The sequence below is a fragment of the Brachycentrus maculatus genome, unplaced genomic scaffold (assembly GCF_059751285.1).
Source record: "Brachycentrus maculatus isolate JH-2025_06_01 unplaced genomic scaffold, ASM5975128v1 h1tg000451l, whole genome shotgun sequence".
NCBI lineage: Eukaryota > Metazoa > Arthropoda > Insecta > Trichoptera > Brachycentridae > Brachycentrus > Brachycentrus maculatus.
Genome location: NW_028281198.1, coordinates 30,732 through 102,820, shown reverse-complemented (window position 1 = coordinate 102,820; position 72,089 = coordinate 30,732). Strand labels below are relative to the sequence as shown.

The following is a 72,089-nucleotide window of genomic DNA, read 5'->3' as shown; positions in this document are numbered from 1 at the left end:
TCGTTACAGATCATTGTATAAAAGTCATCAATCGAATTAAAATGCAGCATATAAAACAAAAAAAAACAAGTCATGTTGGAACAATGCAAAAATTTCCATCGCTGACGCCAAAAATTATATTTGCATATCATTTGAATTTGGCTTTATGGACCAGATTTGATTGTGTTCCATCCGTTATTTGAATAATTTAGCAGCGCCAATCGGTGTTCCGTAAACTGCAAATCAAGTAAAGTAACCAACAAGCCAGCAGAGTGATGCGCAAAAGTGGTATTTAATGAACAAACGCTCCGGATTTTGTGGTTTGCGTATTGTCATATAACTGAGTTATACCTTCTGCGCTTCCGGATAATTCTGCGTATTTATTATCCGACACGAGCTTTTTGCCAGAAAGGAAAGGTATTTATACCCATTTGAATAACCAAATTAATAAAAACAACATTTTCCGTTAGAGTACTGAGACTCGATATATCGACTCTGGTATACTTTGCCACATGTGCGGCCGTCGATATATCGACGATGATGCCAGTTTATTTTTGCGGTAAAGCTAGGAGGTTATATCGCAGCGTTTTAGTGAAAAATTTTAATATTTTTTTGTTTGTAAAAACGTATTATTTCCGCCTATACCATGTTCAAATGAAATAGATCATTTACGCTAAAAAGTCTTCAGCAATTTTAGCATAGATACAAATAAGAAAAATCTTCGCACTGAAGTTGTTTTAACGGTAAATACCTACCACTATTTCTTAAAATCTTTGGGACGCGCGTTTCGATGCATTCAGAATCATTTTTGAGCAATATATTTTTTTAAATTTGTCAGGAAATAATCCTGATTCAAAAACAATACATGTTTACACTTGGTAAATATCATAACTTCTTTAAATATTTTCTTAATATCGTTTTCGATGCATTCCGTATCATTTCAAACACCGTTTTGAGTGATGCAAAACGCAACGAAACGCGTATCACAATAGATTTAAAGAAATGGTAGCGTTTGCCAAGTGGAATTTAAATTTAAAATGTACATATCTATATTACCACGATATATCGACGGCACCTACGTAATGTACTCTATCTGAAAATCTGTTACTTTACAGAAGAGAGCTTAGAAGACTTTTTCAACGTATTTAAAAAAAAAAAATTTTCGGTTTTATCTAAAATTCTAAACTAGTATTATACATTCAAAAACACAATAAAATAATGTATCAAATCATTAGTTACAAAATTCAGTAGTTACCGTCTTAGGGGTTCAGTTCACTTCGAAAATTCGATGTAGATGGCGTCTTATACGCCTGAAAACTAGGCGTAATTTATTTATTTTTTTGTTTGTTTATATTTGTAGATAACGGTCAGTTGGTAACGTCTATGCGTTAACATATCAAAATTGACAAAAATGTTGTTAGAGCACTTTACGTAAAGCACGTCGATATATTGTAAATTCAATCGTCAGTGTATTCCTAATTGTTATTTAATTTTTGTTCAAATTTAATGGCGTTAGCCGTAAATAAAATAAAATATAAAAACAATGTTATGTAGAATGTATAGAACAGTATGTTACCCTGCCATAACTTACCGGTCTCTCGCAACTAATTTGCAATTATCTATATTAAATCTACCTATGTATATTATAATGCCCGATTATTCAAATCAATAAATCTCATTTTAGAGACGTGTACATGTTGATGTTCCGTACAAACAATTTCGCTTAATGCACGTGAAATGAAATTGAAGCACTTATGCAAATGAAACAATTACTGCGCAAATGTCCACCAGGGCCGTGTTAACGAAATCAGTTTACACACCTTGTATTCCGAATTCGGAACATGGAATTATTTCCGAATCCGTATGCATTGTTTGTTTCTAAATCGCATTAGAAATTATATCCGACGAACAGCAGTGTGTGATTATCTGTTCCGTTTAACCGTCTACAAATTTGAACTAGAAATTTTGAATTTCGCCTAATATGGACATGCTTTTATTAGAGGAAAATCATCCGGTTAAAATTATCAGAAACATACTGTGATCATTAGATTTAAGTTTTGTACTGACATTTCTGCACTGCACTAGAACTGCATTTTTAGAATAAAATAACAGCCATGTAGTTTTTTCGGCAGTCACTTTGTGGTAAAATCTATCCATTTTTAATTAATGTATTACTTAGTAAATACCACTTTTTCTTAAAATCTACTGTGACTTGTGTTTTTTTATAAATAAAAAAACGAGTATAGAATATTTACTATGCCGACTTTTTTATACACTTTTTCTTTTGTGTTTTTTTTTCTAAATATGAATTTTTAATTTATTGATATATATTCATATATCAACTTGATATATTAGCAATAAATTGTTCAGTTTATCAATAATTTAAAAATCCATATTAAGAAATAACAACAAAAAAACAAAAGAAAAAATAAATAAAAACAGTCGTCGCAAGCAATGACTATTCTATTACAGACATTAATAGCTTTTTTCTAAATGTCGGGCGTTAAAATATATGAATGAAGTCAAAAAATTATTTATGTCTCCGTCATAAATAATAAAGTTGTTTTGGATGGTTATAAAAATGTAATAAATATATCAAAATGGAGGAATAAATATGAGACAGCCTTGTAAATACGAATGCACGTAAACTTTTGACGGGTGATTAAGTTAGATATGTATGACGACTGGAGAAATTAATGACGTGAACGGATATCAGTTTACGTATCTTAATATGTTTTGTAATGAAATAAAATCGTGTCGTGGGTGGGGGCATTAAATTTATTGCTCTTCGATCATTTTAATCGAGTTGAATAATTAAGACATTTCAGAATTGAAATAATATCGTTTTATATGGTTTTATTCGAGGATGATATACAGTAATACAGTAGAACCTCGGAAATTCGAGCTAATTGAGGATGTGGCCTGTTCGGATTTAGAAATGTTAGGATTAAGGGAGAAAATTGTAATATAGTACAAACATAGTACTTTACACTATATGCAGTAGTTATTTTTTTACGTAATATAATGTTAATGAAGTACTTTGTGACGTTGTTTCTTTAAGGGTACATTATTACATCATACATTTCATTCTAATAGAGTATTACAGTATTTGAGTGGCAAATACAGGTTCAGTACTGAATCTATTTACTTTTCAATACTTTTTTTTTTAACAAAATTAGGTTCATATAATAATTTTATGTAATTATGAATGTGTTCTTCAGTCTTTCTGTATTTTTTAAATGTTTTTATTCAACATTGTCAATTTATATAGTGTAACATGCAACATTCTACCCATAATTGACTACCACACTACTAGAATTTTAAACTAACTAACTAACTAACCATCACGCCGCTTCCCCGCAGGGGTAGGCAGAGAGAATAGAGCGCCACACCACTCTGTCCTTGCAAACATTCTTCGCCTCTTCCACGTTCATGCATCTCCTCATACATACCCGCCGATTGTTACGACTACTAGAATTTTGGAACTTGTATATGTACATACTTGTATTGTACATCCTTCAATTGACACCTTCTTTCATATGCGAGTTTTCGGCAGCGTCTATGGTTGAGTTGAGTAAGTTTTCAATTAGCAGAGACCTCTAAGAAATGAATTTAAGATCTTTTTCGAATTATTCCACACACTAGGAGACGGTTAAAAATATGATTTTTTTTAAAAAACTTATTATTTGAACAGATAATTCACAATATTTTGAATATATCCAAATTTTTATTCTCAGTAGACAAACTCAGATCTGTGAATAAAAATTTGGACACACAAAATACCAAAATATTGTGGACGAAAAGTCGTATTATTTGAATGAAATTAATATTTTAGATAATTTTAGTGAATATTTGTCATATTAAGTAAAATTAAGGAGTTATTTATATTGATATCCCAACAAAGAGATAGAAACATATGGAAGTCTGGGTATTTACAGGGCTTACGAACTGTCATAGGCTGGTAAATAAAAGTATGTATCTACAAATGAATGATGATAAGTTTAGTGAAATAAGGTATTTTAGCATGCAAGTTTGCTTAATAAATTGCACGCGGAGCGCTTCACCGCGGATAATGCGGCTGTAACAAAAGAGTTAGCAAAAGTGCCATTAAAACTAGTTTGGTTTCTCAAATCGTTTGTATGCCAGAATCATTGTTCTCGGAGACTTTGCGTGTTTACCCATCGGGGTAGGTGGCGTGTACTTTAGGGTTGCCAAACGTCCCGGGACACCGGGACATGTTTAGAAACAAAGGTTTAGAAACTCTGTCCCGGTCGTCCCGGTTAGTCCGTCAAATGTCCCAGTCGGAATACATGAACCACGATATTTTAAAAAAATGGGATAAAAAAACATTCATCATAAATGGATGAAAAAATATATTTCTTGAAAAACTGAAGTATTACAGAAGAAAACAAATTGAATTGTGATGTGTCAATAGTTGGCCCATCAAATATCCCAGTCGGGACACATGATCGGTGGTATTTTTCAAAAATGGACCAAAGAGCATATATGATGAATGGTTAAATATGTTTTTGAAACCGAAATATCGGAGAGGAATCGCAATGTGTCAATATTTATTAATACGCCACACCTTGTCATAATGCGAATGATAATATATTTTTTAAAAGTAGTTAACCCTGTGGAACAAAGAACGTCCTTGCCTTCATATCAAAAGGGTAGAAAGCATCATTTAATGCAAGCTTAATTTCAACATGACTTGTTCGGTATCTCACAAATATGTTATGGGAAAAACTAAATCTCCTGAAGCTGAAAGAAGACAGAAAAACATGGGAAAATTTAAATCTTTTTTGATCAATTGAATGCAAAATTGCGGGAAGATCTAACATGATATGCACAGAAGAAAATAATTGAAATATATGGCAAAAATCCTTCATTATATTTATCTGTTTTTTTTTTAATTATTATGTAGGCATTCTCCAACTACTACGTACAGCATTTTCACTCAGCGTAGAGTTCTCATTCTTCTTTTACAATCATTGTATGACAGAATTTAAAACGAAGATACTAGAAAAGAATGTAAGGCTTAACGGGGAATAATTGAAAAGATTAGGAAGAGTTCTTTACGGTGGTATGGACATGTGGAGCGAATGGATAACTAGAGAATGACTAAGAAAATATATGTGGCGAATGTGAGAGGTAAAACAGAACGACGACGACCGAAAAATACTTGGCACAATCAGATCAATCAGAACCTAAAATCTGGCGGTGTCAAAAGTCTACGTAATCGGAGGGCATGTATGACTAGATGTATGGATGTGAAGGAGGCGAGGAGTGTATGTCAGGACAGAAGAGTGTGGCGTTCCATTCTCTCTGCCTACCCCTGCGGGGAAACGGCGTGATAGTAGTAGTAGTAGTGGTAGTAGAGTTCTCTATACATTACCTTTCTCGAGTTTTGGTTTGTGTCCCGGTCAGTAGCTAGACTATCGTGGCAACCCTAGTGTACGCTATACAGCGGAGGTGTAGAGCTGTGGGGCCGGTGGAGAGAAGGAACGTGAAGTAAGACAACTTACTGCCGAAACTTTACAAAGAGAGAGTTTAAAATGTTCCCACCCCTACGGCAGTGTTGCTGCAGTGAATCCAGAACCGAAAACTATGTGGATCTAAACTTATCTAAGTATACACATCAGTATCTATCCGCCTCCGTAGTGTAATGGTCAGTACGCTCGGCTACCGTTCTGGAGGTCCCGAGTTCGATTCCCAAGGGGGGTAAAATAAATATAAGTGATTTTTTCACTGTAATATTTATTCATTACTACCCTGGACTGGTACCTGAAGCGTAGGGCTGATCACCTTTCCTTCAAATGTAAACGATCAAGATAACACTGCGTTTATATGACCCAGTGCCCTATGCACCATTGGGGAGCGAATAAGGGTTTTATTATTTTATTAAGTATTCACAAGTACTAATACTACTACCATCACGTCGTATCCCTGCCCGGGCAGGTTGAGAGAATGGAACGCCACACTTTTCTGTCCTGACATACACTCCTAGCTCCCTTCAGGTCCATGCATCCAGTCAAACATACCTAAGGATTACTTAGACTTGAGTTTGTAACTGACATTTCATGGTGGAACTGCATTTTATAAAATAAAATAACAACTATTTATGGAGAGAACGACATAACTGACCTCCCAGTCTGATGATATCGGTTACGACGAAACCCGGTTGCTGGTCAAATAAAATTAATGTGGAACGAATTACAAAGTTGTTATTTTATTCCATAACGTAGACTTTTGACACGACCATATTTGAAAAAGATGCAAAATGCATCGAAACACGTATCACAATAGATTTAAAGAAATAGTGATATTTACTAAGGTAAACTTAGTTAATTAAAAACGGATAGATTTAACAACAATGTGACTACCGAATTAATTACTAAAATTTTAAATATATAACTATCTAATAAATGTTTATTTTTGCTTACCAAAAATAATGGTCGATTCTTCATTTGATATCAAGTGTCATAAAATTGTAACTCACCTAAAACAAAATAAAAAAGAAATTAGTTACACTTCATTTTAAAATATACTACGATATAAAATATTATAAATATTTGACATTAAATAGAGAACAGATAAATTTAATGTAGTAATTTCATTAGTTGATTCAGTCACTTTGTGGTAAAATCCATCCATTTTTAATTAATGTTTTACTAAGTAAATACCAATATAGTGGTATTTATTACGTAAAACATGAATTAAAAATAGTAATTTCAATTGAGAATAAAAAATGCTTACAAAGTTCCATAGAAAAAAAAGTATTTCTTATACTTGATAGTGGTCGGGTCAGGAGTCAGAATAATCGGCGGGTATGTATGAGGAGATGCATGAATGTGGAAGAGGCGAAGATCGTTTTCAAATTTCTTAAATGTTTTTGCAGATACTTTGTGGCATATTTTATAAACTTTATAAAATAAATCTACTCTTTATTCACTCATTTCATTCACATGCCCAAACCCTCTCCCCACATTTTTATTGATTATATCGATAATGCTTTTTACTAACTAACCATCCCGCCACTTCTCTTTCAGGGATAGGCAGAGAGAATATAACGCCACACCACTCTATCTTTGAAAACATTATTCGCCTTTTCCACGTTCATGCATCTCCTTATACATACCCACCGATTATTTCGAATATAATATAACCTAACCTGGCCGTTTCAAAAATGGAAATTCAATTTAAATAAAAAAATTAACATTTTGCAACTGAATTTGACATATTATATATCAATGCAGAAAATTCATATTATAGAGACTAAATTATGCGCCTTTTGAATACTCCTAGGCTTGAGTTTGGAAAAGAAAAGAACTTATAGCTTTAAGCTTCGGATATTAAGGGCGATAATTATGGTATAAGCGTCACGTGGGCGCAAGAGTGTGAAATTGTTGAAAATGGCTGAAAAACACCCCTGTAATTAAATTTCTAAATTAATTCGGGGCGAATTAAATCCTCGCTCCGCCCCCCTCTCTAGGAGTAATCCGGGCCCAGGGCCGGCCCAAGGAAGCAATTATGCCCTCTCGAGTTTGTGATTACAATAGAAGCAGGAGAGGGGTCAGAAGAGGAGGGTGAGTTGGACAAAGTACAGCCGACGAATAGCCGCGCTTCTATCCTTAGAAGCGCACACAAAGCTAAGTACTGGAGTCACTTTCCAAGAAAACTAAATTCGCTTTGACCCTATTGAAAAAAATAGCCTCAAAGTACACCAATTGGAGATAAGGAACATTGAGAAGGAATCAGAAGTAGAGGAAATACATTACATTTAACATACTCCGTTATCTTCAAGGAAATGAAAAATGAGATCTAGCATTCATAAATACGTTTTTTTTTTATATTTTACATGTAAAAATTCAAAATATTTCGTGTAGTACGTAAATTATCATACGATTATAAAAAAGTAAAAAAAATATTTCAAAAACCGTAGTAACGATTTTTTTTATCCGCACATACAAATATGAAGGGAAAAGAACAATTATAAAGCTTCATACCTAGATATTATATTATTCAACATTTATTTACTAATACATATTTTATACATTAATATGTACATATTGATTTATTCGGCAGTTCTTTTGTGATTTACATAAGTATTTATTTTTTCTTTGTGAGACATTTTATCAATATTGGCATTTATTTGGTATACGGTGTTTGACAACGATGCTATAAATATTGAATCACGTGTCGCAAAAAATATTAAATAAAAAGTTGTTTTTAATTTTTTATGAACTTGGCGAAAAACAAAAATTCCGGTAAAAGCATTGCTTAAAAGAAAGCAATGATAACAATGGCTGTTTATTTTTGTAATCGTCGATTTGACTACGGGTTTTTTTTAATACGAGATGTATTTATTAACGCCTGCAATTTATGAACTTTTCGAGGAGGTTTAAAATACATGAAGAAATAATATAAGTGCTGAAGACAATGCCACCTTGCATGCTTAATTTTCACTAACTCATGTAGACTAGAAATTGTATACAAGACACTTCAACACTTATTTGGCGAATCTTAGAATAGACCTTAATAATTAACCCACGCCCCGAAATAGGGAACAGCAACTCAAAGCTTTTGAGTGATTTAATAAACTTTTAATTGGATCATTCACATAAATCAACATTTTCTTTTTATTGTACTATCCGAATGTGATTTATTTTTGTTATTTAATTAATTTTTGTATGATTTTTGGGTGTTGTCAGACAAATTAAATAAAGTCATGATTTTGAACCACTGCTTTGTTATGTTTATGACATAAATTTTTGTCTTACCTCAAACCAGTCTGATAATATCCGAATCGACAAAACTGGTAAGAAAGTGGAAAAACTATAAAATAGTTAGTTTTATTATACATTTTTAATTATCAGAGGTACGGTAGAACGGGGCTACTTGAACTTTTATATGTTACTTGAGCCCAGTACAAAAAAAATATTTAAATCTGTATTTGGTCTACAATAATGAACGAATCGACATAATTCGTTGTTTCCCTGACAGGTGACACTTATTGTTACGATACTTCGATTGATACCGCGATCTAAATAAAAAAAAATTGTACTGAGCTCAAGTAACACATCAAAGTTCAAGTACCCCGTTCTACGGTATTTTTTTTTAAAGTATACTAAAAATAATCGCTCGAGTAAAAGACTACAAGAAGACCAGGGTTACCCCCCACCATCTGCAGATGGCTATTCACAGTAACAAGGAGCTCAACAAGCTACTCTTCGGTATGACCATCGCTCAGGGAGCCTCCTAGCTCCGAGACCGATTAATGACGTTTTATTTTAAATCTATGAAATCCATTATCTTATCACTGTCCACGTCTTAATAAGGGCTCTTGAAATAGTATTTTACGAAAATGGCGGTATTTAAATTATCAAAATTATCGTTATTTTTATTTTTGCCTTATTCAATGGTTGTGGACTCCTTGCTACAGAGCGCAGGAGTTAAATCCCACTCACCCTGTAGAACGAGAAGTCTGACGATAATTAAACGCCAGACGAGGGAAACTTTATCTGTATTCCTTTATTTATATTCCATTTTAATTGTTTGTTTTGTTCCGCTTTGTCGAACAGTCTTGGAACTAAACAGCCCGCTCTCGTTGCCTTTGTTGTAGACTGGAGGAAGACAATATCAGAGACAACAGGTGTGCTAGTTTATTGAATGGTAATTTTGATATTTCTTTCATGTCGTCTGCCACCCTTGACATAATAATGAGCGCCATTCCTACTAAGGGTAATGGAATTACTTTACATAAGCCCTGGAAGTCCCGTTTGTCTGTATTCTCAAATTCAAACCAAAATATCAGGCGCAATATGTATTGATGATATGTTTGTTCAAAAATGTATTTTAGTCGTCGTGATATCTCGCAATTCACCTGCGTCCTGAACGTGTATATTCTCATCATCATCGATTTATTTTTAAATAACTTCATTTCATCAATTCATATAAAACGTATTTAATCGTAACTAGTCGTGTTTAATAAAATAAAACTCATTGAGTGGTATAATACAAGTGCTAAATAAAAAAATATATATTAAACGTACTTAAATTTCATTGATTGATTCGGCAGTCACTTTGTGATAAAATCTATATACATATCGCTCACTCCTTTCAAGAACGTCATAAATCAAAAAACTTGATTTTTCAGGAGAACGTTTTTAAAGTTTATAAACATAATACAATGTATTAAAAATAAATATCAAGCCACTTACTGAACTTTTTACTGTGCAACAGATCTTTTTAAGTAAAACCTGAAGGTATTTTCTCCATTTGAAAAATATTTAGTTTATTTTAAAAAATACTTTAACAACACCTTTTCTTCAAAATGCAAAAAACAACACTTTCTGCCCTGTAGCGGGTAAATATTAAGTTAAAAATATGCCTCTTTTGCTGGGATATAGTACATTTTCTGGGCATTCTGAAAACATGCACAACTGAAAATTGACGATTTTTGATTTATGACGTTCTTGAAAGGAGTGAGCGATATGTTCAATGTAAGTTTTACTTGTCAAATACCACTATTTCTTTACATCTATTTTGACACTTGTTTCGATGCGTTCCGCGGAATGAAGGGAATGAACACACTTTTGTGGTAACGCACATAAAAATACAAGATCCAAAACACAGAAACACATCAAACAAAACGCATACCTCTTTTGGTCAAAATAACTTATTATCATTAAAAATAGACACTTAATATAAAAGAGCTATTCATAAATGGATATTGAAGTGAGTAGTTCCTTTTTTTTAAAAGGAATTATCCACGAAGCGTCTATTTGAGATGCTTGTCTGCAGGTAGGGTAAGGATAGGGAAGGTAAATGTGAAAAATACATTACAAACACCCAGGCCAATTAAAAATACATCTTTGCATGAAATAGATTGCACAATTCGGTCAATACTTGATTGCATGGAACACACAATTTTATAATTTTATAAATAAATACATAAATATTGTAAAATGTGCCCTCGGCACGGAAAGACATAGTGAGGAAACATTTTTGTAATTTGTTATGATGTGTATGATGAAATAATGATAAATTAATAAATAAATCTAGACTCGTACTATAACTTACGTCTTTTCTACATAAGGCGATATGTTTAAAACCAATTGCAACGTTACTCGGGGTATTGCTGAATACCTTCGTTAATAAATTGGTTAAGAAGGGAACAATGGAGTACCATGAGTAGTAGTGACAGGAAGTTCGCACCAGTGAATACAATTTTAAATGAACCAACTTGTGTGTAACTGAATCAAAACTGTATCATTAGAGGCCACATTGTTCTCCACAAAACATGGTAGACGAAAAATTCTACTTTTTCTTAAGTATGGTGTTGAATAATGACTTTGTATAATTTTTAAATCAACACTTGTTTAATACCACCTAATGTGTTTTATTTTATTACACACGACTAGTTTCGAAAACTACTGGTGTTTTCATCTACAGGTGAGAAGTAAAATTACTCACTACTTGAATGTCATTCCACAAAGGCAATGTCGAATCAAAAAATAATATCAATAATGAATCAGTGAGAACTCTACTACTACTACTACTACCATCACGCCGTTTCCCCGCAGGGGTAAAAAGAGAGGATGGAACGCCAAACTCTTCTGTCCTGATATACACTCCTCGCCTCCTTCACATCCATACATCTAGTCATACATGCCCTCCGATTACGCAGACTTTTGACACCGCCAGATTTTAGATTCTGATTGATCTGATCGTCACTATTTTGAATTTAAATGCGTGAAACTTTATAATACTATTCAATAACAAAAACATTAACACTGGGGCACTTCTAATAATTTGATGGTTGTTTTTATAAACTATTTATTTAGATAATCAATAACAGGGACATTGAATGCTTTTAAATGTAAATTCACGATAAAATCGAGATCCATTTTAGTTTCGCGTTTGCTAATTCATCTTAGTTCGGAAAATAAAATTGATTTACAAGAGAGGTCTGTCAAAAAGCCTAGATGCTTCTGTATCAGATCCAGGAATGCAGTTGGCTTTCAATGTACCTTCTTATTTTGGAGCACAAGCCTAAAATTTTCGATCACCACTTTTCAAATCTCTTATCGTTAAAATTTAACTAAAATAAGTAATTTTGTTTTTCTTATTTTTTTTCTGTGGAGCGTTATTTATTATCTACATTTATTTCATTAAGAAAATAGAGAAAAAATTGTGTTTTTATTATTTACACAAATATTTCAATTTCATACTAAATATTTCTGTGAGCCTGAGCGGCTCATTAGAAATAGGTTTCAAATTGTGGTAGAGTGGGTTCGAACCGAGAAACTCTGACTAAAGAGTCCGCGACACTAACCACGGGACCACAACCCGACAAATTAGTATTCAGATCTAACATTTAGATTAAAAATAAGTTTCGTATGTAGTAGATAGCATAAGATATAGCAAATAAGATAATTTGATGCGTCCTTGAGACGATATTTTGTAAAAATGGCGCTGTATAAATTACCAAAATAATATTATTGACGCGACGTAACTCAAATTCAGCCGCTTTTAAGTGTTTCTATGTTTTTCACTTTTACGACGCATAGATTTTTACATTAAATCTAATAATAAATAATAATAACCATATCCGCTCCCTAGGTGGAGCATATGGAGTCCACAAACTGTCTCCAGGCTTTTCTGTCGGCTGCCAGCTCCCTTGCATCCTCCCAAGTCAGATCCGCGTCCCGAAGTTCTGACAAGAACTGCCGACGAATTGTCAGCAGTGGTCGTCCTGGGCGGCGCGAACCAGATGCCTTGTAAAAGAGGCAAGCTTGATTAAGGCTCTCAGGAGGCATGCGGAGTACATGGCCAAGCCAACTGAATCGCCTTTTCTTGACGACAGTTGTGACCAAGATTTGCTGCGTCCTACGCCTTATCTCTTCATTCCTCACAAAGTCGAACCACCGCACGCCTAAGATTCTCCGCAAACACCTATTCTCAAAGCTTAATACACGACTGCTCTGGGCCCTTGTAAGGTGCCATGTTTCACAGCCGTATAAGAGAACAGGAGCAATGCAGGCATTGTATAGGCATTAAATCTACAAAAAATAAAATAATTACCCACTAAAATTTTAATTGTGTTCATAACACCTGTTCATTTAAAAAAAAACTAATTATTACTTTTCATCGCCATTTTTCAGTATAAAGAAATCCACCTGCTATTTTTTATGAATATGTATTTACACTTTGATGAAGGAAGTAATAGCCTCCAATTAATTAATATGAAATACAAGAATTTATTTTGCTTTTTAGTTTTTGATCAAAGAACTCACATCATCAGTTTTAGATGATTACAAGTAGAAAACATGGCATTTCCAGATTAACGGTTTTGAAATTACAATATTAATCGTAAAAGATGTGTTAATAGGTCCACAATAAAACATTTTTTTTATTAAGTTTTAAATTCACCAGCCAATGACAAAGCAAGTAAAGTTTATTGCAATCTATATAAATAAAAATATTTAAAAAAGTTTGCTGGAAATGATGCATCTAAAATTATTTATTGATTCGGCATTAACCTTGTGGAATGACATGATTATTTTAATTAAATTAAACACTTGAATAATCCACTTAATTGAGTTTTATTTTTATTTACGACTAGTTTCGAAAACGACAATTGTTTTCATCTTCTGGTACTAATTAAAACTATTTTTTTTAATTGTTTTAATTTGTACCAGAAGATGAAAACAATTGTCGTTTTCGAAACTAGTCGTAAATAAAAATAAAACTCAATTCAGTGGATTATTCAAGTGTTTAATTTAATTAAAATCTAAAATTATTCACTGATAACTTCGAAATTTTAATACAACGTCTATCACAAATCTGTGACTGGTGTGTTTACCTATGATAAGTAAAAACACATGTCTTTTTTACCGCAAAGGCAGCGCGCTATCTGTTGAACTTAATAGCAACACACGCAATATTAAACGTTACTCATGACGGACAACGTGCTTCTTGACAATTGTTGCCACATATTAAATTTTTTTGATACATTTTTATATAAAAGATTATTAATATTCTTATTGCTTTACAAGCATTGTGAAATCAAACGTATTAGAAATGTGTGGTTCCTATTTTCCTTAGATTTCATTTAACCAGGCCGAGCCACAGTAACGCGTGGCTGGGTAGAGCTGGAGGTATAAATATATATATATATATATATATATATATATATATATATATATATATATATATATATATATATATATATATATATATATATATATATATATATATATATATATATATATATATATATATATATATATATATATATATATATATATATATATATATATATATATATATATATATATATATATATATATATATATATATATATATATATATATATATATATATATATATATATATATATATATATATATATATATATATATATATATATATATATAAACGTTTTATAAAGTTTAAAAATAATACGTATACTAAAAGTTTTTACGTACATCAAAATTAATACATGTTTACATATCGCTCACTCCTTTCAAAAACGTCATAAATAAAAAATCGTCAATTTTCAGTTGTGCATATTTTCGGAATGCCCAGAAAACATAAAACTATATTCCAGCAAAAGCGGCATATGTTTAACATAATATTTACTTGCTACAGGGCAGAAAGTGTTGTTTTTGCATATTGAGGAAAAGTTATTATTTAATTATGTTTTTTAAATATACTAAATATTTTTCATATAATTTAATACAAGAAAAAATTTTCAGGTTTTACCTCAAAAGATCTGTTGCACAGTAAAAAGTTTAATAAGCGGCTTGATATTTATTTTTATAACTTTGCATTTTATTTTTAAACTTTAAAAACGTTCTCCCGAAAAATCAGTTTTTTGATTTATGACGTTCTTGAAAGGAGTGAGCGATATATGCATGTGATTAAGTCTACACATTTTTTTTACATTTCCCACATTGTACTTCTCGGAATTTTAAACAAGATGTCTGCCACTCTTTCACAAGATGGTGTAAAACATATTTAATTCCAAATCCTAAATTCATTATAATTTGGCTGTCTTCACGGAAGCATTCAGTTTGACAACTCATTTAGAGAATTGTTTTCAGCTACTAAAAAACGCTGACAGCAGCAGAATGCTCCTCAAAAAGTAACCGATCTCTCTAAGTTCACGTGATAACTTTGTATTGGTGATCTTGCGTTTTTACTCGTGGGTTTATTTTGCTGTGATTTTACAATGGGCTACGTCTCTCACCTTTCTTGGAACGGGGCAGAATGCACTCGGCTCGGGAGTGCTAAAAAAGGAAGGGAACAGCATTTAGGTCCGTCTTGAAGTGGTATAAAAACACATTGAAACGGGGCACGAGTGTGTTTGTGCGTGCAAGAGGGCTGAATAAAAAGTTAGGTGTGAGAAAGAGATAGTGATGACCTATTGTGTCGGATCCCTCTGTTAGCTGAATGCAGTCAGATGTGTATGGGGGATGGCAGGGGCGCGAAAGAATAGTTTGAAAAATTTAACGAAAAAATAATTCAATGAACATCGCTTCCTCATTTTATATTTTTTTTTATAATTTATATTTGAAGCACTAACATTGTGATTTTCCATTTAATTAAAATGTAACTTTGTTTTAAAATCACTGTAAATATTTTATTACAACTTAATTATAATGTCTACCGGTTTCGAAGCGCTTCTTTATCATAACTGATTAATACTTAAACACTATCTACTAAACAATATTCAAAATATTTTGACGGTTAGGGAAAGAAGCTTAGGTAGATCTTAAGTGGCTTTATTTTTTTGTGTTGATTGGCAGTCACAGTAAAAAGGGATCAGGGATGATGAGTGATTGTGAACATATTTCATAACGGACTTTTAGCAAAATCATTTACTTGTGTATCTATTAGATGTAAATTATTATTAATTGCCTTTTTAATTTCTAATATTTCTAAGTAATCTAATTTAAGTCCTCTATTACATGTGTGTAATATATTTAGACCTTTATTTTTACCATATGAGTGATTATTTTATATTAAGTGATTGGCAAATTCAGATAATTATAATTATTAAGGCATCTTGTATGCTCTTTACATCGGATTGTTTTACTTATCCGCAATCAAACAAACATAGTATTGACTTACTACTTCTACTATGTTTGACCAAAAAACAATTGTAAATAAAAAAAAAAACAAAAAAAACATTTGTTTTCTAAATCATTTCCACTATCTTCTTTTCCCCAATTAAATTACAGTGAAGCGCACCTGAGGAAGTATTTTACGAAAATGGCCCTATTTAATTTATCCAAATTTATTATTATTACTACTGCCTGCAAGGGTAGGCGAAGAGGATGGATCGCCACACTCTTATGTCCTGACATACACTCTTAGCTTCCCTCACGTCCATGAATCTAGTCATACATGCCCTCCGATTCCAGGTTTTCATTTAAGACTTTTTATCCCACCCGATTTTAGGTTTTCATTTTAGATATTGACTTGATATTGTATAATGTGAGTGCAAGGTGATGGTTGGACACGTGGAACAAATGGATGATGAGGGAATTTTTAAGAGAGTGTATTCTGCAAATGTGAATGAGAGAAAAGAACGACGACGATCAAAAAAGACTTGGTACGACCAGGCGAAAAATGTGCGCAAAGACAGTGTAGTGTGGCGTTCTACTTTCTCTGCCTACCCCTGCAAGAAGCGGCGTGATGGTTGGTTAGGTTAGGTTAGGTTTTATTGAAGTTAATATGTGTATATAGCGTTTATGGTATCAACAATCTTAGCCTGTAGTAATTCAATTGTTCAAAGTTTGGTTGAATTCATAAGTCTGATAAGCATATTTTATATACATTCCGATATTTATCCAGTCTGATGATGTCGGTTACGATGAAACCCGGTCGCTGGACAAATAAAATTGATGTGGAAAAACTATATATGTAGTTGTTATTTTATTCTATAAACGAATTTATCGATGTATTATTTGTAATCAAAATAAATATTTTTATTATTTTTAGTAATTTTGCACACCCCTACCACGTAGACTTGCAGCATGCACACATAGATATAAACATACATGCACCGTTTATTCATATCGGGTTGTTGAAGCTTTCCGTTTTTGTCCCAATCCGTTGTACCGAAGCAGCCGATTTCTTCCTTCTGTGCCCGGCTGTTCTCGTCTACCTGAATCTGCCCAAAGGTGCAAGGACTTGTCTAAATAGAGAAATTCACACTGGATCGCCCGCTATTGTTGGCGATATATGATCTGGATCAATGGTTCGTTATAAAAACTCGGTCTTTCATTTTTATAACAGGTATCCTAATCATTATTTCCTCGACATGTTGAGTGTGTCCAAATCCTTGTTCACAAATCAAGTTATATCTACTTATTTGCGAGTATTTTTGCCTAGAATTTTCACTTGCGAATTACATGAAATTAAACATAGTCAAAAGTAGGCATAGGCTATAAAACTTTAAATTTGAAGCCTTAGTAGGGTCATGATAAACGGCGTTGCATAAGCCGTAGCCAGATCTCAGAGTCAACTTATAAAGTTGAAGCCTAAGTAGGGCCATGATATGCGGTGTAACATAAGCCGTGGCCAAATCTCAGAGTCACATGGACGTTAGTAATTAAACAAATTCTCCATTCCCAAAATACAACGCATGTATTCTTATAAATTTAAGATAAAGTAAACACAACTTTTCACGAAATTTCATAATCTATATAGACCACCGAAATTGGTTTGCAATATTTTGAGTAAGTATGTCTTAAAAGTTGTTCAAAAAACCGGGTTTTCTCGACTTAGGAGTTATTTATACATTTTTTTACATCTCAACATTCATAGATGACGAAGAATACAGATTTCTGGGTCCGAAAAAACATATTGCATAAGAATTAGTACCGTATTTTTTTACATAAATAAATATAATCAGGCATTATGAGCTACCATGGACAGGTCAATTGTCGCAAGGAAATTTGATTGACTCATGTGCAGAATGGAGAATGTTGCACGTGTGTAAAGTGATCACTTAACGAACCTATGACAGGTCATTATTTACTACTTATATTTGATTCCATCGAAATGCAATCTCTAAGACGAATGTGTGGCCAAACATGTTTGATAGATGTTTGAATGATGAAATAAGGAAAGAATGCAAGGCTGAGATAAACATTATCGATAAAATTAAGAAAGGTGTGTTTAGATGGTTTGGACATGTTGAACGTATGAGTGAGGAAAAAACGGTTAAACAAATTTATGAGACGAATGTAGTTGAAAAAAGAAGCAGATGAAGACCGAGGAAAACTTGGCACAATCAGGTATGTCAAATACTTGAAAGCGGCCGGGTCAGGAGTCGTAATGATGGTATGTATGAGGAGATGCATTAATGTAGGAGAGGCGAATAATGTTTGCAAAGACAGAGCGGTGTGGCGTTCGATTCTCTCTGCCTACCCCTGCGGGGAAGCAGCGTTGTGGTTAGTTCGTTAGTTAGTTATATTTAATTCTGAAGGAAATTTACAATTTAATTTCAAAGTAACAATTTTCCTAGGAGTACCCACTAACATAGAAATATTATGAACTTGTTGGCAAACGATAAAAGCTGCTTATTTCCAAAGAAACTTTCTGTTAACTGGTATAATTAATGCTTTTAGAAATAAAGAGTTGAATTAAAAACGACTGCCGACTGTCCCTTTCTAAGAATTAACGTTATTGAATTGGAGCCATTCTCGTGAAATTTTACTTCACTGTTTAATTGGCTTTCAAAAAATATATTACTTCTGGGATCCATCATCATTAAATTATAAGAAATATGAAGACAATCGATTTTCATTAGATATTTTTTCAACACTGTTATACCATTTTTTCAATTCAGTTTATTTATTTTCAATTAACATAAACATTACGAACTAAAAAATTTAAATCGTATACATTAAAATACATACAAAAATCGAAAATATGCAAGAACTATTGCAAGAGGTGTAAAAGAATCCCGCTTCAGAAAACTCCTTCAGACACATGAAACAGATCAATATCCAATGAGATATTGTTCAACATAGCGGTAGCTCTTCCTACAGGCATAACCATCGGCAGGTTGGTCCTGTGTATAGGAATGTGAAACAATATACTTATGCCAACACTGTCTTAGGTAACTATTGAGAACATCCAGACCAATGTCCCGGATAATTTCAGGATTATCTACAAAATACAAGTTAACAAAAATGGTAAAATATAAACTAAGCTAGAAATTTACTGGACAAGCTATGCACTTTCACAAAAACTTATTTTCCGTTAATTTATGTAAAGCAAAGACTTTTAAATTTGATTCTTAATTCTGAAGTAAGACCGAGGAATACTTGGCATAATTAGGAATGTCAAATACTGGAAAGTTACCGGGTCAGGAGTTGAAATAAGTCGGCGGTTATGAGTGAGGAGGTGCGCAAGTGGTACGGCGTTCTATTCTCTCTGCATACCTCTGCAGGGAAGCGGCGTGATGGTTAGTTGGTAATTACAACATTTTGAGTGTATCCAAATACTTGTTCACAAAATCTGGATTATCTCCAATTACAAGAGTTATTTCTTATATTTTCATCTCACCAATAGATATCTCTAGTGAAATTCTAGTAATTCAAGAACAATGTTTCAAAATTGGTTCATATATATAGAACTTCCAAGAATTTGAGTAGTGTGATTGTCAATAATGGGTAGAATTGGTGAATGTTACACTTGTGTAAAGTGATCACTTAAACCAGCCTATGACGGTCGTCAGCCCCGTAAATTCCCAGACTTCCATATTCTTCTTCATCTTTGATGAGATGACAAAAAATAATAGTTGGTAGTTAGTTAATAATCCATCTTATAGAAAACAGTAAATTATACTTCCAATATAAAGTAGATTTGCTATCGTGAAAGTCTTATTTCAAAAGTATTTTTCTACATCACGATATATATATATATATATATATATGACTTATAAAACGTTTCGTTTTGATATTTTGACAACGCTATATTAATTACTAGACATAGACAGTTCTCCAGTCATGTCTTCATCATAACGAAATCCCTCTCTTTTCTATTATTATTAGTCAATAAAGATGGCAGATGTCAAACAGCAGATGTTAGGGAACGAAATTAGAACCATTTCGAGGGAAACACCCGAAAAAACAGTAAAAATGGAACACTGTAAAAAATGGTCTATCTTCTAAACTGTACCAAAAAAACGCTAAGTGATTGAATTACTCTTTTGATGAGTTGTTTCATTTTGCTGCCATAAAGGATTCTTGTATTGTTTAGATTATCGACATTTCTAGAATTTACTCAAGCAAACGTTTTTAACAGTAAATAATCACAAACTTTTTCTTGGTCTGATAGTTACAATAATTAACCTTCGTTTTGATCGATTGCTTTTGAAATTTGTTATTCATAAAATGTGCCTAAATATTATTACAGTAAAACTTCGCCTATACGAGAGATAAATTGTGGATTGGATGAATGAGAATATTGGAAAACAAAAAAAATACGTTTTAACGGCTGTAGAAGGAAAAAAATTAAATGACAATATTCTGAATATTAATTTGTAAACTTTTAGATTATGAATAAAATACTCACAACAGAAAAAATAAATAAAGAAGACCAGTTATTTATTATCACCGTTATAAGTATGTAATAACTTCTCTCAATAAGTTCGTAGGATTTCAGAAACTAAAAAACAATTTTAGCTGACTGTAAATTGAAGTTCAGGTGAATAGCGGAAACTTCGAAGATATCAAAAGGCAGTAAGTATATTCACCATTTTGCAGATACACTAGTCCATGAGAAAGCTCTGGTAGATATAAAAGAGTGCGAACTGCTTTGCTAACAGTCGATTAAAAACAACAACGCGATGACTCAGAGTACTGTTTGGAGGCAATTGAAATGAAAAAAAAAATTCATGCGCTATTTGACAATCGATGAAACATGGATCCATCACTAGATATATAAACAGAGTCAAACCGGCAGCAAAAGATGTATAAGTTATAGATCTGTTACGCGAAGGAGCCAATTAAAGGATAAATACAAAATCCGAAATTTGAGTAGTGTGGTCGTCAATATGACAGATTGTAAACCTTGTAAATACTTATACTTCTATATTCTTCTTCATCTATGTTAAGATGTCAACGCCAATGTATCGTATGCTTAGTTTCGATTTTAAGTAAAAGCATGTGCCTACCCAACTAATATATAAAATATGAGCGTATCAAGAAGTATGTTAGGTTGAATGCCTAAAGTTTTGTTTGATAGTCCAAATTATATAGTCGGTTAATTCCAAATGGCGAGTAACTGGGACTCCTGGATAGCTACTTTGAGTGATTAGCGGGTACGCTTGCGTGACTGTTCCGACATATGGCGCCAATAATAAAATTATGTACCGAAATAATAATTTATAATAACATCAAAACGTTTTTGTCTCTAATTTCCCAATACGTCATTAATTTATCCTCGAAGAGATGGCGATATATTTAGAGAACTTTAATGGCCATATCGCGTGATGTTAGACTGATTTTGTCGCGACTTGGAGAGTTGAAATTGATTGTGTAATTACACGTATTATTATCTGTGCTTTATGACGGCAGTAGAATTTATTCTGTGAAATTCAAAGACTCGCCGCTGAGAAGTAGATGCCGTGTTCAACAGTTGGAGTAAGTAGGGAATTCGAGAATGAATCATCTGATTCATGGCGTTTTTAGTCAGAATGTGATATGGCGGCATTGTTGTTTTAATTAAAAAACATAAATTATCAACCAGACGTTGAAAATCAATTGAAAATATAAGTTGAATCGTATATTTAGAAAACACAAAACAGCCTTACTTAGTTTTTGTTTTTATGAAAGATGTCTTAAGATTTAAGTTATGCACTTACATTTCTTGGTGAAACTGCATTTTATATACTAAACTATGTATGTACCTATATAATTTTTTTCCATTTATATTTTATTTGACCAGTGACAGGGTTTCATCGTTATCGACACCAACAGACCAAAGGCTATACAAAATTTTATGTCATACACAAAACAAGGCAGGGTTTGAAATCAAACATGATTTTATATGAATTTTCTGAGAAAATTAATTAAAATTGACTTAATTTAACCAGTGCATTAAAATAATAAATATTTATAAGTTATGATAAGAATTTTATATGGCCTCCCTCCAGTCTAATGATGTCGGTAATGACAAAACCTGATCACTGGTCAAATAAAACATATGTGGAAAAAAACTATATAGTTTTTATTTTATTATAAATGACAGGCACTTAGTTGGGTAGACGATCGACTGCGACACTGGCATCGCAGGTTCGATTTTCGCCAATCACAAAATGATTTCAAGATAAATTTGTTTTCAATTGGTCTGGCAAGCCTCTGAAATAAAGGCTTTGCGGGTAATTCCTTTAAAAATATATAAAATGCAGTTCCACCAAGAAATGTCAGTACAAAACTTAAAACTAATAAAAAATGTTTATTTTAAATGTTCTAGGGCATCAGGATATTTTTGTGATTTAAATTGTAACGCGAGGAATCATCATTATGCCTTGAATCACGAATAAACTTGTGCTCGTTAATTTTTTTATTACTTAAAAAAAATATACATATTTAACAAAAAAATATGAAACTCACCCTTTCTATGTCTGAAGTGATGTTTTCCCTTTCCAAGTGCAGTGGAACAGCAGGGCTGTTCAAAGTAAAAGTGCCACGAGTTCTCATAGTCCGATGGGGATATCACAGTGGCCACATTCGTGAAGGAATTCGTCTGCCAGCCGAGGCCCAGAGCCAGGGTCCACCCCACCCTCATGACCAAAACCACCAAAAAGGCGAGAACAAACTGCTTCGGCGACTCCATGGCGATACCAGCGGACTGTCCTTACGTCACAACTTCACTCATTCACGAAACGAAAAAGAAAACAAAAAACTAAAACTGTTGAGATAATGTTTCATCATAGTTTTTATTAAGTTATTATTTATTCACATTTCGCGGAATTGTTCCAGAAAGACAACTGTAAAAGAAATAAACTTATTACTTATTTGATCGAATTTCTTTTGATAACTCTTTTCACGATTGTAAGACGATTGCTGTTCTTTTAAATTAAGGGTATCATCATTTTTAGTAATATGACGTTTTTAGAAATATTTTTATTATTATAAATATTCATATTTCATTGTGTTTTAGAAAAAATAATATGAAAGTTGTTGACATCTAACTCACGAAACCATATCCACACATACGTATTAATTATGAGTGTGGCTACATATAAAAGTTTTACCTCATATTTAAATAAAATATGTATCGATAAATCCAAGTTATAAAAAGAATGCAGAAATCATTAATAAAACCGTTTTTTTTTTAATTTTCGATAAATCATATACAGCCTTTACCCATTCAATTATTTTAGACTGTTAATTGTCAAAGACTGGATGAATTCATGAAAAATTTGAAAATAAAAAGGTACGTTTGAAAATATTTTTTGTGAATTATTAACATACTTAATAGAATCGTTCTCAATTGACAATATTTTAAAGAAAAAAAGAAAGGAATTTTAGATACGATGAAGTTAGATTATTATTGCTTTCAGATCTTTGTAAATTAATTAAAACATTTCAGAACGAAAGCTTTATTATGTACTTTAAAAGGTATTTTTAAATCAATGTATTTACTTTGATTATCACTATATGCTCACCGACAAGTACTTTGTGGGGATAGAACTCCACAAAAATGATACGGTTCTAAATTTCAAAGAGTTTAATTTTGATCGTGTCAAGGGCAGTTATGGTTAATGTCCCTGGAATCGGATACCATGACGAGGCATAACAGCCCAAATGTTAACTGCGTTAATAGGTATAAAGCATTATGTTAATACCCCCAGCCCCTCCGCCGCATTTAACCCTTAAATCCCGCACCGCGACGCGTTGCGTAACCGCATGCTCCAGATATGAATTTAAAATAAACACGACATTAAAAAATGAATAATGACATCATAACTGCAACGTCATTGCCCTCCGTATATCGATACGCAAATGTCGTGAATGTGAAAATGAGATTGTAACCATACGTATTTGAACTGACCCTAGATCATGATACACCATGATATGCTTTTTTTACCACGCATAGTATAGTGTAACCAACTAGCTAACTAATATAACACCACACCAATCTGTCTTTGCGCATAATCTTAGCCTCTTCCACATTCGTATATCTCCTCATACATAAACGCCGATTATTCTGACTCCTGACCTGATCATTTTCAAGTATTTGAAATAGTTGATCATTGCCAACCACATGCGCCTCATAAATTTGTTTAGTTATCCTTTCTTTTGTAATAAATGGGTCGAAAAAACTTAAACTAGAGAGTTTAGAAGTCCTTAAAAGAAGCCTTCATCCAGCAGTGGAGAGACGGTTGATTAAGAAGAAGAACAAGATTATTTCTTCACTCATTCGATTCACATGCCCAAACCATCTGAAAACTCTGTCTACTCCTGTGGGAAAGCGGTGTGATGGTTAGAGTATGGCATTGTTTAAGATATGTTCTGCAGCATGTAATTTTATAAATGTTATAAAATAAGTGATTTGAAATAAAGGGTTAAAATGCGACATAACGAATACTGGGTTCTGTGAATACTGCTATGTTCTGCACTATGACAGTTACCAACTGTTTTGTTGGGTAATATATCCGAAATAAAACACGATTTTTTGGATTGAATTCTACATTTATTTATGTATATATGTATATATATATATATATATATATATATATATATATATATATATATATATATATATATATATATATACGTGAGGCGTTTCGTCTTCTTAGGACATTATCAAACAAATTATCATTATAGTGTTTGATAATGTCATAAGAAGACGAAACGCGTCACGTATTAACATATACATAAATAAATGTAGAATTCAATCTAAAAAACTATGTTCTATTTTGAATATATTACCCAACAATTCAATATGGAATTCTACCAACTGTCTTCAGTTACAATAAATAAATCAACTGTTTTATTCACTTTATCTTATTTTTGAAATATTCACTAGTTTTCTACAGTAAATCTTTGTTTAAGCTATGTTCTACAGTATGATGGTTTTCAACGGTTTTAATATTCAATTCATTAGTTTTCGCAACAATAAAAAATACGTATTCTATTGTGCGTCGCGCGTCGTACGCCGTGCGGCGGCCGGTTAGCCGATTTTAGGCCTAGCGCCAAGTCCGATCGGCCCATAAATCATCGCGCGCAGCCCTCACAATGGCGGGCACAGAGATAAGCCGACTTGATGACGTTTCGCTATTCGGCCGACACGTTTCTGTACGCATCGGGGTGTATCGTATAACGGGTAGTGCGAGCGACACACGACGACCGCAGCCTTGCGCACCCAGTGTGGCAAATAATATCAATCTCATAAAATAAAACTAAAACTATGTAATTTTTTCACATGAATTTTACTGACCAGCAACCGGGTTTCGTCGTAACGGACTACCTCAGACTGGTGACTGATGTTGATTACGACGAAACCCGGTTGCTGGTCAGTAAAATTCATGTAAAAAATTCTTAGTTTTTTTTTTTATTATTTTATAAAATGCAGTCCCACCAAGAAATGTCAGTACAAAACTTAAATCTAATGTCAATTTTAATTATTTATTTGTTTTTGCCACCGTTATTTTTACAATAGTTTACTATTCCAGGGTTGATTAATTATTTACATTTATATCAGCACACAGATTATAATCAAATTCGTTAACAATGATTAAAGAAAACACTTGCTTTTTACCACATGAGTTTTATTATAGACTACATGTTTCAGAAGTTAAACTTCCATCATTCAGGTCTGTATAATAACTAAAATATAACATATAAAATTGTTCTATAAGTCAGGAGAGGGGAAAGTAAGGGGAAGAAATAAATTGTCCTTATTTATAGAACAATTTATATTTTATATTTTCGTTATTATACAGACCTGAATGATGGAAGTTTAACTTCTGATAATAAAACTCAAGTGGTAAAAAACAAGTGTTTTCTTTAATCATTGTAACATGTCTTACCACAAAGTTAATGCCGAAACAATAAATAAAATATCAAATTCGTAAATAGTACATGGCATTAGATAATGTTAAAAAAATTATAAAAAGCCCCTTTGAGCGATATTCCGTAAAAATGGCGCTATACTATATAAATTAGTACAATTTTATTATTATTATTGAATTATACAGAAATGTCACAAGGACTTGTGACGTTTTTAGCGAAGTGTCTGATAAAGTACCAACAATAATCTGAGAACAGTGCGCCGAGGGCATAAAATACAACTATAAAGCCAAAATGCACATTATCTTAAGTACGTTCACAAAGCAAGCATTCAAAATTTATTACCAGGGTCCCGGGGAGAACTAATGAAATGAACGCAATACCATTTGCATCGGTGCTGAGGCAAAGGCTTGAGAATTAATATAGAAATATAACGTATAGAGGGGGAATCTGTTACACAATGATATCTCCTAATCAGCGCTCCATAACTAACGTTCTCCATATAATCTAGAGTTGTGGTTCCCAAACTATTTTGGTCCATGTAACACTTCATAGTCACAACTTGGTGAAAAACTACTGAATTTACTGTACCTGCTACAAACAAAGTAGGTATACATCTATTTTGTATATTAAAAGCATTTTTAAATTTGTGGTATGGTATTTTTTTGTATAACTGTCAGACAGTAACAATTTCATTTTAATCACCTGATGATGGAATGATTATTCGCAAACCGGTAGTCACAAATTAGTGTTAATTAAAGTGGTATTACACAAAGTGAACGATTAATGATAAGGAGAGTATTCGGTATACATCGCTCGCCAATTGTTTCAATAAAAGTACTCCTTTGCCGAAATTGGAAAACAGTCATTAAAACATGTTTCGAAAGGCCTATTTTCAATTCCTGCACGTTCGGTGTCTTACTCCAGATTAAAAATAAAATGAAGAGAAAATTTTTTTTGTAAGGTGAAAGAGAAATTCGTCTTTTTATTATTTTACAAAAATACTTCAATTTCTTACATTTCTGTGAGCCTAAGCGGCTCATTATTAGAAATAGGTATCAAATTGTAGTAGAGCAGGTTCGAACCCAGAAACTCTGACTCCGAAAGAGTCCGCGACACTAACCACGCGACCATAACCTGACACAAATATGGGGTAACCGTTAAATTTTTTTATTTAAATTTAGCTTAAAATTTATTGTTTTGGCATTCACTTTGTGGTAAGACAAGAAAAAAATGTTAATGAAAACACCTTTCTTTTACCACTTGAGTTATATTTATTTTAACGACTGGTTTCGGAAACTAGAGATGGTTCCATCTTCGGGTTTAAATAAAAACTAGTTTATATAGTTTTCGTTGACAATTTATTCATTGTTATTTATTATAACTTCCGTAGTAATAGAATCTTGTCATTCTTTTTTATTTTACGGTAAACCTTGCTTGGACCACCTGACGTGGTTCAGGGACCGCCAAACTATTTTTTATTTTCCACGGACTCTCTGAAATATCCCGGGGATCACTGGTTGTTCGTATGTACCATTTTGGGAACCACTGAAGCTAAAGGAGCGCTGTGGAATAGTTCCAAGGGTGTCAGGACCGAGTTGTAGTTGCGAGGGCGATTTCGGCAAGGAGGGAGGAGATTATCATCTCGAATTAACAGTTGCAGCTGAATTACAGGTAAGATAGCATTCAGTTATAAGGTTATGAGGATTGTATCCGTTTATCTAACCCATCATTGAAACAGATTTTGAGTAAGTATTATATTCATATATTTGGGATTACGCTATAAGATGTAATCGTTTTGGGTTGGATACCACATTAATGTTTTAACAATGCGTAGAGCTAATGCACAGAGAGCATTGATCACAACAATCAAGCTCCGTAAAACTTAGTAATTGGTCACATTATGAGAAGTGAAAAGTATGCCATCCTACAACTGGTCATAAAAGGGAAGATTGAGGGTCGCAGAGCGATTGGAAGAAGGTAGCTTTCCTGTTTTTTTATAAACTTATTTTTTAACTTAAATTTTATGTAGTAAGTAATTACAATTATTTCTTAAAATCTATTGTGACAAGTGTTTTGATATATTCCGACACAACTCTAAAATTAGACTTTAGCTTCACATGCGGTGTTTGAAAATGATACATAATTCATCGAAACACGTGTCACAATAGATCTAAAGAAATATTGGTATTTGCTAAACAAGACATAAATTAAAAATAGATAGATTGTACCACAAAGTGACTGCTGAATCAATCAATGAAATTATAATATTTGTATCGTGATAAGCGTAAGTATTAATATCTTTGAAATAATAGCAGTAAAATATCTTAGGTGAGATTTTGCGGTGTAATAAAAAAAACTATATTAGAATTTCTCAAAATTTTGGCAAAAGTTTAGATAACCCAATCCTCTTCAGAAGTTTGAAAATGGGGTCAATAATAATTAACAACTCTACACTTGTTAAAATCCACGCGGAATATTTAATACCTCGCCCTGGGCGATTGTAGCCTGATACACCCCATGGCCTAACTCGCATCATCTTGATTCTTGATTACCACTTCAAACTTTGGATGTTTTCTCTCACTGAAAACCCGAAATTTCCTCATTCCAAAGTCCTTAAAGTTGCCGCGAGAGGCGCTAAATACGCTCCCGAAATCCACCGACGGCCAAGTTTCCCGGGCTCCAAATCAAGATGGTTGCCTTAATTATGAATTTCTGTTTCAACGACGTGTGTTAAAATGCAATTAGACGAAAAGTTTCGGCGGCGAAAGAGTTCCTTGTAAATATATCCTTCAAACTTTAACTGATTTACCGTGGATACTCATTACGGAACATTTTCTTACCATTATTTACTCTTCGTATTAGCTGATACTTAATATTACTCGTCGCTCATTCTTTCTTGAATTATAATTAAGTTAACTGAAAAATAACTATATGCAATAAACTAAAATAGATAATTTTTTCTCGAATGTTTTTCACAGATTCTTTCTTGCACTTTTTATAAAATTAAACTAAAACTTTGTTTGTAACCAATCCGCCTCCGTATTGTAATGGTCAGCAAGCTCGGCTACCGCACTAGAGGTCCCGGGCTCGATTCCCAGGGGGGGGGGTAAAATAAATATAAGTTATTTTTCTCTGTAATATTTTTCAATATTACCCTGGACTAGCACCTGAAGCGGAGGGCTGATCACATTTCCTTACACTGCGTTTATACGATGCAGTACGCTATACATCATTAGACGCGGATAAGCGTTGGAATGAAAATTAATGAAATTGATTTTTACCACTTTTTTATTGTTACTTTTCAAAACCGTGCAAACTAAAGTACAAATAAAAAAGCGGTTAAAAACAAAGTTCTAGTTTATTATATAAAATTAATAGTTTCACGTTTATACCTTTACATGCATTTCATCCGTTATTAAATGAACTGTTAAGAGTATACTTTTTCTATACCATTATTATTTATATTTATTATAAACAAATAATAAACCGTGTATTATTATTTCATCCTACCGATGTTTTGCCACTATAACAGGCGCCACGTTTAGGGCACTATTGGACCGAAACGTACGTACAATTTAATTATACGGTTAATCGAGATTAAAAATATTCGTTTGTATTTCGTTTTCACAACTAATTTGGATCTGAATTTCTATATCAAAGCTATACAATACAATATAATAAATCAAATCATAAAGTATATAAAAGTTATAAATCTGGGTAGTAAGCTTAATTCACAAAAAAATAGGTTAACTTAATAAAATGTATGCAATGAAATGGAAGCTTTATTTCTTTATTACGTCTGAAGTGTTGCTGAATCTCCATGCAATATACAAAGCAAGAATATCTGTAGAGAAACATAAAGCATACAAGTGCTCGCAGTGTGATGCAGTCAGAATACCAAGATTGATAAGAAAGATAAGATAACTGACGGCACTACTACTGCTGCGGGATATCATTGTGAAGTTTTGGTGGGGATTTCCACTAAAGTAATTAAAGTTTCTCAATTTTTATTTTAAATTACCTTTTTTCTGCCTTTTTCAGTTGACAGTACTAATGACTACACGGCTGTCCAAACTTAAAATACAGTAAGGGACATTTTTTTGCAGTACGTTTTTTTGCATTTTTGGATTAAGTAGAATCTACTTAGTCCAAAAATGCAAAAAAAACGTACTACAAAAAAATGTCCCTTACTGTGTTTTGAGTTTGGACAGCCGTACAGTCCATTATATTGTCGTGAATAATACTAGTAGTAAAATTAAATGACAGGAGCAATGTCATTATAAGGTAGACGCTGTGATACTGACTTCTCTACCGCTAAACTAGTGTTGCGGGTTCGATTCCCGCTGATTGGAAAATATGTTTCAAAAATCATTTTCAATTGGTCTAGGTGTTAGTGATGTTTGAATGCATAATAATTTTTGTTAAAAACAATTTTTTTTGGTATGGAATGGTTGACATTAATTGATATAAACCCTTTGAATAAGACTTTTTTTTTCAATATAAAAATTTATGCATTAATATAGATTGATTACGATACTAGAGTGAAAAATTCACATCTAAATTCACATTCACCTATAAAAAATCTTTATATTCTCTTTATTTATGATTAATTAAAATATTTTTTCTGGTCCATCCGGAAGTTGCTCGGGTTATTAAAATGATATATTAAGGAAGATATTTCTTCTCAGAGTATCCAATTAATCAAACAAAAACTAAATTAAGAAATCCGGTTTTAGATATCTGATTAGCTATTTTTGATGTTAGAATTTGATAGGATATCCAGCTACCATAAAATGTACCTAACTAGAGGCAATGAACTGTATGGATAGTTCTACCACATATTAGCTCTAGCACACTTAAAATCCAAATAATGTTCGTATAAAAACGAGGTTTAAACATATTTGTTATAGCACGCAAGGCCTGATATTATATATTTTGAGATACTACAATTTTCATGGTTAATCTCACTTTTTTGTAAAGGATAAGCAAAACTGAATCGTTTCGATTTATTACTATACGGCTTCATATTGGAGTGAAGTAATTCAAAATTTTAACTAAAATTTTTCTTTGTAAATAAGTACCACTATTTCTTCAAATAAATTGTGGCACGTGTTTCGATACATTCCGCACCATTTTAAAATACCGTATGCCAGTGTATGATAATGATGCTTAATTTATCGAAACACGTGTCACAAAATATTTGAAGAAATAATAATGTTTACCATATTACAGGTTTAAAACTGAATGAATAACTAATCCTGAGTCTCTAAAATGTGAATTAAGATTTTATCCGTGTATTGTGCTATTCAAACTACTGATTTTGCTGTGCAGAATTTTCTTAACTTTAATAAATGGCTTTAAAAGATTGCAACATTAGAAATCTCAATACTAAAAAACTAAATATTAATAAATTATTGAGTATACAATCAAAAGTATAATTATCTTACTGTAATAATTAGATACTGTATATTTGTATTATATGTATTACCTTAAAGGCTTCACCCGTTCAATAAATAAAAAAATAAATAATAATCTTAATTATAATTGTCTTAATGCGGTTAAAAAATAAATTTTTTATTTTAGTAGAATTAAAATTACACGAATAAATCTATTAATTGAAATTGAAAAGCAAAATAAATAATAGATTTACCTGTAATAAAAATTTTTTTAAAGAAAACTTATCATTCATATTATTTTTTGGCATCTCATCAAAGATGAAGAAGATCTTTGATGAGATGTCAAAAAATACTATGAAAATAACTCCTGTAATTGAAGATAATCCAGGTTTTGTGAACAAGTATTTGGACACACTCAAAATGTTGTAATAAAACTTTTATTGTTTATTTAAGTAAATTTAGAGGGAATTGAGACGAAACGTTTAAAAAAATGTTAAAACGTTTTATTTGTTTGAAACTATCTTTCTGCTTGAAAACTGTTAGGTTCCCTTCAGAGATACGTTCGGCACGACTTTTGGAAAAGGCAAACACCTTGAGCGAATACTAGTTGAAAACGAAAAAAAATGTAAGCGATTGCGGGCGGAAGGAAAACAAAAGCTTAAGCGGTCTTCCCCTGAGCGGGGGTGTGTGGAGTATTGTATAGAGCAAGGGTGGCCAACCCGCGGCCCGAGGGCCGCATGCGGCCCGCCGGTTGTCTACCTGCGGCCCGCGGAGCATATCACACATGTGTACATAAAACCACCAAAAGAACATTCAGTCGTGCGTTGTTCATATCATATCCCATTTATGGAAGTATCTCACTATCGTGACAATTTCTTCTACATACCAAAATCCGTGTTAACGACCCATGCCAAAATTATTTGATTTGAAGCATTTGGAAAACTGTTTGCGTGAAGCAACAAGATGAATCGTTATCAATGAAACAGTTCTGACGAGCTAAATCAGACTTCTCACAAAAAAAAATATTATTTTTAATATTGCCCAACTCTAATCTAATAAATATGTTTGATTCTCATTTTTGTTATATCTTCTTAAAAAATCAATAGATATACATATTTCTCGTTTGCTTGGAATAATAAAAGAAATTTTGTTTAACGGCCCGGTAGGAAATCTCATTTCTAAAATTTGGCCCGGCTGCTGAAAAGGTTGGCCACCCATGGTATAGAGAATAGGTAGAGAATGGTAGACGGCTGTACGTATCATGGCCGAGAAGAGAGATTCAAGAAGTTTCAGGTTGCTCCTAGCCCTTTGTTTATTGTTTATTTAAATCGGGCGTCATGTCAAACACTTAGAGCTGCCTCCGAGCAGAATACGCCATAACGAGGAACTGCAGTTTTGGAAATAGTTTGAGAATAATATTTTATGTGGATGCTGCAATATAAATGTGCTTTTCTGCATGAATACTTATAATTTTATTTTATTTATTGTTTCGGAATTCACTTTGAGGTAAGACATGATGAAATAGTAAATGAAAAATTACTTGTTTTGACTTGACTAACCCTCCCTCCCCCAAACTTTCCCCACCCCTCCTTATTTGTTGGACAGATAATTATTTATGTTTTAGTTTATATTTAAACCTGAAGATGTAACTATAGCTTCGGAAACTAGTCGTTATAATGAAATAAACTCAAGTGGTAAAAAACAATTTTTTTTTGTTTTAAAATTTCTAATAATTTTATGTAAGAATAATGATAACTCTCTTTAGTACGCCTCCGTAGTGTAATGGTCAGCACGCCCAGCTACCGTTGTGGAGGTCCTGGGTTTGATTCCCATGGGGGGATCAAATAAAAAAAGTGATATTTTCACTTTAATATTCATTCGAAAATTACCCTAATATTTATTCAATATTACTCTGGACTGGTACCTGAAGCGGAGGGCTGATCACATTTCCTTCATATCTTAACGATCAAAATAACACTACATTTATATGATAAAGTGCCCTATGCACCATTGGGTTGTGCATAAGGGTTTAAAGAATGAGGAATAATTATAAAAAAAACTAGAAAAATCATCAAATACAAGCCGACAGGAATGGTATTCAATAAGTATACATATTTTAAAAAAACACGTTTAATTAAATATTGTGTTTAAGATACTATGTTAGTCATATTACGGATCTACAACATTTTGAGTGTGTTCAAATACTTGTCACATATAGAAGTTCCAAGAATTTGAGTAGTATGGTTGTCAATCATGGGTAGAATTGGTGAATGTTAGACGTGTGTAAAGTGATCACTTAAACTAGCCTATAACGGTCGTAAGCCCCGTAAATGCCCAGACTTCCATATTCTTCATCATCTATGTTGAGATGTCAAAAAATAATATATTAGTATCATTTATTGATTCGGCATTAACTTAGTGGAATGACATTATTATTTTATTAAAATTAAACGCTTTAATGAGTTTTATTTATAATAATTAAAGAAAACACTTCGTTTTTACCACTTGAGTTTAATTATAGACTACATGTTTCAGAAGCTAAACTTCCATCATTCAGGTCTGTATAATAACTAAAATATAAAATATAAAATTGTTCTATAAATATAGTTTTATTTATATTTACGACTAGTTTTGAAAACGACAGATGTTTTCATCTTCTGGTACAAATTAAAACTAGAATGTGCTGGCCGGGGAGGGATCGGATGCTGAAAAGGTAGCGTCTTTAGTCCGTTTGTATTTATTTAATACTCGACCATAAGACGACTGCAGATATCGCTTAACACATTGTTGTCGGGCGGTATTTCAACAACCCCGTCGAAAAAACATTGTGCAGATCTGAATTAGGTTTGTCAGTTTTAATTTGTACCAGAGGATAAAAACATCTGTCGTTTTTGAAACTAGTCGTAAATATAAATAAAACTCATTAAAGTGGTTTTTAATAAAATAATATATTAGTACATTACAGTAAACGTTAAATAATAAAACGATATTAATTTTATTTTTAATGAATACAATACAAGGCCTCTTACTTGGCTATGCACGAGCATGATAAAAGTGGAACTGCGCTCAGATGGAATAGTGGAACGAAGTCGGTATAATTCGAGAGCGCGGAAAAATGCAGCATTTTGCACAACGCCTGAAAAGTTGTTGTGGAAAATAGCTTTTGTGGAAGAGTACCACTGCACTAGTGAAACTGCAAAATATGTACGGGTTGTGCGAAAATGTAGGAGAAAATAGTTTAGAATGAGTGCGGGCAAATGGTCCAACGAAGAAAGAAGGAATACAGATGCCTTCTTGGAGAATATTCCAAATATAAAATGCGCAGTACTCATTCCTGAAGAGGGCCATATCACGACATGTCTAAGGTTTTCATGTTGCAAAAAGTATATTTTAAAAAGTGGCTTTTGTATTTTTTCTCCCTGTTTACGGACGTAGCCAAATTACGTAATAAATATCGCTCACTCCATAACGTCATATATCAAAAAACTTGATTTTTCAGGAGATCGGTTTTAAAGTTTAAGAATAAAATAAAATGAATTAAAAATAAATATGAAGCCATTTATTGAACTTTTTACTGTGCAGCAAACCTTTTTAGGTAAAACCTGAAGGTTTTTTCTTCATTTGAAAAAGATTTAGTATATTTAAAAAATAATTAAATAATACCTTTTCTTCAAAATGCAAAAACAACTATTTCTGCCCTATAGCGGGAAAATATTTAGTTATAAATATGCCGCTTTTGCTGGGATATAGTACATTTTCTAGGCATTCCGAAAATATTCTCAACTGAAAATAGACGATTTTTGATAAATGGAAAGTTGTTGAAAGGAGTGAGCGATATATCACATTAATAATTGTTAACATATCAGACAAAGAATTATACATCAGCCTGAAATAATGAAATTATTCTTGCTTTATAGTTAGGAAGTGACATATTCCAGATATCAGGTTGGTCCGCAAATTATTGCATTCGGTGAATAGGAGTTCGTTGTATTGAAGAGGAATAATGTTTTACAATTTAAGTATATAATTCGAGTTTCGATATGAGCTGCTTTACTTTACCATTTAGGTTAGAAATATTGGTTAACGGTTAGAAATAGTGATTTTTACAAATTAAAAAGTTAAATAAAAATATAAATAGGTTAGAAATAGTGGTTTACGGTTAGAAATAGTGGTTTTTACGTATTAAAAAGTTAATTAAAAATATTATAGGTATTACCACGATTTCAGGAATTAAATTAAAATTAACAACAACAACAAAAAGTGGTTTTTATTTTTGTAATGAAAGATAGTGTTATTCAGTACCTGCCTACCAATCAGATGATTGCTAATACAGAAAATATACAGGACGCACACACAAATAAACTTTTAGCTAAAAGGAAGGAAGCACCATTAGGCAGGACAAACATCTTTATTTCCGTCGCACCAAAATAACTTCAATGGAACTCAAAGACAATGAGGAGAGAACTCTTCACGGCCAATATTTTAAACCAGAGTTACATGGACCAATATGAAATAAACTTTAACAAACCAAATTATATAACATCAAATGATAAAATAAGGATGTTTTATATTTTTCTTTTCGGCGTCACAGTAAGACTAAGCACTCAAATCGATTAAAGAGACATTTTCATAATGCAAACTAATGAAAAAATATTTTAATGATTTTGGTATAATAAAGGTATTATCCACGTTATGCAGATAAAATTAACGTTTCTTTTTTTATTTTATTTGTTATGTCATATTTAAACCAGTTGTCATTCCGTGTTGTCAGAAAATTATAAAGAAAATGTGTATTTGTTTTTTAAGAAATACGTTAAATTTACACTTCCATTGCAATACAACCCCTAGACTTATAACAATAATGAAGAGTTTAAAAACCTTAGATTAAACCTTAGAAATCCGTCCTTTTACAGAAAGTAGTTCTCAAATATATACAAGACGTTATTTATGTGAAAAAACAGAGAGAAATTTATGTTAATTCATCAAGGTTTACGATATTTGTACCGATAACTGACAAAATAAAATCACATACGCAAGTGAGTAAAATCATTTTTAATACAATCGTTCGAAATCATGTTATAAAAAATATTTCGAAAACGGTATTTTTCTAGTCATGCAATTGTTTGTTATTATGTTGATTTTAAATACAATAAATCTCTTTTTATAAAAAAAAATACATGATGTAAAAGAATTGTTTTTTATTCAAATATATTTTACAAGATCTAAGATGCCTACAATGAAAAACCGACCCTAAGGTTGATACACCCTAATATTTATCTTTCTAAATCTCTGCAAATAATTCAGAGCTTATTCAGGCTTCTTCACCGTTTTGGAATCAAAATGGAGGCGTTTGCTAAGACAGACCTGGATTTTTTAATCCCTTAAAATAATTTTGACAGCTTTCATTTCGCTTACTTTATAAATTCAAATAAAATCTTCTCATTTAAATTTACTTGGTAAACACCACTAGTTCATAAAATAATTTTGACAAGTGTTTCGATGGATTCCGCACCATTTTCAAACACCGTATGTGAAACTAAGTTTATATTTTAGAGTTGCGTCTTTGGGACGTTGAAGAATGTATAGAAACAGGTGTAACAATAGATTTCAAGAAATAGTGGTATTTGCCAAGGATACCTTAAATTAAAAAGTAATTGCCAAAGCAATTAATAAAAACTTCTTTAACTACTACTACTACTACCACTACTACCATCACGCCGTTTCCCCGCAGGGGTAGGTAGAAAGTATGGAACGTCACACTCTTCTGTCCTGACATACACTCCTCGCCTCCTTCACACCCATACATCTAACTTCTTAAATGTTTAAAAAATATATATTTTCACCCTCGGTAATTTTCCATTAAATGGTATTCATAGCATTTTGTGAGGGTACGGAAAGAAGCTTTATTTTAAGCATCAATTTGTATAAATGACGGTATCTTTAGTCTCTTACCTAGCCGCTGTTGTCAGAATAAAGACCTCACGATTTTTGTCAGTCGTAAAAATATTGGAATATTGACATAGACCTAGATTCTGGGGTAATCAATTTGGCCTTTATCTAAAGTCATTATTAAACGCTGTCAAATGATTAATCTTCGTAAAACGAGTCAAGCGATTCGTGTTCTTTAAACACGAACATATTTTAAAGAAACTGGTTTATAAAATTTAACGTTCAGACGCACCGACGAACGGTCTATAGTTTGTAACATGTAGTAGGGATGTGACAGGCGTTCGGTCGTTTTTCGACACGGTAACTTTTTGATCACGACGAACTATTATGTACAAGTTTACTATCAGCTTTAAATAGAGGAAGTCCTTTGGTATTATACATTTATTTTTCATTTTCATTTTACTCAGTGAATACCATTATATCATAAAATCTATTGTGACACGTGTTTCGATACATCCCGCATCATTTCAACACCGTTTGATGCAAAAAAAATAATGAGAAATGCATAAAAATACGTATCACAATAAATTTTAATACATTTTTGTATTTACTAAGTAAAACTTTAATAAAAAATGGATAGATATTACCACAAAGTGACTGCCGAATCAATTAATGAAATAATATATTTCGCTTTATTAAATAAACTAAATCTATAAATGATATTAACAATTCAATTTACAATTAAAAATCGTTATATATATCTTAGTTATTAAAATTTTATTAATTGATTCGGCAGTCACTTTGTGGTAAAATCTATCCATTTTTAATTAATGTTTTACTTAGTAAATACCACTATTTCTTAAAATCTACTGTGACACGTGTTTCGATGCATTCCGCATCATTTTCAAACACCGTATACTGATACGGTGTTTGAAAATGATGCGGAAAGCATCGAAACACGTGTCACAGTAGATTTTAAGGAATAGTGGTATTTACTAAGTAAAATATTATTTAAAAATTTAAATTTTACTTGGCACATGCCACTATTACTTCAAATCTACTCTTACGTGCTTTGATGTGTTCAGCATTATTATATAACATTGAATGATAATAAAAAAAATGACGATGCTAAACGATATTAGGAAATAGTGGTATTTGCCGAGTAAAATTTAAATTTAAACAGGAAAGATATTACATTTATATCCGCAACATTTTTTTTTTAGTAAAAAAGTGTATCATAGAGATATTAATGTAAAATTCACTGAAAACGTCTACCGAATCAATCGATAAAATATATCGACTTATCGACTATTTCATATTCGGCCAATGCATTGCGTCACTAATGATACAAAGCGTTCAGAGGGGCCGACTTACAGACGGATAATATTAATCACGTCAAGAGTTGATATCTTAATCAAGTCTCTTCTCATATGGACACAATTAATACTAATCCATAAAACACTCAATAAGCTGAGGGCGATATTTATTGAAATGGAATTTAATAAGTGTATTAATAAAAAGGTAATGCGCTGTGCTTTATAACGATACATGTTCGTGCGTACGAGCTATTAAAAATATTCGAGCAATGGATTGCATAACACGTGATTGGATGCGGAGAAATTAAAAAAAAAAAATTATTAATTTTTTCATCTGTGGTGAGAAAATTTCTAATTTACTTTCAATCAATTTATTTATAATTGATATATAAAACGAAAATATATATGCAGTATCCTCTCAACAGGATATTCTTTTAAATGAATATCAATAAAAATGTCATGATATAAGTTAAGTGAAACCGTTTTTATAAAGCGTTTATGTAATTAAAAACGTGTGTTGAGATGGTTTGGACATGTGGATCGAATGAGTAAGATAATAGTGGTGGAACAAATAAATGGTGCATACATTTTTGGAAATGAAGAAAGGTCTCAAAAGATTTGATTGAGTTTTTTGGCATTTAACAATATAATATGATGAACTAACTAAAAACTAACTAACCATCACGTCCTACTCGTGTGGAGAAGGAGCGAGGTATTTTATTAGTTTTATAATATATATAAAACCCTCATCCGCACCCTAATGGTGCATAGGGCACTGCTTTATATAAACGCAGTGTTATCTTGATCGTTTACACATGAAGGAAAGGTGATCAGCCCTCCGCTTCAGGCACCAGTCCAGGGTAATATTGAATAAATATTACAGTGAAAAATTCACTTATATTAATTTGACCCCCCTGGGAATTGAACCCGGGACCTCCAGAACGGTAGCCGAGCGTGCTGACCATTACACTACGGAGGCGGACAAAATTATTATTGGTTTACTCATTAAATGTATAAAATATTCAAATGTTAAGTATATATGGTATGTATATCTCCTGAGCTGCAAAATAACTGTAAGGAAACCTAATTATTGATATGTTTTGAACAAAAAGAATCCAAAATTGGATTCAACAAAAACTCACATTTTTATTGGATACCTCCATTCGCTGGGATTAAGGTGTACTTAGATCGAAGTGTACATATTTGCATTCGCGTGATATCAAAAACTTAGTGTGTTATCTAATCGTCATTAGGACATAATTTTCTGAGTCACTTCCCCGCTCCAATCGATTGGCCCTAGAACGTGAATGACCCCTCGACAATCATTAAAACTTTATGGAGGCCGCTTTTAAAATTATATTTTACGAAGTTCGCGCCACGAAGGGTTAACAGTTCTCAAAGAGCGCTTAGTAGCTAAACTGCGGATTAAAATGAAAAAAACCTTGACAAAATTAACGAGCTTCTATATTTTTTAAGGTAAGTACTTTGAAGGTAAAGTACTAAAACTAGGGTTAAACTTTTATACCCTTCACTTACAAAAGTAAACCAATGGTTCTTTTTTTTTTTAAATGTGACTCTTATTTTCGGAAGTGGGAGGTACAGATTAAGATTACCCGCACCCCAATGGTGCATAGGGCACTGCGTCATATAAACGCAGTGTTATCTTGATCGTGTACACATGAAGGAAAGGTGATCAGCCCTCCGATTCAGTTACCAGTCCAGGGTAATATTGAATAAATATTACTGTAAAAAAATTACTTACATTTATTTTACCCCCCCTGGGAATTGAACCCGGGACCTCCAGAACGGTAGCTGAGAGTGCTGACCATTACATTACGGAGGCGGATAAAATACTCTGGTTTCCCTTCAATACGAATAAATCTTTCGCCTTGAATTATTACAGATTCAAATTTTTTACCATAAAAAATAATTTTAAATTATAAAACAATATAAAATTTGCATTATACTACCAGTAAAAAGACAGTGTAATTGTTATTTATTGATTTAAAATTGTACATTTTTTACTATTAAAAACACATCAAAATAAAATTTGTGAAAATGGTTTCGCCTTATGGCATTATTGAACTACTGTCAATATCAGACATTATCAAATCACTGAAAGTGGTTTTATAATGCCATAACAAGGCAAAAATTAAAGAAAAACATTGATTTAAATAACACATTTACGATCAGCGAGGTAGGTTATCTAAATACAAAACTATAAACTGTTTATTGCGAGGATTTAAAAATATGCACTTGACTTATGACTGTTTTTTTGCTTGAAAGGTTAAACCATTGAAAAATATTAAATAACTGTAAAAAAAATATTCAAGATGTTTTAAAATTAAATTAACATAAATATGGACCAGCTTAAGACACAAAATGTGTCAATATTAAAGCCTATAACCTTTATCCTTTAAGTTTTTTGTTTTAAATTGGAATAAATGTTTTCAATCAATAATATATTTGAATATAATAAGGCTGGAATATTTGGTTTTCTGCCCCTTCTAGTAGAAGAAGATTTATGGTATATATTTGTTTAAATTATAAAAACTGGATAAATTTTATGTTCCTCGCTCTTCAGAGCACCCAACATTTCGATAAGCCGAATGATCAGCCTCTAAATATGCTTTTATCGATGGTCGGTTATTGCGCGAAACTCTACTAAAAATACGAAATACTATTTATTTTATGAATTTACATCATTTACCGCTTAAACTCGTCGGATCATAATGTTGGCAATCTTTATATCTCCATGTCTCCGATTAAAATTTCACGTCAAGCGACATGAATTAACGTGCCGCTATCATAATTAATGGTGACTTATCAACTGGGCGTTTGTTTGTCCCCATTTAAGAGACCTCAAATAAGTACGGACCTGTAATTAAGAAATGAAATATCTCCCACATTTTGCGAAGGGGTGGCGTGGGGCAACTCTGGACCACTTTCTAATCTTCCAGAACATCCCTATCTCCTTGGAGTATATACTAAATCTTCTATCTCAGTTTACCGGTTGCTCAGGGTCATTATAATGCGGCAAAATAGTGTGGGGATGTTTTCCAGTGTAGATTTTGTGCCTCCTAGTATAATGAATGCCTAAATATTAAATTTCAAATTAATGTTCTTTTGAAGGGTGAAAGTCTTTAATGGAAAGTGTACCTGCTTTGTTATAATATAGGAAAAGATTTCAAATGCTATTTAATCAACAAAAACGCGATCACTCAGTCAAATGTGCGGCAAAACGATGTATGCTAGATGTTCGAATAAGTATTATCGATAGAATTAATAAAGGTTTGTTGAGATAGTTTAGACATGTGGGATGAATGAGTGAGGAGAGAACGGTTAAACAAATTTATGAGGCGAGTGTAGTTGGAAAAAAAACAAAGAGAAAGACCGAAGAAAACTTGGCATTAACAGGTATCCCAAATACTTGAAAGCGGCCTGGTAAGGAGTCGAAATTATAGGCGGTTATGTGTGAAGAGATGCTTGAATGTGGAGGGGGCAAAGAATGTTCTCTCTGCTTACCTCTGCGGAGAAGCGACGTAATGGTTAGTTAGTTAATAAGTTAAAATTCCTAGACAAAAACTACAAATCTTGCTGGAAGCGCTGATTATATTACGCATTTATACGTATATACGAAAAAAGGACGCGTTGGTTTTATCGGATCATGAAATGCTACCTAAATAATTAATGTACCATAAGGTAGGTACGAGGTTGCAATGCAAAACGTTAAATTCTTAAGATAGATTCACGCAATTATTTAGTCATAACGTAGCATCTATTCTGTCACTAATAGAAAATATGATCAACTGATTCTCAAACTACCTCCTGATACTTATACTTAAAACCAAATATTGTGTGTAAAAAAACAATATGTAAGCGATATATACACAAATAACGCTCACTCCATTCAAGAACGTCATAAATCAAAAATCGTCAATTTTCAGTTGTGCGTGTTTTCGGAATGCCCAGAAAATGTATTATATCCCAGCAAAAGAGGCGTATTTTTAACTTAATATTTACCCGATACAGGGCAAAAAAAAATATTTTTGAATTTTGAAGAAAAGGTATGGTTTAATTATTTGTTTTTAATATGCTAAATATTTTTCAAATGGAGAAAAAACCTTCAGGTTTTACCTAAAAAGATCTGTTGCACAGTAAAAAGTTCAATAAGTGGCTTGATATTAATTTTTAAAACATTGTGTTATATTTTTAAACTTAAAAAACGTTCTCCTGAAAAATCAAGTATTTTTGATTTATGACGTTCTTGAACGGAGTGAGCGATATGTCTGTCTCAAAACGACAGACGCGACGAGCTGAGACATACAGTTTCATCCAAAATAAAATGCATGCAGGGTAAAGAGCGAGTTGAAGACGGAATGATACCCAGAGAAGATAAATGTTATTTAAATTTACCTTTGCAAACAGCGAGCGTACTGCAATATTAAGAAACTCGTTTTAAGGAACTACCCATAATCGACTTCTTGAAATACAGTCTTGGAAGGAATGAAGGCAAGCTTAGTTACAGGGATACATGAGATTGAAGCATCAAATTGTCCTGAGTTATTCATTATATTTCTTGAAATATTATACTAAATCAGCGAATATTTTTTTACTTGAGTTTATGCTTACAACGGAAACAGTTGGTAAGCTTTAATGAAAACCTTTTTTTAATTTTTTTTTGTATTTATATTTTGTTGTAATAATATTTGTGTTTTTATTATTTACACAAACATTTCAATTTCATACTATTTCTGTGAGCCTAGGCGGCTCATTATTAGAAATAGGTATCAAATTGTGGTAGAGTGGGTCCGAGCCGAGAAACTCTGACTTAGAAACTCAAACTCTAACTCTGGTTAGAGTCCGGGACACTAACCACAGGACCACAACCCGACACAACAAGTTCCACTTGTTTATACCACTATTTCTTAAAATCTTTTATGACACGTGTTTTTCGATGAATTTCGGTGAAAATGTAATAAAAACGTTTCGTTAAGGCTAAACAGCTGTTTTCATTTTAAGCATGAACAAAGTAAAAACTATCGGTCCATGGATTATAATATTTGTAGTAAAATAAAGAGAGCTCAGATCAATTAAAACATTATATTTTAATATTTTTTCGGTAGTGACGTAATATTTATAGTTACACAGTTATTCTGGTATAAAAACGATTCATTAATTGATTCGGCAGTCACTTTGTGGTAATATTTATTCACTTTAGATTTAAGTTTTACTTGGTAATTACCACTATTTCTTGAAATCGATTCACCATTTTCAAACACAGTATGGATTAATACAATATTTCTAAAATGTGACTGCCAAATCAACTAATGAAAGCAAGTATAATATTAATATTGATAAAGGTGATTGAATAAGTTTGCTTATAATCAGTTTACATTAATGGTTTCAAGCAAAGATATTTGTTAATAAAATGGAAAATCACAAAGTTAGTACTATGAATACAAATTATGTTTTGTTGTATGTTTGTTTAATAATAAAAGGTATATTAACATCCTTTTAGCCACGGAATGATGAAGCTTTCGCTAAAAGCTTCGGAGAAACATTTTAGTAAACGCGATGCTCTTTACACAGATTTTGTATTTTCTGCGCAAATAATAATCTAGTCTGTTTATCTGAGGATATTTGTTTAAATCCGAAATAGCTGAAAGTTTTAGAATATATCGCATGTTCTATGCAAAAGAGAGCTTGAAAATGCTTTTGAGTCAATCTAAAAATATAAACCGTATTTTTGAGTATTTTTAATACAAACTTTATGCTTTTTAGGGTATCGTTTTAAGGTTACGTGGAATCGCGAGAAATCAAGTCAAATATTAGCATTGATTATAAAATATTTCAGCATATGGGAAAACTCATAATAATAATACATGCTAGCTGTACCCAGCCACGCGAAGCTGTGGCTGAATCAGGTAAAAAAGTAAGGAAAGAAAAAAAGAAGCACATATTTTTAATATATATATATATATATATATATATATATATATATATATATATATATATATATATATATATATATATATATATATATATATATATATATATATATATATATATATATATATATTCATTTTATTACGTATTTATATTTCTTGGTGCATGTAATATAATAAAATAACAAATATAAATATTTTTACACATTTTTTTTGGCTAGTCTTTCACTGGTCATCCAGGCACTCTTTAAAATGCGGAAAAAAATATACAGTTGTTATTTTATTATGTGTAATTTCACAATGCGTATGGGTACACAATATTTATGCGACTGTCAAGAAGCACGCTGTCGGCCATGAGTGATATTTAGTATTGCTGGTGATGCTGTTACGTTCAACAGATGATCCGCCTTGTGTTAAAAATACATACTTGTCACAGGTAAAACCACCAGTACGGATTTTAGATTCTCAACGAACAAACAGTAACTTTTTTCTTTAGAAATATAATTGAATGAAAATTTCAAAGCATTTACAAACGTCCATTTACGTTTTAATTTATAAACAAACTAAAATCTGCATGGCAACGCCTTTCAGACGTATGGCGTAGCTGATCCATATTATTTCGTATATGAATACATATCATATCAGTACCTTAAGCTATTCTCAATTCAGATAACGCTAACTCACTTCAATTATACATGAGAATGCACCGTTAGGTCATATGATAAGGCTGAGACGGTCAGAGAGATACACTTTCCGACTATAATAAATTATAAAGATATGTACAGTTTCACGTACGATTTAAATAATACCGTAGATTATATTATTAAAATAATACCAAAGTTTAAATATCTTTCTATGTAGATATATACATTATAAATACAATTCAAGAATATCAATAATGCTTTTGTATACACACATATATATATATATATATATATATATATATATATATATATATATATATATATATATATATATATATATATATATATATATATATATATATGTGTATATATATATATATATATATATATATATATATATATATATATATATATATATATATAAATATATATGTATATACTTCGTTCTTCATACACTTGTATGATATGGTCCTTTTTACTTGTCGTATATTTTATTAAACAATGCGTTCATTACATAAAATACGTGCTTTAATTCTTGGAATTTTGGATTTTTAACAGTAGGTAAAATAACATGTTCATAGTATAAATTTAATATTTTTATGTAACATGCTATAAGTATATGAAAATTCTTTAAAAAAAACACGGGATAATACAATAATATACTTATTTCAAGCTGATCTTTCATAAGTGCAAATCAAAGCAAAAATATTGTTTTTTTTTCGTTCATTAAATAATTGATCGTAGGTGGGTAAAATTATATCAAGAATTTTCCCTCTTCTTTTAATTTACAGCTAAGAAATACACAATTGTGAAGGCAACTTCATTGTCTCGGTTGGTTCGCCACACTTATTTTGGTAACAACCCGTGAAGCTACTTTTCGTGAGAAAGCCATCACCAAAGTCATAAAAACTATTATCTTTCATGAAAAATCACCGTTTCAGAATGTTCGAACCTAACAAACTTCCTCATAATGCAAGCAACCAAATACTTGATCAGTTTTTCAACATAAAAAATAACCCTAAAGATTTAATCACACAAATGCAACACAAAAAAATCTGTAATATATATCGCTCACTCCTTTCAAGAACGTCATAAATAAAAATTAGTCAATTTTCAGTTGTGCATGTTTTCAGAATGCCCAGAAAATGTACTATATCCCAGCAAAAGCAGCATATTTATAACTTAATATTTACCCGCTATAGGGCAGAAAGTGCTGTTTTTGCATTTTGAAGAAAAGGTATTAAGTATTTTTTTTATTTAATGTACTAAATGTTTTTCAAATGAAGAAAAAACCTTCAGCTTTTACCTAAAAAGATCTGTTGCACAGTAAAAAGTTCAATAAGTGGTTTGATATTTATTTTTAATACATTGTATTATATTCTTAAACATTAAAAACGTTCCCCTGAAAAATCAAGTTTTTTTTATTTATGACGTTCTTGAAAGGAGTGAGCGATATATGTATATATCTCCCATATATCTGATGCGAGTAAACAAAACAATACTTTATATTTAACCTCGCTATTCAAGTTATAGTTCATTATTATCCTGACGTACAATGTTTTGTGTCGTAATGAAGGCCCTTTTTAAAGACTTTTCAGTATTCAGAAAATTCTGCAGTATTAATCGAATGAATGTAGTAAGCGTGCCTTTGCTTTTGCGGGTAATGGCATAGAATACCCTAAATACAAACAGTAAGAATGAGATGAACTTAAGAAAAGGAATTCAAACAAATTCACAATTTTTTAAAGTTAATCGAAATTAAGGTACCTATTATTTAACAAAATTAGCGATATATAAATTATCTAAGAAAATTATTTTGTGATTTTAAATAAAAGAACATGAATCAAATAATGAACAATTTATGGAAATGTATGTGTTCAATTAATAAAAAGAGAAAAACAAGTCCAAAATAAATTTGTTTGAACCACAGAACAGAGTGATTATTATTTTATTTTTTGACATCTCAACTCCTTAGTGGAGAAAAACAAGATTTGTGACTAAGTATTTGGACACACTCAAAATGTTGTAAAAGGGTATTTTAGTTTTTAGTTTCACTTGGTAAATACCACAATTTCAAATACCATATGGTATTAAATGATGCGGAATGCATCGAAACAAGTGTCCCAAAAGATTTTAAGAAATATTGGTATTTATCATGCGAAATGTAAATTAAAAATGGACGCATATTACCAAAAAGTGACTGCCAAATGAATCAACATAATAACTTTTCTAAAACGGGAACCGAATCGGCATCCTCTTATTGCCAGTCAGGCGCTTTATCCAACTTAGCTAAGCCGACACTTATATATTATGTAATAAGTATTTTAAATACGTATCATACTTCCAGTTCTATTCCCAAATAAAGTGCTTTTGTCCGTTGCCCGAACGAGGGGAATTCTAAGAATGAACAAAACTGGTTTTAATTTATAATGGTGGAATTAACGCTAGGGTTTTGTTTAATAGTAACGTTTAAAGTTAAAGGTCCCTTGACCTGAGGTGATCTTCCGATTAAACTTTATAATGAGAACCTACGCAAATGCCCTTTGTAATAGAAGCACAAATACATACCTACTTGCCATACAGACAATATGACGCAAACGATGAAAGCACAAATACAAACCATCTTACCATAAAGATAATATGACGCAAACGATGAAATTCTGATGGAGATTGTCAGTAGATATTACAGTTAAAAATTTAATAAAAAAAACACAATTTTTAAAGGCATTTTTGGTGAGTGATGTTGCATTCCATTTTCTCTGACTACCTCTGCAGAGATACGACAAAACAGTAAGATCATTAGTTTGGGAGATTTTTATTCAAAATACATAGTTTGATTTTAACGGCTTTTTCGGATTGGCGAAACCTGTAGTCGATACAAAAATTTAAATATTATGTTATGTGTTTAAAACTTTTGATCTTGGCAGTTAAACCCTAATTACTGATGAATCATTAAAAAAATATTACAATTAATAATAAATTATAACTCCTATTTTCGCATACATATTGTGTTGAATCAAATTTCCAATCAAAATTGTTGTTCAGTTACTAGAAATAATGAAACTATAATATGTCCGCCTGTAATAAAATCCGCCTTTAGTGTAATATTCAGCACGCTCAGCTACCGTACTGTTGCTCCCGAGTTTGATTCCCAGGGGGGGAGGGTCAAATAAATATAAGTGATTTTTTCACTCTAATATTTATTCAATATTACCCTGGACTGGTTCCTAAAGCGGAGGGCAGATCACCTTTCCTTTAAGTGTTAACAATCAGGATAACACTGCGTTTATATGACGCAATGTTCTATACATCATCGGGTGCGTATGAGGGTTTTAAGATAGTAAAATACCAATACAGTATATTAAAATACAATTTTAAGAAATTAATAAATAAAACTTGCTACCTTGCTACTTTTCACATATGTACGTGTTGTGTTAGATCAAATATCCCATCAGAATTGTAGGTAAATTATTAGAAATAATGAAACTAAGATAAGTCCTATAATAAAATATCAACATTGAAATAAAGTTGAAATAAATGAATAAATAAAACTTGCTACCTTTTTTTCTACAGCATCGGTAATAAATTTAACCGTCTGTATTTCTATCTTAATTATTCTGGCAGATAATATATTTTAAATTGCTTCACGCCTCCTTGTCAGTAGTTCAATATCATATATAATAAATTCTAAAAAAAGAGATATTGACCAGTTCTATTTATTAATCAGGTTACATTATTTACCGATGTAATTCAAAGTAAAGGCGAGCTTCCACTTCGCTGACAAGCAGAGTGGTGATTCGAGAAGTGGATGGACCCAGCGTTCATTCACGTGGATAAAAGTTTCAGTAATGAATTATCTGGTCAAATAATAAGCTTTTATTACAAAATAAAATCGATATTTTCGCGTTCCTCAAATCTTAGAATACAATCCCGGATTTGGATCTCACATACAAATTAAAGAGTTTCTGCTTAGTAAAAAGCTTGCCTCATCCCACTATAAATGTCTCATGTTTTAGTGAAGTCAAGCACTGCGTTTTGAATTTGATCGATATATCTAGGACTTATAAGAATTTAAAAAGTTAACATCGTATTGACGCACTGTTATCTTGATCGTCACGTACATGAAGGCAAGGTGATCACTCCTGGGACCAGTCCAGAGTATTATTAAATAATTATTAGATTGAAAAAAACAATATTTATTTTCATACCCCCCTGGGAATCGAATCCGGTACCTCCAGCGCGGTAGCTAAACACGCTAATCATTACACCAGCCTATAACGGTCGTAAACCCTATAAATGCCAGACTTCCATATTTTCTTCACCTATGTTGAGATGTCAAAAAATTTCAGTACCTGCACCAAACGAAAAGTGTTTGGTCACTTGTAATCACCCACACATGTCGGTCGACACTGACATCGGTGAGTGACTTTAAGCGTCTCGTGGGCGAAAACTACTGCGATACACATGATAAATTATTATTTTATGCATTTAAAAACAATTCAATATTTTACTGTCGAGATATGCAAAGTTTGTAATCAGAAACGTTCACGTTTATCAAAACAATGTTTGAAAAAAAACAGAAAGTTAGACTTAGGAATAATATGAATATTTAAATATAATGAAGTTGTCAAAAACTCTAATAAAAATACCCATTGTACAAACATATGCATTAATTATCATGACTTCATACGTATATGTCGAATTAAAATATTTCCTCGTCTATAAAGACAGTAGATATAATTTTTGGCAGTATTAAAAGTAAATGTTTGCCCTTTAGTAATGACAATTAATTAATGTTAAATGCATTGCATTTACTTGCGACACAGTTTTTATGTAGTTTTTTTTTTAAAATGTTTTTTGTTATTTTTAATATTTATATTCAACGAATAATTCTTTGTATTTACATTGCAAACCCCTAGCGATTAGATTCTTTTATTTTTTTAAAACATTTCTTTACACACAGTTTTACTGAAGAAAAAAAATAGTGTTAATTAGAAAAACATTACCGAAATGCTAAAAATATATTTTTAAATAAATTCTTAGGAAACAAAACGAATTTAAATTTAAACAACTATTTAATACCTCTAAGTCTGTATTGTTATTTTCTTAAAGTTAATAAAAAGTAAATATTAAATACATATGAAATAATAGAGAATATGCTCCCAATTTTATTACTGACACATCCTATTAAAATATTAGATACTCTCCAGGCTTCTGGAGATGTGTCCTAAAAAAGTGGAAGACCGTGTGTTGCATTTTGTCAAGAGCCTCTCTTATACTCGTACGGTCAGCTATTGGACAATCGAAGCCTTTGTAGGTCTGGCTGTTCATGGAATCCGTAGTATTCATTGCCAACATCATATTTTAAAGACTTATTTTTTTCATCTTCAGTGCAGAACTTCAAATGCATGAACACTGAGAAAACCAAGGCCTTCTAGCAGCCTTTTTTATATTTTTATACACATGCGGTGTGTCAATTACTGGGATTCCTGCGTGTCTAAAATACATCGTATCGAAAAACGTTTTCTATTTAAAATAACTAGATAATATGCGTGTAATTGGATTTTATTGTACAGTAAAGTTGTTTTTTTTTAATATATATTTTAGAACAGGTAGATACAGTGTACCATGTTATACGTGTATAAATGTTAATAGTAAATATGCATTACTAAACATTCTAAATAAGAATAATAAGCCATTTATGGGTGTTTAAAAACAAACTACAAACAGATTTTTTTATTTAAAGATATAAAAGCGTTTTGGAAAGATTAAATGGATTAAAAGTTATATCTGGGTATTTGATTTAAATTGACAAAATCAGAAAAATTTAAATGACAAATTTATGCATGTGTAATAAGAACTAGGTTATTTTATTTGTTATTACCTATATAATATTTTATTATATATATTTATGGCCTAGGTCCATCAAAAATAATGATAATCCAAAAACTAAATTTTACAATTATTCAAGTGTGTGAATTTAATCCATGATTCGGACCTTGCATACAAACATAAAGAATCTTTGCTTAATAAAAGCTTTCCCTATTCCAACAAAGATGGCTGTTGTGAATTCACATGTATCTACTGTGTCACGAGTTTGATCAATTTATCTAGGAGAAAAATCAATAAGTTATTATTTATTGATTCGGCATTGACTTTGTGGAATGACATGTTGATTTTTTTTAATTAAACACTTGAATATACCACTTTAATGAGTTTTATTTAAATATACGACTAGTTTCGAAAACTTACAGATGTTTTCATCTTCTTAGTTTTAATTTTTACCAGAAGATGAAAACATCTGTAAATTTTCTAAACCAGTCGTATATATAAATTAAAACTCATTAAAGTGGTATATTCAAGTGTTTAATTTTTGTAAAACTAATTAAATTAAAAATAAGTTATTATTTATCTTGTACAAATGCATTATAATCCGCTTGTATGTATTTTATAGTAGTGCTCAATACACGAGAACAGCTGTTAGGTATTCTCGCCATGGGAATACGCGTTGTTATTTTCTCATATGACGCTCCACAATGTGCTTGCATTGGTAATCCGATCCCAGCGTCTGTATTGAAATTGATATGGGATAAGTTTGAACCTGGTGTTGATGAGGAACATATACCTGACCATACTTGTCTCTTCTTTTTGTGTATGCCAACGTGTGATCGAACGACTTTTTTTGGCACAGCATTTAGGCAGGCAACGATTGGAATTCTTAGACACTGGAAGCGAAACATGGAACTGGCAAAGGAATGATGAAAGCAGAGTGATCGCTGTCGAAATGCGCTCCCTCAGACCAATGTGTGGAAAATCATTGTATGACAGAATTAAAAACGAAGATATGTGAAAGGAATGTAAGGCTAAACAAGAGATAATTGAAACGATTAAGAAGAGTTCTCTAAGGTGGTATGGACATGTGAAGCGAATGGATAACGAGAGAATGACTATGAAAATAGATGTGTCATTAAAAACACCAAGTCCTACTTATTCTAGAACAATTTTTTAAATAAAGCGTACCTACTTATGTTTTAAAACAAATCCGAAATAAAGATAGAAAAGTCAGGAATTCTGAATATTCTATATACTATAATATCAAAAATTCAAAACAAGAAATAATACGAGATTTATTTTAATACCAAAAACTCTGATACTGTGATGAAAGTATTAAGGTTTTTTTTATATACATATATAAAGTATTTTATTTCGTTCTTCACAAATTTTGAAGTGTCTTATGAATAAACCTACAACATATTTATTTTTAAAAACATTAAATTATTTTGTATCTAGATATCCCTTAGATAATGCGGTATTTATCACATTTAATTAAAAACTCAATATTTTTTTTAATTTTACGTGATAATTGTTCAATGACTATTGTTTAAAAAAAAATACTATTGAAAAGTACGCCAATTCCTTAGTATCAGTGTTAAAAGCGAAAAAGTTTTCAAACAGAGTCAATAAGTTCCTTGAAAATTACATTTAAAATTTCAGCATCTTTGTTTCACACCTATGAAGATTAGAAAATGAATGACTTCTGATTTTTCTTTATAATGGAACTAGACGTTGAAGATAAAGGGATTACATTAGCTTCATAGTCCAAGGACTCTATCCAACGGAGCTTGATGTAACCACTTGAAACCGAAGAAAAAAATAGAAAATAAAAATTAAATAAGTTATAATAAAGCAACGGAAAATATATAATAAATTCATCCAAATGAAACCATTATAAAAAAATCCTAATAAAAGTTGCTCTATGTGATAATCTAATATTTTACCCACAGAAGAAATTAATTTACGTTTCTTTATGATATTTTTTTTGCTAATTTGCTTATCCGTTTGATATAGAGAAAATCAACTGAATTATATTTCTTGTTAAAATGGTTTTTATTTTCGTTTGTGTTTAGTACCTACCCACACGAAATCAAGTTCTCATATTTTTTCACATTAATGCTTTTTATCTTTTTTGTATAGTAAAGGCTATATTGTCTCTCCAAATATTAATTAATGCCTTAAATAAGAATGATTTGATGTTTTTGTCCACTAATTGCTGTTTTCTATGACTACATTTCTAAATTCGTATAATATTAATATTTCCTATATTTCGATATAATCACATTATACGAGTTACACTATTATTAATTATTAGACGGGTATTTATTGTAAAATTCAGTGATTTAATCCCTAATTAAATACCACCATATTTGAGGTATTGACACCACAAGCTTTTGAGGAAATAGTGATAGAATTGTTCATGTGTAATTTCGCTATTTTTGTCTCATTTTTACAAAAAAAAATAGCCTTAGGATGTAAAAAAATTACTCATCATTTTTATTCATCTCACTTTGGTACTGAAAGCATTTTTAAAATCTATAACTTTAATAAATGATTCATTGATTTTTGTAAAATTATGTAAAAAAGAGAAACAAATAAAGCTTGAAATGGGAGATTAAAAAATATAGGTAGATATTAAATAGGTTGGCAATTTCATTTTTAAAACGAGAAATTTGAGAAGGTAAACTTTACGCAGAAATAATAATTATGATATATTTGGATAATTTATACAGCACCATTTTCGTAAAATACTACCTCGCGGGGGAAAGAAAATGTCAAATTATTGCTTTAACAACATGATAATAACCATTTATAAACATTTTTTTTTTATAATTAACATACCAATAATGTGCCAAAATATTTTCTTTACCATATCATATCATATTGTCCGCCTCCGTAGTGTAATGGTCAGCACGCTCGGCTACCGTTCTGGAAGTACCGGGTTCGATTCCCAAGGGGGGTATAATAAATATAAGTGATTTTTTTCACTGCAATATTTATTCAATATTACCCTGGACTGGTGCCTGAAGCGGAAGGCTGATCACCTTTCCTTCATATGTAAACGATCAAGATAACACTGCGTTTATATGACGCAGTGCCCTATGCACCATTGGGTACGGATAAGGGTTTTTTTTATATATCATATACCTACTAGTCTTGTTTTTAAATATTTATTTATCTATGTATAAAATAAAGATAACCATAGTTATTTCTGCAAAAATACTATTAAAATGAACAATTTTAATAAATAACTCAATGATTTTTTTTCACCGAGTTATTTTAACGTTAATGTAGAAAAAAAATATATAATTTTCCATGATTTATAAAGCGCCATTTTCGTAAAATACTACATCAAGGTGGCAGCTAGAAAACGTCAAAGTATTGTTACAAAATTGTAACAAACGCAATACCTACCATTGATAAAAATATAATTTTTATGATTCACATGTCAATAATGTGCCAATATTTTTCTTTACTGCATACCTACCAGTCGAGTTTTTAAATATTTAATTTTCTATGCATAACATACATTGACAGTTTTTTTATTGTATAACAATAGATATTTTCTACAAAAATACTTTTCAAACGAACAAATTTAATAAATAACTGAAAGAAAATTTTAAAAAAATTGAAAATTTATTTCAACGTGGTTTATTCAATATGCACATTTTATGTATAGGTGGATTAAGCTTCGTGAAATGTCAAAACATCACCGAGTTATACCTATCTGTAAACATTTAATTTTATTTTATTTAACAATCTTTGTTTACTGAAATATTCGATTGTTATTTCAAAGTAAATAGATACGTAATTGTATACTTTTTAAATTTTTTAACAATAATTGTAGAATAATTTTCTGATAAGGAAACAGCAATCGTTTTACATTCATGTTACGTTAAATTTTTAACCAAGTATTTAAAAAAATATATAGTACCTACATAGTAAAATTATGAAATTCTTATACGTATCAAAAGTAATGCAATATTTTACTGTTGCTAATAAGAATCTAATTATTATTGAATTATTTTGTTATTTAAAAAAAAAAATATTCAAAACTATTTTAAGCGTTTTCCGTTTTAGAGTTATCAAAAAATATTTTTTATTAATACATATGAATATTTAAAAATTTGTTTCTTACGCATAAATTCACTCCAGGCCCAAACTGGGTCTCAAAACAACAACAGTAGAATCCTTTGGGGAATTAGTTGATTTTGGTTACAATGATTCAACTTTCATCTCATCTGTTCGAACTTGGAGCACGGAACACGATTCAGAAAGAACAAGCCGCGGATGGATCGAAGTCTTCAATATGCAAAACAAGCGATGTTGTCAAAGATCACCCACGTTTTCACTGCATTTTCGCATAAAGACAGGATACATTTATTCAACTTTGCTTCAATAAAGAGCGAAATCGAAATATTTGAATGAAAAAAGTTGTTTGACTTTATTTCAAAACACAGGGGAACGATTTAGAAATTCGAACGTTCGAGAGTTTGTTTTTATTCGGAAAATCCATCACAAAGCTCTATATAACGTTCCGGTATCAAATTTTCACAAAGAATTCCCGAAACAAGATCGCCCGATATTTAATTCAAAAAGCGGCGGCGGATAACTTCGAATTTCAAACGAACATCGGAGGAAATTTGCGACGAGCGGCGACACTACCACCCCCGACGGAGGCTGGAATGCGACTGGCTGGATTGACTGGATAAAGTTTTCAAGCATGGAACACGAACCACGCTTCCGTGCCTCTGTATTGTATATCTGTATGCATTCCCGGCACCACTACATCTCAACACGCACGTAAATACACAAACAAATCGCGCATGTGTAAGTCAAGTATATCTTCAGGTCTGAAGCACGTTACCCCCATAATGTGCGGAAGGGAGACGGAAATAGAAACACGCCTATGGCCGTCGAGAACAAGAGCGAGACGGTTATGTTATGTAGATGGGTATACGAGCTTCGGTGAAACAATGAGAAGGAAAAGGATGGATTGATTATTATCGGATTGTGTGCAGGTAAGAACGTACTTTGTGATTGGGTTTTATGGTTGAAATAAAGGCTTTGAGGAAATTTATTTTAGTATAATTATATTATTTACGGATATTGGTAAAAGACATTAGAAGCTTTGATCCGTTAGAAGTTAAAAATGCTATTACGTCTGTAGCGGAAATAGATCTTGAAGATTACACTATGACTTTAAAAAATAATATATAGAGTTAAATGGTATGGATGTGGTTGAAAAAACATGGTATTAATATTATACAACAATAATAAATACAATAAACGATACAATTTAATCAATTATATCATATAGAAAAAATATCTTAAGAAGGTTGATATTTTTTGATAAGATTTTATTTTTGTCAATGAAAAATTACTCGAGTAAATAAAAAGTAAAAATATCATGCCGTTATTAATCAATTATTATGAACATGATTACATATTAATTTATTTTTCAGATCAATCAAAAACTTAAACTTATTTGAAAATAGGCGCTAAAAATTCAGATCACTTGATTTTTTTTCATATTTATAATAATAAAAAAAACAAATAACAGTCCTTAAAATCACAATACTCCTCTTTATTAGATTGTATTTATACATAGGTATAAAAGATTTGCTTTTAATGAAACGCTTAAAGAAAAATGTGCCTCATACAAGGCCTGAACAAAACTGCTATTATGAATTTATTATTTACAAATTTATTTAATCTATGCGTAAATAATACAATTCGTCATTTAATTAAAACCAATTAATAAAATAAAAAGTCATTATTTGATTTGATGGTTTTACCGATACTTTATATGACGTATTCCTTATAAATAATTCAAATTTAAAAAAAAATACAATTCAATTTAAATTCAAATGATTTATGCTATATAAGTGTTTAAACAGTAATTTTAACATAACGAAAAACATTTTTTTAAATACATACCTATTATGGTACGTGTGTTTGACATATCGCTCACTCCTTTCAAGAACGTCATAAATCAAATATCGTCAATTTTCAGTTGTGCGTGTTTTCGGAATGCCCAGAATATGTACTATATCCTAGCAAAAGAGGCATATTTTTAACTCAATATTTACCCGCTACAGGGCAGAAAATGTTGCTTTTGCATTTCGAAGAAAAGGTTTTGTTTAATCTTTTTTAAATATACTAAATATTTTTCAAATGGAGAAAAAACCTTCAGGTTTTACCTAAAAAGATAAGTTGCACAATAAAAAGTTCAATAAGTGGCTTGATATTTATTTTTAATACATTGTGTTACATTTTTAAACTTTAAAAACGTTCTCCTGAAAAATCAAGTTTTTTGATTTATGACGTTCTTGAAAGGAGTAAGCGATATCTTAGTTTTTCCGCTAAGTTTTTATATTTGTACATAGATCGATTGTGTTCGCATTTTCAGAGAGTAAAACGATTTTTGTACATCTAATATTCAATATTACATATACTTTAAATGCATATTAAAAGATATTCACTTTAAATTTACTAAAGATTGATGATTAATGTTAAAGGCATTTAAAAAATGAACAACTAATCTCAATTTAAAATCAATTAAATTTTACTAAAAAAAAACACTTTGATTGCGACTGAAATTTTGTTTTAGTCCTGGTGCTCGAACGGCGAAAATTTCCTATCTTCTTTTCTTCAATTCATTCACAATGAAGCGCCCTTGAGGAAGTATTTTACAAAAATGGCGCCATATAAATTATACAATTTTATTATTATTATTATTATGAGTACCTTGAGCTCGACAGTGCCTACTTATTAATAAAAAAACTAAAAAAATATTATTTTAACAATATTGTGGAACATCCTTGATCTTCCTTGAACGGATAAGTATGGCCGCGGCTGTAACCCACCGTGGTCATTATAAACGGCCCTTGCATCAAGATAATAACTCAATTTGATGTTTCGCTCTACCATCGCGCCTCTTCTTCATAAGATGGTGCTGTTAAAAAGAGACAAAGAATTTACCTCACGTTTTTTTTTTTGTTTTTTTTTAAAGAGAAATATTTTTCGTTTTATTATTTACACAAATATTTGAATTTCATACTACTTCTGTGAGCCTAAGCGGCTCATTATTTGAAATAGGTATCAAATTGTGGTAGAGTGGGTTCAAACCGAGAAACTCTGACTTAAGAGTCCGCGACACACGGGACGCAACTCGACACAGCAAATAAAATAAACATTACAATGGATACCTACGTGAAAACATGATTGGTTCTGTATTTAAAGAATTGACTTTTTTTGAAGAATTCCGTAAAATATATCGCAGTCATACAAGAGAAAGTGACCAAGTGCATTGTTTAACAAAAACGTGATCATTGACTACTTGCTATCTTACTAGCTTAATATTGCCCTGAAAAAATCCCAAAGGATTTTAAATATGGAAGTATATTATATTGACTTAGTAAAAATGACTAACTGCATTAATGTTTATTTTCTTGCGCAGCAAAAGTGATTTAAATGGCCCTCCTGAACATTTTACGTTTTGGTAGTTGGTCACTTTCTCCTGTACGACTACGATATATTAATGTTAATAAACATTGTTTTATTTTGTGTTTTATCATTACCTTGTTAAATTTCAATTCGCATATTATTTTCGAAAACCACATTTTCATCTTAAGGGATGGATTTGTTTTTAACGCGCATATCAATACAGCATTACATCTCTGAAGATAAAGTCGAAACCGGCTAGAAAAAGTAGCGAAAATAAAAGTGGTGACAAATAACGTTGAGTTTTGTTAAATAAATATTATAAAATGTGCCACAAGGTATTAGCAAAATAGTCATGATTTTATTTTGGTTGGTTGGAAGATATTGATTATATTAGCAACAAACTCACCAATGTACATGTATTCTGTACAAGAAGTTTAATAAATATGCGAATCTACCAATTTTGTGTGATAGCTATTTCGTCATACAAGAACATTCTCAACCTGTTTTTTTATTATTTTTAAATTACGGTATTTCAATACAATTTTTAAAAGTTTTTATTTATTTTTAAGTTACGGTATTTCAATACGATTTTACCGCTTGCAACGTTCAAATGATCTAATTATAATACATTTGTGGCAGCGAGTGTTCTTTTAAACAATGCGTTTCGAATATCAACACAATGTCCATCATTCGTACGATCCGAATCAAATTAGTTCTAAATTACTCAAATAATCAAAATATCAGTTAAATTTATTCATACAGAAGAAATTTTTGCAATGAACTGTGAATTTAAATATTTAATTTGTCTGTCGGTATCCAGTTATTCATTTGAAACAGCTGTCAGGGAATAAATAATTTATGTGCAATCATAAATTGAGTTTGATTTTTTTTCATTTTTTAATTTTGCCTACACACATAAAATATTTGGTGAATTTGCAAACATAATTTTTAACAACAAAACACCAAGATGAAATCGAATATTCAGTAATGTAAAAATTACCTTTACTTAAAACTACCTTTTATATTTCCTTTTTTGAGACCTCAACAAAGGTTTAGATGTTTTAGAATTTAGATGGCTTATGAAGTGTCATAAGCTGATTAAGGGATCACTTAACGCACCTGTAATATTAACATATAATTTGTATTTGAACCACTAACTTTTCGATTTTTCATTTTATAATTAAAATTAAATTTTGTTTTAAAATCACTATAAATATTTTATTATAACTTAATTATAATGTCTACCGGTTTCGAAGCTAACCGCTTCTTTATTATATCACATTTTTTTAGTATTAATCAGTCTTGATAAAGAAGCGATTAGTTTCAAAACCGGTAGACATTCTAATTAAGTTATGATAAAATATTTTACTGTGATTTAAAAACAAAGTTACATTTTAATTATAACTATGCAATATTTACCATTCTACCCATGATTTACAAACACACTACTCATTAATATGTATGTAAGATGATGTAGATGGATTATTTTAATCGTAATGAAACCTTAAAATACAACATTTTGATTGTGTCCAAATACTTGTTCACAAATCTGGACTATCTCCAACTATGGGAGTATTTTTCAACTTATTTTTTTACATCTTATCAAAGCTGAGATGATCACTTAAACCAGCCTATGACGGTTGTCAGCCCCGTAAATGCCCAGACTTTCATATTCTTCTTCATTTTTGATGAGGTATCAAAAAAATAATATAAAAAAAGCCTTAAAATGTCTATGTCTGATAAGTTTTGAACTGAAAATCGTTGCGTTGATGTATAAATATATCTCTGAAAAACTGGCATCACTAAGGTTCCATCGTTTGCGAGTAAAAAACTGGACAAATTATACAGGAGTTCTATATAACGTATAGATTCATCCTTCTGTCCGATGATGTAGAGCAAATTGGCGGGATATATTGATAGTCAGCATTTTCTTCCAATCAACCAACCAATTATTTTTACTCGGTTCAATTTAGTTCACAGAACGGAGTCCAAATAAATGGTTCGCTTCGCATTTCTCTATCATAATTATCTCTCCGTCCTCTCTTACTAAAGTGGGCGCTAACGAACGAATCACGCAGCAATGTCCTGGAAATTGTATTGCAATACAATGCACCGCGTCTTGCAATAATTAACGAGTCTTTCAAAAGTAATGCACAAAGATGTTTGCTATGCAAAGATGTGTGAGACTGAAGCGAGGAAAACCGACCAGTATATGTTTATACTGTATTTACCATTATATGTTTTATATGTTTATATGACCATTATATAAATATATATACACAGTAAAACCTGGAATTAACATTTTACCGCCAAGCCGCATTGCGTGTAATAATTTCAGTTCCGAAATTTTTCGTTTACATTTATTACTAGCATTAACGTTTTTTTTTTTTTTTTACCCCAGTATACGTCGAAAATATCCTGTTTTGACTTGATCTATGATGCTTCTTTGTTTTGTGGTTTTATCATATACATATAAACGATTATTTATACTCAATAGATATTTTCTTTTTTTTAAATTTATTAAAAAATTTCGGTGTCATTCCACTGTGAAGGTATTTTATAACTAGACATGTATTTATATCTCAACAAAGATGATGAAGTCTTTTAGAGGTGGGAATATAGATGTCTGAATATTTACAGTTAATACAATGAAATACGGTATATAAAGTTATCACTTCAACCAGCCGATCATAAGTTTTAATCACTATAAATACCCAGACTTCCATGTTCCCACCGCAAATAGACTTGTTTATTTCTACGTTTATCCCCCAACTTAGATCTCCATTAACATAGAGTTTACCTGAATGTGCATCAGTTTACAGAAAAATATGTAATAAAGATACCAATATTTGTTTTACATTTTATACATCTCAACATCGATGAAGAAGAATATAACCTATGACAGGTAGTAAGCCCTGTAAATGCCTCTACTTACACATTCTTCATCATCTTTGTCATAAAAAATGTAAAAAATAACTCCTAATTGGGGATAATCCAGATTTGGGAAGAAGTATTTGGAAACACTAAAAATGTTGTAAATACTTGTTTTATTTATAAAGCAATGTTTGATCAATATATACTGATAAAATTAGATTTTTTTACATATTACAGATTGTTTTTCATGGTTCCAAGATTGAACATAGCGCAAACTACATACACAAACAGATATATCGCACATATGCTGCAGTAGGGCAAAAACTCCCCTCTAGCCAGATGGATGGTTTCCCAACAGTCACAGTTGTGTTCAGCGTTCAGGCCCATGCATCAGCCGAGTGTCATCATCATTACTGCGCTAATTGTGCGACTAATTCTGGCTGATTTATCCCCCAGACAAATATAAAATGCATTTTCACGATGTTGCGAATTCACCCGAACAAGAGAGCTACGAATTAAACTTGTAATTTAAACGGCTTTTGTATCATAACATTGTATAATTTAGACGAATTATCAATTTTGTATTTGCGTATGAAAAAAACTGAAAGCGTTATTCACTTTTGAAAGATATATACAGTTTAATTTATGTCATTTTTATAAATTAAATACATCTTTTTTCATGTTATTCTGTTGATAAGATTACAAATAATATAGAATATTGAAATTTGCTTTTTTTTGTGTAAGTTCATATTAATAAAATAAATTAAACAAGGAAGTGATGGAAATACATTACACTCAAACTTTATAAAATTAACAACTTTGTTTTAACCACTTTTTATTGGTCCACTTTATCCAACCGGTTTCGACAAGAACCTTGTCATCATCAGGTTGATGATGACGATGACAAGGTTCTTGTTTGGATAAAGTGTACCAATAAAAAGTTGTTAAAACAAAGTTGTTTTATTTTATAATGTTTATAAAATGTGCCACAAAGTATCTGAGAAACATTACACTTAATTTTTAATATGAATAAAGCATTAATGCCTTTGTTTCGCATTATTAAAATTACTACAAAAATTCAATTTAAATCGAAATTGCGGATATTGTTGTATGTATGAAAGTCTGGATACTTCCTGGCCTTCAATAAAAAGAAATTAAATAAATTGATTGTGATTTTACGTGACCCTGAAATATTCAAAATACAATTATATAATAATTTCAACAAGCTTTATGTAGGTTATCCTATTTGTATTTCATTAGCAGGATGACAATAAAGTAACTCAATCACTAATCATTCTCTAATAAAATAAAACCTTTGTGTCGTTTCGAATGGGGTCGTTAATTTTTATGGCCTTTGGATTTACTGGGAGAAAGCACTAAACCTCACATCATATCTTCCAAAGGTTCATTTTCTTGGTTTTTTAAACATGTACGGACAGAACATCAATTTCGAATGCAGAGTTACTTAATGTATTTTAAAGGAAAATAAGTTTTAATTAATGTTTAACTTAGTAAATACCACTATTTCTTAAAATATACTGTGACACGTATTTCGATGCATTCCGCGAAGTAAAAAATCAATTAAAAATGGATAGATTTTACCACAAAGTGACTGCCGAATCAATTTATGGAAATAAGTTTTATAGAAAAATAATACGAACGGAAATTAAAAGACATACCAAGTAACCTTTGAGATGTTTATAAAATAATTGTTGCTTTGGTTGATTTAAATGTTTTTTATGACAATGCGATATTTATACAGTATTTCTATTTTATATTTAAATAACTGAAAAATCAATTAATAAAAAAAAATAAAGTTCCAAGAAGATGTAAAAATGGGTGATAGATCCCTTACTTTTCAACAATTTAACACCTACGATTTAATTTTAAATTAGAATTAATAAGCATTTTAAGCATTAAGTTACAATATTATTTCATTCTTTTATAGTGTTCAATTTATTAAATTTATTCTATTGAATGCCAGAAAGTATCCAAACTTCCGTACTTACCAAAATGTCCACAATTTTGTCCAAATTAAATTTTGTACCGAATCTATACTATATTACATTTTAACATCATTTTTGTATTTATTTAATGATATTTCTTACGAAAATTAAAAATTTATTGTTTCTGACTTTAAACGGTAACAACCATAGTACAAACAATTTAAAAATAAATACACATTTAAAAAGATACAAAAACTGTACATGCAAGTAGAAAAATATTACTTTTGCATATCATTGTTTATTTTTATGTTAATGTGTGTAAGGGTGTATGTGTGCGTGTGCATTTATCTGAATGCATTAATTTTAGCAGCGCAGTGTATTCCTTTTATCTATTATTAGATATTGCTGTCTATTTCAAACTTAGCGAAGGACTCAACAGTAAACTAACTCGTACAGTGAACTCGCCTGGGCGCTATCACATATGGAGATTTAACTGCAATATGCGCTGATTATATGTAATTACCTTTGACGTGTGTGGTAGTTATCACCTGCAGATGACTAAGTATTTAAAATTGTAACATATTTTAAGAATATGTTTAACAGTAATTTTTTACTTTGGGAATTGATTAAATGCATGGATATGATACAGTATGTATATACTAAAACCAATCAAATTTGTTATATCATACTGCTTCAGCGGTTAGCCTGTAAGTTTCGAGTAAAAATATCAATTGTAGGGACTGTATGATTCTAGTGTTTATATGGCACAAAATTCGAATTTTTAAAACATTTTTTTTAAGCTTATACATTTTTTAAACATTGGCAAATAAAGCATAATTTTTTCAATGACATTTTTTTTCTGCCTTTTACTTATTTCGATTGAATAAACTTTTAATAACTTGGCAATAGTGGTTTATAATAGAATAAGAGACAGACCGGAGAAAAAAAAACAAACAAATGGTCGGTAATAGAATCAGAGGAAGACATGATCAAGTATTTGAAATACTTTAAAGTCTGGTCAAGAGTCGGAATAATCGAGAGGAATATATGACTATATGTATGGACGTGAAGGCAACTAGGAGTGTATGTTATGACAGAAGATTGTGACATTCTATCCTCTCTGCCTACCCCTGCATTAAAATATCATGATGGTAGTAGTAGCAGTATCAGTAGTACATATTTTGAAAATTAATGTAATATGGATACTCAATAATGGGCAGAATAGTAAAAGTTACGCAAGCGTTGTAAAGTGATCACATAAACCAGTCAAATTCCAAGTCGTTAACACTGGGATGCCCAGATTTTCATCTTTTTTCGTATACAAATGATTTATACTTCGTTTTAAGTTCAGACAACATGTATTGATATATCATCCGTAAGATGAATAATTCAGAGTCGGATACAATATATGATAATTTCAAATTGTCAATTACTAATGAGCATTTTAGATATAAGAATATTTAAGTTTTTTTTTTACATACACTTTAATGACAAGTCTGTCAATTTAAAAATAATTGTGTTTGCAATTTTTGACAGGCAACTCCACCAGCGGGACCAACCGCACCTGGGACAATCACACCATTTTGGGGACCAAAAATCGTCACGGGAACAATGTGTAACCGTTTCAGAACTATCGACCTCCATTGTTGTGCATTTTTCATCATTACTCGAAACAAAACATTGCGAGAGGTGTAATTTTTCAGTCTGCGGATTCTGAAACGCCATTTAAAGGGTGTTTAATGGACTGATCCTGTACAAATATTTATGGAATGTGATTTAACGGACCCTATTTTTTAAAATATACTTAAAATTTGGTACTATTGCTTAAATAAAAAATGCACTTATTCATTTTTAATTAAAGTTTTACATGGTAAATACCACTATTTAATTCTAAATTCTATTGTGACACGTGAGTTGATGCTTTCCACCCCATTTTCAAATACCTTTAAGTTAAACTTGAATTAAAAATGGATAGGAATTACCACGAAGTGACTGCCGAATCGATTAATGAAAAAATTCGCTTATATATTTATTTATTATTCATAATTTTTATAAATTTAAAGTGTTCACAATTTTACAACGACTAAAAAATCATTTTATTTGTATCTTGCTGTACCCGGCCAGGCGTTGGATTCGCTGTGGTTCAGTCTGAATATATGAAAAAATAAATAAAATAGAAAACCTACTTCTGGTGTTTAATTTCAAAATGTTTGTGGGTGTACAATATTTTTGCAGCTGTTAGGAAACACGCTGTTTGCAAATATTTAGAAATGCGTGTATTGTATTTACGATTTACAGATGGCGCTGCCACTACGTCAAATTCCTAAGTAATCGGCCATTAAGTATACGAGATTTTATATTGCGAACAAAAGCATATTAACATTTATATTTATCATATGTAGATGATAAATAAAATGATGACATACGGGATCAAAAGCAGAGCGGACACCGTTGGCATAAAAACGCGCTATATGTGTCAGAAATGAAGACTCTAAGAAGCATATCAGGCAAGAGTCTTCGACATAGAATAAGAAACGCCAGGATCAGGGAAATATGCGAGATTGAAGATGTCGTTAGACAATGGTATGCGCATGAATGGAACCATCCAGAGTCCCCCACATTGCACAGAACGGCCAACTCCACGGTAGACGACTCCCGGGCAGACCACCAATAAGATGGATCGATAGCTGGGAATCGACGGCTAATCGGAGGCTAATCCCTCTTAAAAAACAGGCCACAAAGCCTACACTATGAAGAAGAAGAAGAAGATATATAAATGATGACCCACCCGATTAAGAACTATTTGCTTAAATAATATTTTTCAATTCCAAAAATATATATTTTTTTTAAAAACATTCCAACTCTTCCGAATTGTTTCAACTTTGTAACGAGCACAAAATACTATGGTACATGTCTGAATGATATAGAATCGGTTCGGATGATAATTTACCCGTCCAATATAGGTACAGCCTCCGAGACCCGGCGCGATGAAGACATTACCTCGGCTATTACACGGCCGTGGACGAGTGGTTGCGGCCTGGCATCGCACGCCGGGCGGTCTGGGTTCAACGCCCGTCGGTGTACAAAAGTACAAAACAACGGGAAGGAGGTTCGAGTACTCGCGAAGTGAATGGATAGACTGAGATGATCGTGTTGCGCGAAGATGATGTTGCTACGATACAAATTGCAAGCAATTTAAACACACATATTCACATGGATTTACATACAGTAAGTTCTTACCTATAATTTCAGCGTAAATAATGTATATCGTATATTAATATACCAACCATATAAATCCGTTTGGTCAAATGTTGACGGAACTTCTTAGAGAATCCTTATGATAGTTTTCTTTTTACATTATTATACATCTAAGTTTTGTTCTGACATTTCTTAGTAGAACTGAATTTATACAAACATTTTAATTTGAACATTATTAATTTGTTGCCGACGGATGTTAGAGGTCAAAATAAAATATGGAACAAAGGCAAAATAAAGGAATGGGTAAATGATCAAGAGTTAATTTTATAAAAATTGTGAAATGTATATATTCATTATTTTTCACACTTATTTGTGTGTATAATAGGTTAAAATGGTTAAAAACAATATTAAATGTATTCAAAAAAATCCCACCGACTAGACACACAAGGTGGCTTGGTGGGTCTTTGCAAATATATATAAATAAATAATTTTTTTAAATGTTTAAAATTGTGATTTAAATAAATGGATACAATTTATGTTAATTAAAAAAAGAACTAAGTAGGTATGCAGTTTTTTAAATATTTATTTTATTTAAACATTGACCGGAATTCATCGTTACCAACATAATCAGACTGGTGAGATGCTAGACAAAATTCTATGTTATATATTGTTAGATAATTTAAATTTATTTTGCAGAAAAAAATACATAAATTCATAGTTTTCAACCCCTGCCTTGTTGTGTATAAAGCGTGATTTTTATCTAGTTTCTCGCTAGTCTGATGATGTCGGTAACGCGAAACCCGGTCACTGGTCAAATAAAATATATATGGAAATAGCTTAATATGTTGTTTGTTATTTTATAAAACATAATAATTCAAATAATAAAATACTGCCTAGGTATTATTCGTATCATTATTATTTTTATGCTAGTCAATTTAAAAAGATGAATTTTACTAAATAAATCCACCTTTTTATTTGAATAGTGTTTTGTTTTTTTTTTCATTCAAATAAATAGTGAAATAAAATAATAAAAATATGTTTAATAAACATTTAATTGGGTATTCGATTAGCTTCTACTAAGCATTTTAAATTGATATTCGTTTATTATACGAAGGCATGGCGATACTAATATTTAATTAAACGAAAGGAAAAAAATAATTTAGTTTTCCTAACTGGGAATTGAGTCCGAGACCCCCAGATTACAGCAAAATCGTTAGCTACTACACTATAGACGCAGGCAAAAGGGAAAATGACAACAATGGTAGAATAATACGACGCAAAGGTATATATTTATTATTAAAAAAATATGTAATAATTAAAATATAACTTTGTTATAAAATCACGATAAATACTTGATTATATCATTATTATAATATAAAACAAAGTCATATTTGAATTATAAAATGAAAAATCACAAAGTTACTGCTTCAAATATAAATCATAAAAAAATCCTACATTTGAAGTCTTTTAACACCCTAGTCATTAATTATTCAACGGTGAAATCTTCCGAATTAATTCATAATTTAATTAATACGCTTCTAAGTATGAAACATATGATCTGCATAATTTATTGGAGCGCGTACTTAAGGCATCATCTCGTTTATCGAATTAATTCGTTCTATTTAAAAAGTCCCACGCGGTCTCAGTACTACCGCCTTATAAATGGGATGTGTCAATTTAATCGAGTTTTTTCTCTCTCTTCTGATTACCGCACGTTTTCCAGAATTCCGACATGGCCGTGTATGGGTGTAATTATAGTGTATCACACTCACCCACACATCTCTACTTGTTAACATATTAATTTAACAGGGTTACTAAAAAGTTACTTTTATTATCACTGATACAGGTTTTCACTTCGAATTTGACGTTTTATAAACAATTTTTTTATTTAATTAAAATATTCTCTAAGAAAAATAGTATTTTGTTAGTCTTCTTCAAGGGTCCCATCCAAATAATGAAATTTACTCTTTGAATAAAAAAAAAATAAAAAAAAAATTAGAGTGACTCACGTACCTACGTTTAATATGGATCAATTGGATAGTATTGTGTTTTACCAAAAAAATATATTAAAACAATAAAACGATAAGAAAAAAAATATACTTCGACATTAGCATATCTGCAAAAGAAAGTAGTGTGCTTGTCAATAATGGGTAGAATTGGTGAATGTTACACGTGTGTAAAGTGATCACTTAAACCGGCCTATGACGGTCGTCTGCCCCGTAAATGCCCAGACATCCATATTCTTCTTCATCTTTGATGAGATGTCAAAAAATAATATGCAAAAGAAAGCATGTGGTCCCAAAATGAGAAATTTTAAAAACTCGTTTTAAGTTATATTTATATTTTTAATGAATGTGATTAATTTTAATCTTTAATGAATGAAATTAAATATAATTTCGGTTATCATTATTACTGGGAAGGAGTACACAAAAGTACAAAAAATAATACTTCAAAATTATTTTTCACAAAAGGGATATCTAAGAAACGAATTTATCTTCGGGTCACCCTGTGTGATTTGAATCATCATGCTTAAATGAAGCGATTCTCAAACTATACATAAGTAACCCCACTGATATAGTGTTAGTGTGATTCAAATACAAGCCCCAGTGGCATAGATACATGCTTTTTCGTTGTGTTGAGCTGTCAGTCGACTTGATGAAGACATTATAAAATGGATTGGTAGTAGAGATGGCCTTTGTGAGCCAGAGGTTAGGAATGCCGGAGAGGAGAATAAAGTGTTAAAGTGGAGGAAATAATAACTAGACTTTTGAAAAGCACTACTTTTGACTTCAACGAATCCCAATTTACAGAATAAAGTTAGTATTGCGTCCAAAATTCGTGTAAAAAATTATCAGGTTAAGTTTTTTTATTTTATTTTATTTTTCCTTTTTTTTGCTAAAATGAGATGCTGTGATCTATATTATGAGAAAAATCGATAATTATGAAATCCAAAGAAACCAGCAACATTGAATTATCCCATTACGCATGGTTTCAGAAATAAAGGTTATTTATTTTCCTATGATATATAGGAAAACTGAGAAAATAAAATCGCCTTACATTATTGGCAATATTTCATAGACAAAAAGTATTTTATTTTGATTTCGCATTTATGTACTTTGTGAAATAACACAATGATGTAAATATAAATTGCATAATACCTGTATTCAGTTTTTTTAATGTAAACATGACTTGTTTCGGGAACTACAGATTTTCTCATGAGTAGCTGAAAATACAAACTGGCTTTTCTCGATAAGAACATCTGCTGATGGCTTTTGAAACTAGTCATGTTTACATTAATAAATTCAATAGAAGTCTAATACAAGAATTTTATTTTTGATAAAAAAAGCATGAAATATTCACAATTAAAATTTAAAGTTTTTCTAGTGCTAAATATTGGAATTTTCAATCATCAATAGTTTATCAGATAGTTTAATTATTAATTTCAATAAATACTTATTTTAAATCTTATTGTTTAATTTAAATAATGATACCATTTAAAGTGATTGTTAAAAACTATTGATTTAAAAAAAATTAAAATAAAGTGTTTCAAGAATTAAGAATCAAACGAAAAAATAAAGAGTGCCATAAAAACGATTTTTTTTATTTTTTTTTTTTTTTTAATTCACAAAATATATTTATTTTTTCCGTAATGGTTTGAAAGGAATTTTAAATATATTTCGTAAAAACAGTAGACCGAAAACTTTTCAATTAAGTGCTTGAATTGGAGATAAAGTTGTTAAAAGGTTAAAGACTACAAGTATCAATAATTCATGAACATAAGTTTAAATGGACAATATCTGTTTTAAGATCGACGAAACTTGCGTTGGGAAGAATTTTTACATCATTTTTATGCAAAACAAACTAGTTCTCCGAATTTTTAATCAATTCCCTGTGATTTTTATTGAAATTTACTATCAACTGTGAGAATAATTTAAGAATTGTGCTTATTATGTAAAATAAGCGAAAAAACTTGCGGTAACGTTTTAAATTTCAACGTAAATGATAATATAACAAATAACTGATGAAATAATCATAAAAAAACTTTGTTTATAGATGTTTAAAAAATCAATGATTTTTTTTTCATTCTTTTGACGCTGTCCACACCTAATACATTAGTCACTATGTTATCATAAATTGCAGTGAAATAGAATATATCATTTAGAGAAAAACCTGGCATGATCAAGTAAGTCAAATACTTGAAAGTGGTCAGGTCAGAAGTCGAAATAATCGGCGGGTATGTCTGAAGAGATGCATGCAAGGAAGGTTGCTTAGCCAGAGAGGCGTAGCGTTCTATTCTCTCTGCCTACCACTACGGAGAAGCGGCGTTTAAAAAGGATACATGTAATGGAAGTTAATGACCAAGTATAGAGTTGTGTGTTTAAATACATACTTTGATCAATGGTGTTTTAAATTATGGTGTTTACCAAGTAAAACATAAATTAAAAATGGATAGATATTACGACAAAGTTATAACCGAATCAATTCATGAAACAAGTTAGGTAGACGCTCAACTGCGAAACTGGCTTCGCGGGTTCGATTTCCGCCACTTGCAAAATAAATTCAAGAAAGATTTATTTCAATAAATTGGTGTTGGTATTTGTGATATGTATTTCCCATTTACCTTCCTTATTCTTACTATCCTACCTGCAAACAAGCCTCTTAAAGTATAGGTTTTGCCGGTTATTCCATTTAAATATAAATAAAATAATAATAATAAACTTTATTTATTGTTTCGGCATTAACTTTGTGGTAAGACATGTTACAATGATTAAAGAAAACACTTGTTTTTTACCACTTGAGTTTTATTATAGACTACATGTTTCAGAAGTTAAACTTCCATCATTCAGGTCTGTATAATAACTAATAAATAAAATATACTTATATACTTTCCCCTCTCCTTATTTATAAAACAATTTTATATTTTATTTTTTAGTTATTATACAGACCTGAATGATGGAAGTTTAACTTCTGAAACATGTAGTCTATAATAAAACTCAAGTGGTAAAAAACAAGTGTTTTCTTTAATCATTTTAATAAACTTTGGTAGAACAATATTTCGTCTAATTAAAAAAAAAGGATTATTCCAGACGAGGTTTAATAACACAGTGTTCATGTCACAAAAATCTGGATTTTGGTTATAATATAACAACTTCCATACTTAGTCGCTCAACTGTAAATTCTCCCAAATTTGTGTCCCATGAAATTGAAATCTTTCATGCACATTTAATGTTTCCACGACCATTTATTAAGGTCTTCATTAACTGGTCGTGTTAATGATACTTGGTTCTTCTTACAAGTCGAGCCATAAAAATAATTAATCGTTAAATAAGACAACTCAATTTTGTCAGATGTTTTACGACATAATTTTGTCTTCATTCACAAATTTTAACATATTCCAAGCAATTAAAAGAAGGGATTTTTAGGTCATCAAACGTGGGCATAAACGCTTAATGAAAATACATAATAATAATAATAATAATAAATACATGTTTTTGAGTGAGTAGATTCACGAATACCTTCCGTTTATCACGAGCTGGTCAAAAAGATTTTTTTCAGCTATC

General features: G+C 31.2%; 1 protein-coding gene across 1 annotated transcript; it reads right to left on the bottom strand.

Moving 5' to 3' along the window:
- Positions 1–17,063: 17,063 nt before the first annotated feature.
- On the bottom strand, positions 17,064–55,722 carry LOC148302464 (uncharacterized). The gene is made up of 3 exons (XM_088271571.1): positions 55,200–55,722; positions 22,626–23,002; positions 17,064–17,191 (listed from the first exon to the last, which is right to left on the bottom strand). Exons 2-3 carry the CDS (start codon positions 22,846–22,848, stop codon positions 17,064–17,066), a joined length of 351 nt encoding a protein of 116 aa, XP_088127697.1. The 5' UTR covers positions 22,849–23,002; positions 55,200–55,722.
- Positions 55,723–72,089: the final 16,367 nt, after the last annotated feature.

What these genes read in the sequence shown, in the direction of transcription:
- LOC148302464 (XM_088271571.1), bottom strand. Translation starts at nt 22,848, where the DNA reads ATGGAGTCGCCGAAGCAGTTTGTTCTCGCCTTTTTGGTGGTTTTGGTC. An exon ending in TCACTTCAGACATAGAAAGG is followed by an intron (nt 17,192 to 22,625) that starts GTGAGTTTCATA and finishes TTCTCTATTTAG; the next exon opens with ACAAGTCCTTGCACCTTTGG.